The sequence below is a fragment of the Acomys russatus genome, chromosome X (genome assembly GCF_903995435.1).
Source record: "Acomys russatus chromosome X, mAcoRus1.1, whole genome shotgun sequence".
Classification (NCBI taxonomy): Eukaryota; Metazoa; Chordata; class Mammalia; order Rodentia; family Muridae; genus Acomys; species Acomys russatus.
In genome coordinates, this window is record NC_067169.1 from 43,593,402 (window position 1) to 43,665,490 (window position 72,089).

Here is a 72,089-nt window from a genome sequence, read left to right on the forward strand (position 1 = left end):
ATGTGCCGAGAGCTTAGGTCAGACCAATGCAGGCTCCCCGGTTTTCTGTTCAGTCCCCATGAGCCCCTATCAGCCCAGGATAGTTAATTCTGTGTGTTTATTTGTAGTGTCTTTGATTTTCTCTGGCTCCTTTCGCCCTGTCTTCTGTAAGATTCCCAGAGCGCCACTTAATGTTTGGATGTAGGTCTCAGTCCCTGCCCCCACCATTTGCTAGAAGAAACCTCTCTAATGATGATTATGCTAGGCTCCTGTCTGAGTATAGGAGAATAACACAATCATTTCATTGACTTTTTAAAGAATGACTCACAAGATTCTATTTATTAGTAATAATCATATTTAGTAATGAGTAAATAATTGTAATGTCAAAATTAAACTTTTTTGAAAATATTTTATTATGTTTCTTCTTTTAGCATATATATTTATATTATTACCCATGAGTAAAATGAACTACATGCAGAAGGAAGAGCAACAAGACAATCAGGAATTATATAACTGTTACATTCATAGTCATTTGGCCATTTGTATTTGGCGAATTTGAAGTAAACATCTTTCCTATCTTTTAGGTCTAAATTTCTGAATGGAGATTAATATCTATCATATCTCATCTCTATTAACTTAAAACATCTATCTTGATCTAAAAACATCTTAACTCCTAACCTACTAAGCTTAATTCAAAGAGTAAACTATCTGGTCTTCAAATTCATCAGAGACCTGAGAAGGGATAAAACTTAAATACCTGAGTGAACCCAGAGTGTGAGTTAACAGCTTCCAAAATGAAAAAATAACTGAGACAGTTGGCTGCCTGAACAGTCACTCAAAACTCTGTATAATGTTGGAGCATCTTCTTCAGCCTTCTGGCCCAATATATCTGACAGACATATTTGTGAGGCAGGAACTTTGGGGACTTGCTTACCCTGTCTTGGCAGAGTTTGGCCATCAACTCTGCTTGCATCTAAACTTGCCCATTTTTAGGCAGAATTCTGTCTGTGGAAGAAATGAGGACATTTTTCCCATTGGTTTGTTTGCCACATTTGAAGACAACTCCATAAGGAAGTTCTTTGATGTTCATCTTCTTCTTTGAGGCAGGCTGGGTGTCGCCAGGAGTTAACTTGTTTTGTTGTCAGAGACTCTTTAGAACAATAAAACATCTTTAAATGTCATATTCTGTAGGTCTCTGAGGTTTTTGAAGCCCCTATTTAACTATTTTACCTTATATGTCTATAGAATCATATCTATCTATATTAGACCCAGAGTATATATTCTTGTGATAAAATTAGACATGAGCATGATTTCTTTTACAGAAAGGAAACTAGATTTGACCCAGGGACATATCTCTTTTCCTTTATCTTTCTTTTGTAGGTAAGGAGATAGGAGCTGAAAAGAAGGAAAGGGGGATATAGAAATATAGAGGGAGGATAGAACAAAAGGTAGATCATTGAATCTACTCCTCATCTGAAGGCCCTAATTGTTACTCACAAATAAGGTTATTTTTTAATTCAGTGGTATTGAATTTTGTATATTGATGCATCTCATTGACTTTTGTTTGAGTTTGGTTTTGCTGGGCAAGTTTGGATGTACCTTGGGTTTCTGGGCCATGTAGCCTCTGGTTCCTGGACATCCAGGCACTTTCAGAGGTGGGTTCTCTCTTGTGGCATGGGTCTCAAGCTGAACCAGTCATTGCTTAGTCACTAACACAATTTCTGCACCACATTTACCCCAGTACATCTTGCAGGCAGGACAAATAATAGGTACAAGGTTTTGTGGCTGGGTTGGTGTCCCAATCATTCTAACTGGAAGTAGTCTTGTCTACTTACAAGAAAAGGCCCAATCAGGTTCCTAATCTCCCATTTCTAGGAGTCTTAACTAGGGTCACCCTCATAAATACTTGACATTTTCCACTGCCCTAGTTTTCTATCTCATCCCCAAGATGCTCCCTGAATTCTGGTTATCCATCCCAGTACTCTATCCTTCCATCCTCCCTCAACCTGATCCCTCCAGGTCCCTGCCTGCCCCCCAGTGGACATGTGATATCCATTCTATTTCATATTTCCAGGAAGACTCGTGTGTCTCCTCTTGAGCCCTCATTCTTATTTAGCCTCTCTGGGTCTGTGGATTATAGCATGATTATCCTTTACTTTATAACTAATATCCACTTATAAGTGAGTACACACCATGACTGTCTTTCTGGGCTGGGTTACCTCACTCAGGATGATCTTTTCTAGCTCCATTCACTTGCCTACAAATTTCATATCACTTTTTAAGAGTTGAGTGATACCCCATTTGGTAAATTTTCTTTATCTATTTTTCAGTTGAGGAACATCTAGATTGTTTCCAGTTCCTAGCTATGATGAGTAAAGCTGCTATAACATAATTGAACAAGTGTCTTTGTCTTGGGATAGAGCTTCTTTTCAGGATACGCCCAAAAGTGGTATAGCTGGGTCTTGAGACAAATTTATTCCCAATTGTCTGACAAACCTCCCTATTGGTTTCCATAGTAACTATACAAATTTGCACTCCCACCAACAATGGTGGACTCTTCCCCTTTCTCCACATCCTCATCAGCATGAGCTGTCACTTGTGATTTTGATATTAGCCATTCTGACATGTGTAAGATGGACTCACAAAGTACTTTTGATTTGCTTATCCCTTATGGCTAAGGTTGTTAAACATTTAAGTGTTTCTCAGCTATTTGAGATTCTTCTATTGAGAAATCTTTCTTTAGATCTGTACCCCATTTTAAAATTGGGTTATTTGGTTTTCATATTTGATTTCTTGAATTCTGTCAGATGTGGAGTTGATAAAAATCTTTTCTCATCCTGAAGGCTGCAAAGTGTCCTTTGCCATATAGAAACTTTTCAGTTTTGTGAGGTCCCATTTATTAATTATGTTTGTGCCTGTGCTATTGGTGTTTTGACCAGGAAGTTGTATTCTGTGTCAATCAACTCAAGGTTATTCCTCACTGTCTCTTGTATCAAATGCAGTGTATCTGTATTTATGTTGAAGTCTTTCATCCCCTTGGACTTTAGTTTTGTGCAGGAATGATAGATATGTGTCTATTTGCATTCTTTTATGTGAACACATTTAGCTTTAATAGCACCATTTGTTGAAGATGCTGCCTTTTTTCATGGTATATTTCTGACTTCTTTATTTTAAAAAAGGTGTCCATCATATGTAGATTTGTGTTTGGATCTTCAATTTGATTCCATTGATCAGCCTGTCTGTTTTTGTGCCAATACCATGTAGTTTTTATCCTATAGCTCTGTAGCACAGCTTGAGATCTAGGATGATGATACCTCCAGAATTTCTTTTATTGTACAGAATTGTTTTAGCTATTCTGGGTTTTTGTTTTTCTATATTAAGTTGATGGTGGATTTTCCAAGGTCTGTAAAGAATTGTGTTAGTGTTTTGATGGCAACTGCATTGAGTATGTAGATTGCTTTGGTAAGATGATCATTTTTACTCTGTTAATCCTACCTACCCAGGAGCATGGGAGATATTTCCATCTTCTGATATCTTCTTCAATTTCTTTCTCCAAAGGTTTGAAGTTTGTGCCATATAGGTCTTTCACTTGCTTGGTTAGAGTTACGCCAAGATATTTTATATTATTTGTGGCTATTGTGAAGGGTGTTGTTTCCCTGATTTCTTTCTCACCCCATTTATCATTTTTGTGTAGGAAGGCTACTGATTTTTTTTAGTTAATCTTGAATCCAGCCACTTTGCTAACAGAGTTTACTAGCTGTAGAGTTCCTTGGTACAATTTTTGGGGTTGCTTATGTATACTATCACATCATCTGAGACTAGTGATATTTTGACTTTATTTATGATTTGTATCCCCTTGATCTTCCTTCCTTGTCTTATTGCTGTAGTTAGAAATTCAAATAGTATATTGAATAAATATGTAGAGAGTGAACAAACTTTTCTTGTTCCTGATTTTAGTGGAATTGCTTCAAGTTTCTCTCTTTTTCATTTCATAATGCCTATAGGCTTGCTTTATATGGCCTTTAATGTTCAGGTATTATCTTGTATCCCTGCTCTCTCCAAGACTTTAAACATAAACAGATATTGGATTTTGTCAAAGGTTTTTTTTAGCATCTAATGAAATGATCTTGTGAGGTTTTCTTTTCTTTCAGTTTGTTTATATGGTGGATTACATTGATGAATTTCAGTATATTGAAGCGTCTTTGCATCCCTGGGATGAAGCCTACTTGATCAATTATCTTTTCTATGTGTTCTTAGAATTTGCTGAGTATTTTTGCATCAATATTCATGAGGATCAGTCTCTACTCTCCACACGACTTTGGAGAATGTCCTGTCCATTGGCTAGATCTGAATAGGGGTTCATTGCTTACTGCATGTATTGTCCTTGGTTGGTGCAGTAGTTTGACCACTTACTATTGGTGGGGAGGCCTGGTGGCACTCAGAGAAAGGATAAGCAGACTACCAGGATGAGACTTGATAGGCTGTGACCATATGGTGGGGAAGGAGGTTTCCTTCTGTCACAGACCTAGGGGAGGGGAATAGGGTGAAAGAGGGAGGGAAGGAAGAATGGGAGGATACAAGTGAAAGAATAACAATTGAGATATAATCTGAATAAATCAATTAAATAAAAAAAGAAGGTTGAGAAAAATATGCATGAGAGAAATTGGTCTGTAGCGATATTTCTTTGTTAAGTCTTTGTTTGGTCCTTTCATGATATCCTACATTTCCTGTATGTTCCTTTCCTGTATTGTAAATTTTTTTTCATATTCCTTCTTTATTTGTTTTAGATCTTCCAGTTTATCTTTGAGTCCTGGGTTCCATTCTATGCTTGAGCCATTCTATATGTAAGAAATATCTTTTCATTTTCTAGCTGAACTATTGGGGTTTTCAATTCCATATTTATTTCAGCTTTAGCCCTTTACAATATTTGGATTTCTTAAATGAATTCCATTATTATTTCCTGAGTTGACTTTTTCACCTCCATCAGCCTTCTGTTTGTGTTTTCTTGAGCATCACTCAGGCAGTTATTCTCTTTAAGTTCTTTCCTTAATTTCATTGAGCCGTTTCTTTGTTTCTTTAAACTCTTTTAATTCTTTGGTGAGGTTTAGGATTGTTCTTTTAAATTTTGTATATTGGGTTAATCTAGATGATTCTCATTAGCAAATATTTTTACACAACTTGTAGGTTTTGAAAGGAGATACTGGCTTGTTCTTTCACATTGTTTGCCCTTCTGTGAAGAAATTTTTCATGTAGTTTGTTAAATTGATTTTTCATTTGGTGTAAACAGGGCAATTTGGGTCAAGAGAGGATTTATGGGCAAATTGGGCCTAGAGATTAGACATGACTTAGGAGGAATGAAGTTATTGGGGACAGGGGGGTGTAAGCTGGTGTGCAAGGTATTTATTCTTTTCTAAGCCTGGGATGTGCAGATATATATTGCCTAGTAGATAGTTTGGATTTTGTGGGATGTGCTGTGGTTAATGGGCAAGCAAGGCAAATCTTCAAGGAAGTCTAGAGATTGACTGTCACAACAGGCAGGACTCTCTAGACAAGACTAGGGTAATGGGTGGGTGTAGGACCTGGGTTAGATCTGGCTGGTTAGTGAGGGTGCATGGAAGGAATTGTCAAGAAGATTCACTAGGCTAGACTCTGGAAACGGATGTGCAGAATAGAGATAGGTGGAAAAGTTGGATGTAGTGTGCCCAAAAGGAAGATTTAAATTCCTTTAAACCCAGAACCTGAATAGAGTCATGCAACTTTTTGTTAGCAAATGCGGAAAAAAGATGTACAACCAAAGCATAACTGTGTGTGTGTGTGTTGTGTATGTTGATGGTGAATGTGAATTTTTATGTCTCAGCTTGACCAGAACATAAGATGTCCAAATATATTATATGGAATATTATTATTGGTGTTTCTGTGAAGGTAACGTCATGTAATATTAGCAATGGATTCAGTAAACTGAGTAAAGCTAAGTAGGAGAGAGAACTCTTTCTATATAACTATGCTCCAAGGGGAAAATCAAGGGATGATTTTCCTGCTTTCAAATATGCACTAATACATCAAGTGGCCTTGAATCTTAGTAATAGGAGCTCCTGAGTCTCCAGCTTAATGGCACTTCACAATTATGGAGAAAGCTATATTGAGGGAAAATATTTTTGCTTGTATAATTTATGTATAGCTATATGCATATTTATAATGTATAAATGGAGTATATATTTTATAAATATGAGAAAGCCTAAGTCAATTCATTTTCTTTTATTTTTCTTATGTTTTAGTGTGTGTGTGTGTGTGTGTGTGTGTGTGTGTGTGTGTGTGAAATCAGAAGGCAATTTTAGTGAGCAGTCCTTTTTTCCCACTGTTTAGCCAAGAAGGCATCATGCCAGCCCCTAGCTTCAGTTTTGAACAGCAAAAAAAAAAAAAAATTGTTTTTCTCAGTTCAAGAGAGGAGGAAATATAAACTCAGACTTGGTGTATGGCAAAGACTTTCTTCCTGAATCAAAGGTAACCATCTCTCTTGGTGTTCTAACTATGATGGCGTCCTCGTAATTAAAGTTCTAATCCCATCCCATAGAGCTCTGCCTTCTTGAGCTAATTGGATCCCATATGCTCCACCTCCTAACCAGCGTACAGTTGTGTCCTAGTTTGTACATATGCAAGATTTGTAGTCATATAATGGGTACATATGTGTTTCATCCATTTTGAAAAACACTGAAAGCTTGGAGAATATCTTTGACTTGTAAGCCTCACAAACTGAAACACAACTAAATGCACAGGATTCATCCACATGTGCTATTAGGCACAAGAAAAACCTAGACGTTTCCCCTTGGGTAAATTCTGAGAGAAGAAATGAAAGTAAGATTGTAGATTATCTTTTAATTCAAACAAAGCATGTCAGCTGCATTAATCTATTTTCTGTTACTATAGAAAAAAATTCTCAGTTTTGATTGTTTGTAAAAGAGGAGGTTTATTTGCCTCTTAGTTCTTGGAGTTCAAGGACATGATACCATCCTTGTCGTGACTCTGGTAAGGCCGCCTGAGTACATTATCTTGGAAGCACATGATATATCACATCATAAGACAGGAATCTAGACACTGAGATGAAGTGGAGTTCTATTTCTTTTAATCCTCTCAAGAAAACTAACCAGAGTCCTGGGAGAACTACATAAATTATTTCCAAGGCTAGTGACTCCAGTGGTTTCTCACTAGCCTCAAACAAAAATGAAAACCCTTTAGTATTGCAAGCCTTGGAACATGCTTCAAGTACATGAAAAAATTTAAAGGAATGCATCCAGATCATATAATTTGCTAAGAAGTAATTTTCCTCCCTTAGGCAAAAACAGGGATGTTCAATGGTTTTTATGACATAGTGACTTCAAAGATCTTTCCTCATTTCCAATTCATAAATGTAGGTTTGACTATTTGCCACTGATGTACACTAACTCATTTGTACATTTCTTTAAGATGTCTCAAAAGTACCATGATAATTCTACTGTAAATATATGACACTTCGTTAACTCCTTTTCTCTACAGGCTCATATCATCAAAACAAGTATATTCTGCATCAAATTTGATTCTACTTCCCCAGTTATATGGTTAGAAATTTGCAAATGTAGTAAAATCATCCAAGTGATTCAAATTTTCTGGTTCAAAAACACTTTATTCGAAGTGCTTGTTGCCATCACAAGGATTTGAGTCTGAAGAAATAAGCTAGAGAATTGGAATGTTCGATGTTATAGTTACAGAGATACTTGAAAGAAAAATGTGAGGAGATGAGCTTCAGGCTAGGTTCTAGATTTGGAGGGTGGTCTATGCTGGGAAGTACTTGGAACAGATTATGATAAAGATGAAAAGGCTAGGCCTTCACAAAAGCCAACATCTGAGCACACTCAGTTCTCAGGGAGTACTTTGGTTAGGGCAACAGAATTCTACACAGATGAGGCATATAGTCTGCTCCTAAATGTGACTTATTGCTATGTAAAGCATCCTTTTATTTGATTGTTTACAGTAATAATGGTACCCACCAAAGTATCACACACTAGGAGCTCAGCTCATAGTGTGGCTGGGTTGAAGGAGTAGAAACTAAATATAGAATGGGAGTTAGTGATGGGTTGTCAAGTTATGTAGATTCCTTCTTCATAATACTGTCATAGGAATAGATTAGGCCTCGTATGACTGAATTTATTCCTACAGAACTGGGCCACTATAAAGGCATACCATACCTTGGCTCAATTAGCACACTATCATTTTACTTTCCATTTCTCTCCAATGTTTTGACACATCAGGGGATGAACTACAGGTTATTGAACCCTCTAGGCACAAGAATTGACTCAAATAAAATTTAATTTATAAATACTCTGAGATTGGGTATTACATTATAACATCTCAAAAGAGACTAAGTGTTGCTTATTTTTATAGCCTATGGCAGGGTCTTGTTCTTTTTCCCCTATCTTTCCATATCAGGTGTCAAATTAATGTCTGCGCCTAAATAAATGAGACAATTCATTAATTTATTATGATTCAATTTCTCTCATATTCTTGAATAAGCTAAAAAGTCCATATAGTTCTCTTAATTGTAGCTAAAAATATAGATCATAAGGCAACAAAATTTAATATCATTCACATTCTTCTTTTTCTTGTTCATATTTATTTGTTCAAATCTCAATAGAAATCTTTGCTCCAATGCCATTGATTCTAAATCACCAGGAACAATCACTGATTCTCTTTGTTTTGTGAAATTCAAAACTTAAACTAAGGACATTTTGCCCAGTAGCAACGTTTGAAGGCATCTCCATAATGAGGTTCTTTGATGCTCATCATCTTCTTTGAGGTAGGCTAGGTGTTGCCAGAAGTTAACCTGAAATCTTTAAAACAGTAAAACAAACATCTTTAAATGTCCATATTCTATAGGCCTCTGAGGTTTTTGAAGACCTTATCTAAATCTTTTACCTTATCTATCTGTAGAATCATATCTGTTGAACCTAGAATAATTCATCTTGAGATAAAAATAAGCTAGTAGCTGGGCATGGTGGTGCATATCTTTAATCCCAGCACTCAGGGGGCAGAGGCAGGTAAACTTTGTATTTTACTTGAGTTGTATGGGTGAAATACCTCATATTAGAGTAGAAATGTATATAATGTGTATGAAGAATAATCTTAAATTTGAATTCTATACCAATGTATCAAAATTAAACTTTTTTGCATAAATATACAAAATTCTATATCAATGAGTTAAAAAATAACCTTCCCAATCTCAATCTGGTTTTCCTATTAGTCTTCATCTGGATATTTTCCTGTGTAGTTCTACGCCTTTACCAGACAGAATTGACCTATTAACTGTTATAGCATGTGATTTTCCTGTTTTGTTTCTCAAGGTTCCTCTTAACCTGATGAGTGTAACCTGAACATTTTATACAGTTCTGATAGTCTTCTGTTGCTTTTCAAGCTGTTCTGACTTCATGTCACTCTCACAAGCACAAGTTGCTCACATTACCCTTGTGAAAGCACTTCTGGGTGGGAAGAATGATCCCAAGTGGATAGCACAATATAGAGAGTTGTGCAAGATAGATACCCATCAAGGAAAAAACGGCTAGAAGTTTGGTATGTAGTCCAGGCCAGGGAAACATTCAAGACCACGGAGCAGTTTTGACTTAATATAGTAGATGAAATGTGATAAGTGACCTTATGATGAAACCCTGGCTGGCCATCTTTTGGCAACAGGTGGTCTATATAGAATATAACACAGCGGGTCCTTCGTGCTAAGAGAGCAGCAGCGCAGCAGCAGCCGCGGCAGTGGTTTATTATTCTTCTTTCCTAGAGTTCCAAAGAGCCTTCTTATAGGCAGCAAAACAGGAAACCTCCTCCCAGGTGAAATCCCTCAGGAGGTAATCGCACACAGGAGGAAAAGTCTCGAGGAAGGGAGGGGCGTGTTCTCAGAGCAGTAAACATGACTAGCTAACCAAGATAAACACAGACATGGAAGCTGCTAGAAACAGGACATGAAACAGCAAGACAGGCAGGCATCCCAGTCGGGCCCGGTTCCTACACTTTTGCTCAATGGAACATTTGATGACATAGACTTTTCTACAAAGTCTATCGTATAAAAGATAATGTAGTAAAGTATTAAATGTGTAATGTATTAAAAATATTTTATTTTCTAGTTCCTGCTTGACCAGAATGATACCACCCAACATATTTTGCCTTCTTTTTTAATCTCTGAGTTATTGACCTTAATAAGACTGTAGACAATTTAAAACTATGAGAAGATTGTATTTTTTTATTTAGGGATACACACAGGCAAGCATACACAAACACACATACACACAAAAACCAATAACAATTAAAGGAATATAGACCATGAATTTGAATGAGAGCATGAAGGGTACATGTGAAAGGTTGGAGGGAGGAAAAAGAAAAGGGCAAATGCTGTAATTTAATAATTACAGATCTTTACTGTCTCATTTATTTCATCCTGGAATAGTTGATTTCTATCATTTCTTTGATTATGTTTCTTAGTGAGTATTTTCAATATTTGGGTGTGTGTTTTGGGCAGTTTCTGTGACACTTTTGACAGTAATGAGTATATTCCCTATACCATCCAATATGATTTCTACTAGACACATGTAGCTACTGAGCACTGGGATAAATTTTTGTATGATTAAAATAAAAAACAGTATGCAGGTCATAAGGCTGTACTGTTCTTAGAGGTACTACATCTCTTTCAAGAAGCGTAAGGGAGTCTAGCGGGAAAGTGGGGGAGAAGGATGAAAAGACCTAGCTAGAGATGACAAGAGCTCCACAAGAAGACCAACACAGCCAACTAACCATGGCCCAGAGGGGCCTGTGGAGTCTGAAACACCAATCAAGGACCATGCATGGACTGGACCTAGGCTCTCTACATAGATGTAGCTGATGGTAGCTCAGGCATGGGTCTACTAGTATGGGGACATGGACTTTGTTGCCTGATTTTTGATAGCTTTCCCCTGACAGGACTGCCTTGCCAGGCCATAGGGGAAGATGATGAACTCGCTCCTGCTGAGCTGGGATGTATGGGTAGGGGGGCAGCCCCGTCTCTGAGGAATAAGGGAGGGGAGTTGGGGCAGGGAGGAGGTGAGGTGGGGCCAGGAGGGGCAAGGCAAGGAGGGGGAGGGGTGGAAGGGGTGAAAGAGGGAGGGGGCTATGTCCTAGATGTAAAGTGAATAAATAAATAAATTAATTAATTACAAAAAAATTGCCTGTGCAAAATTCTAAGAATGCATACATTCTTATCTTTGCTGTCTTTATTCTCTTCCAGGTCTGTCTGAAAATGCCAGGATACTTATAACAAGAACGACCCCAGGAAGAATTCGATGAGGAAAATGCACTTTTTATGCTGGACCCAGTTACTGAGGAGCCAACACAGACCATCCTATGGAATCAAATGTTTCCTCAACGAAAGACTTCATACCACCATTCCCTCTGCCTGCCAACTTCTAAGCATATCAAACCCTCAAGAAAATCCTGCCCAGGGCTTTCCCTGCTGGCTACCCTGCCTCCTATTAATGATGTGTCTCAAAAACACTCTCTGAGACTAGTGCTCTTATCATAATTTGAGTATGGATGGCAAGAAAATGGAGGTTTCTTTAAGACTATGGAGACATTCATATTCTAAACAACAACAAAAAAATTCCTAACACATTGGTGGAGGCTAGAATGAAGCTGGTCCCCAAGAAACCTAAGGTAGTCACCAAAGGACCCAGGCCTCAAGAAAACTGCAAGAGGAGGAAGAAAAAGGAGAGTGGTATAGTTGAAGTGCTAACTTCAGCTCAAAAGTCAATGTTTGCAGCCTGAGGAAGAATTGCTGAGAACTATTCAGCCTGCGGCTGTGAATTGCAGTCCTTTTCCTGCTTCTCTGGAGGCCTTCCTGCTACAAGCCTCCGGGTCTAGGTGGTAGTCCACCACAGAATGCTCCCTGTGGATAGGACAGGCTGGGTTTGCCTGCAATTTCACGCTGATCAGACCTGGGTTCCAGATGCTTCCCAAAGGATAATTTCTCTCTTCCTGTTACCAGGCTGTGTTTTCCCATTCCCAGGAGCAGAAGATAATGTGCTATATCCTGAATGTGTTCAAAGAAACAATGAGATCCTGAGAAATCTGTGGAGTGGTTAGGCTTAGGATCTATACCCCGGGTGGGGGGAGGGGTTCTGTTCAAACTACTGTGCTAACCAAGGACAATGCATGCAGTAAACCTAGGTCCCCCATTCAGATCTAGCCAATGGACAGGACATTCTCCACAGTTGTGTGGAGAGCAGGGACTGACTCTGACATGAACTCTGGTGTCCCCTATTTGGCCACTTCGCTTGGATCAGGAGGCCTGGTGGCACTCAGAGGAAGGGCTGGGACCATACACGGGGGAAGAGGTCCTCTTCTGTCACATATCTAGGGAAGGTGTATAGTGTGAAAAAAGGAGGAGGAATTGCAAGATAAAAGTGAGGGGATAACGATTGAGATGTAATATGAATAATTTACTTATACAATAAAATTTTTTTAAGATCCTGAGAAAATTTACAAGAGAGAGATAATCTGTGCAGGAGATTATAATATGGCCACCTTAGACGATGTTAAGCTTTTATTCAGATTGAAAAACAAAGAGCATATACAGGGGGAGGAAGTCCCCCTCAGTCACAGTCATAGGGGAGGGGAGTAAGGGGAAAATGGGACTGAGGGAGGAATGAAAGGATACAAGGGATGGGATAACCATTGAGATGTAATATGAATAAATTTTAAAAATTAAAAAAACAGAAAAAACAGATTTTATGCTTAAAAAAGAGGCTTTTACAGGAATTAGTCCAAATGAGGTTGGTTGTCTTCCTTCCCTTTGGGCTCCTATGATGTACTCCTCACAAAGAGGGACTTTCTCCACTTGAAATCTTTTTGGCAGCCCTCTTCCTCCTCTAACTAGACTACGAGATGGACAGTCAGCTGAAATTTCTATCATTACCTGATCTAGTCCCATCACGCCCTACAACTGGCTCTTCAACAAGCACTGGCTAACTTGTTTCATAATACCTGTTGATATACAAGCAGAACGTCTATTAGGATTTTCCCAACACTCCAGGAAGAAAAAAGACGAATAAGACACTAAAGTCAGAGAGAGTGTGCCCCTGTCTGGAGACTATGTTGATAAATATAGCCCTCCTCTCAAAACTGAGGCTTGTGGCCATTACACTCTATAACAGGTCAACCCATTCTGATTATACACATTAATGAGGAGCTTAGCTGCACGGCCTGTAAAACAGCCTTCTTGGGAGACAGCTTCAGTGAAACAACTCATTTCATTGGGTGGAACAGACGCTATTTAAACCTTTAGGGTAGAGGTGGAGGCTTTCAGGGTGAATGTACATCGTTGGCTAGAGCCAGGGTGCTGACAATGCCTCAGTTGCCTGAAGAGGAATGCTTGCAGAACAATACCTTGTAACGAGAGAGGACATTTATACTTTAACCTGGTCGCAGGGCTATGTGACCACCTCAAGGGTGCCAGAGGTGGACTACATGAACTGGGACAGGCAGGCCCAGAACAGCAAAAGAAGGGACCAACATCTGCCTCTGCCTCTCTCAAGGTGAAAATTTTCAGTCTTAGGACACACCTCAACTTCACTCTTGTGCCAGCTCAGCATCTACAGTTACATGGCTCCCCACCCCACACACTGACTTTTGACCCAAATTGTGTCAACGCCAACAGGAGGTGTAGGGATAAAGAAAGAGCAGAGATTGAGGGAATGGCAGACCAATGACTGGCCCAGATTGAGACCCACGGGATGGGAGAGAGCCAACCCCTGTCATTTTAAATGAAGGGCTGCTATGCTTGCAGACAGGAGACAAGCACTACAGTCTTCATTCAGCAGCTGATGGAGATAGGTGCAGAGACCCACAGAAGACGGGTGTTGTACCTACACAGGTCAAACTGGGCAACAATGAGAAATTAATTTGAGGGGTTTCTTCTTGTTGGACTGAGAAAACAGTACTGAGTGGACAGCACTTTGGAATTTAGGTGCCTTGTCTGACCTTCATAAAATGTGAGCATCATTATTATAAGCATGATTTGATTCACCGATCATCATCCACCTGAGATTATATTTCTACATGTTTAAATCAGATGCCACAGAATATTCACCATTACAATAGCAATAAAAGAAACTATCTAAAACTTCATTCAAAAAGTTATTTCAAAATATTATCTGCCCAATGCCGCAGAAACATATTCCTTACCTCAGTGGGAAGAGGATCAGTTCCCATACTCATGCTTAATGAGAGCTTCTTCCAGAATCTACCACTGAATGGGCAGATGCTCCATCTACTTTCCATAAACATCTTCAGTATAAAGCCAGAAGACTTCCCAAGACTGGATGTGTAATGTTTAGGTAGTGCAAAGCCTTGAAAAGAAGATCTGATGCACTGTGAGTGAATTTCTCTCGCATTCTTTAATATCAAAAACAAATGCAAATATACATTTCTAAGTTTGAAATAGGTAACTTCAGTAAACAAATCTACAAATGACCAACATTTACTCTAGTCACTCTCAATGATTTCTGTTACATACTTTTTTCTGTTTCCAAGATTTTTCCTCTATAAATGCCATGTTCCAGTTTGTAGTTTAAGTGAATACAAAATTTGAACATTCAGCTTGATGAACAGAAAGAAAGGCACAGTCTTCAAAGTTTGTCAACATATATTCTAATCCCAAGTTTACATTTTTGCTAAAACACCCCATAACTTTATCAACAACGTATCTGCTGAATGATGAGTAGACCTTTTCAGTCACATGGGAGGGGCGGCTGCCCTTGATCTCCTTAGGGAGCAGGATCACTCAACTTGCTCTTAGAATGTCCCTTAGCTTTGTCTTTGGTCTCGGGTTTGTATGCAGATTTGGCTTGGATTTTCTCTACCTCTTCAATCAAAGACTGTTCATAAGGAGACAAGGCAGCACTGGGCATGGCTTTACTGATCTTAGCTAAAAAGTCCTTCACTGTTGCCTGGCTGGTTTCAGCATAGGCTCTTGGACCCCATAGGAACTGATAGCATGGTGGGTCACTGTCAGGAATCTGACAGTATTCCAGGTACTTTTCTTCCACTAGATCTTCAGTGATGAGCTTCCTTACATTCCCAAAGATGAGGTGTGGGACCTCATCATAGACTCCTAACATATTCAGGAAGTGCCAGACCTCCTTCTCTGTGGCAATGTAGCCATTTAAGTAGATCACACTTAGGAGGGGAGTCAGAATGCCCCTGTTGGGAACACCCAGCTCAGTGCAGCTACTCCCATCATCCTTGAAATCTAGCTTGCTGACAAGCATGTAGGCCTCACCATTGGGCTGGACTTCTTCCATCTCAATGCCAAACACTATGTCCAGTCGACGGCGGGCTATCTCGAAGATCTCAGGGAAGTGCTCCTTGAACCTTTTATTGATAACTTTCAGCATATCTGCCCTCCTTGCAGGCTGTTTAATTTTGTACCTGCAGAGCAAGAATGATACCAGCAATGCTGCCTTCTTTGATAAAAGATCCATCTGTTTGCTTCCAGTGGATAATGGGGCCATAAAGGAACTACCATTTTTCTCTCTTTGGCCCTTTGCTCCTTTACCAGACCTTTTGTGAGGCATGTCAGCACTGGTAGTGGGCGCCTTGCCCTGTGGCAAGCCAGCAGTAGAAGTACTTGGCCCAGCATCTCCTGAAGCTTGGTCAGAGCAGGCAAGTGACTCTCCTTTCTCTGCTGCCTTTGCCTGAGCATCATTTAGCCCCTGGGCCTCATCTTGGTTCTGGCGACGTTTCTCACGAGCACGGGCCTTACTCTTTTTTCCTCTGGGCATGATGGCTGTGGACAGGAATAGAAAGCAGTACTTTAGGTAACAGTGACTTGGATCAGGAAAATAATGCCCTGTAAGCATTTTTCTAGACTGCAAAGTGTTGGAGGAAGGTCCAACTATGCTTTCAAATGCTAATATCAGTGCCTTAACAAGGGCATTCTTATAAGTGATCAACTATCTCCCATAACCATGTGGTGATGAGGAATGTTCCCCAATTACTCTGAATAGCGAAATAAATGTCCTGAAGACTATGACTGGGTAAAAGAGAAATGGGGAGAATTTAGGCCCCGAGTTGGGGTTCCAGAGATGAGAGGAGAAAGCAGCTGAGCAGAGGACAGTAGGAGAAGAGAGAAAGGAGTTTAGATAAGGCAAGCTGGTGCTGAGTATATGGCTGTGGGAACAGACTGATGGATCTGAAGCCCCCCAGGGATTCATCTGATTGCCAAGTGATTGCTTTTTATATGTATTTTAAAGACATTAGGTAAGAAGCCCAGCAGAGTGCTTATAGTTTCAAAATTAACCATAGTCTCACTATGTCAGTCTTTGGGGGGAACGAGCTGGTTAAGAAAACTACAGCCTTCTTGAGTTACTGTGTGATTAATACAGAAAGAATAAGTCTTCTTTCTACGCTAATGGTAAACGAATGCAGGAGTTGAATGTAATTTTAAAGCCTGAGAAATCCTGAGTGAAGATGGTTTCCAAGCCAAAGAGTAGGGAACCAAAGTAGAATGTATTTAATAAATGGTGCTGCTCTCTAAGCGAAGCTGCTGCTTCCAACATAGCTGACAGGGTTAGGGAACAGAGGCTGATATGATCTCTCTTGAACCAAAGCCTACAGGCAGAGCTTCAGGGTTGAAACATGCTAGAAACGGTTAGGCCTAGAACTACAGTTTCAAGGCCAGTGTCATGGCAGAGAGGGCTTGGATATTTGCTGACTTCGTTGTGTGTTGTTGTCACTAACCTGGTTGCACTGTTTGCAATGCTGATCATGGGTTTATGTGCCCTCTCTACAAAAGTTCAAAATGAACTGAAAGTAGGGAGGGAACTGAAGAACGGAATGCTAAGTTACAAACAATGATAACGGAGGAAGAGGAAAAAGAACTCTGCCAAAAGAAACTAGGTAAGGTGATAGCAGCTAGAGGTCAGGGCTCTCTAACTGCAAGCTGTCTGTCAGCGATTTCCAGAGAGGGTGCACTGGTCCATTTTAGCAACAACTAAATTCCAAAAAAAAAAAAAAAAATATATATATATATATATATATATATATATATATATATATATGTATATATGTATATATGTATGTGTGTGTATGTATGTATGTATGTATATATATATATATATATATATATATATATATATATATATGCAGGACATGATATTGGAATATGAGATAGAACAACTGGCCTGAAACTAGGATCTCTTGTTCCTTTGCTTGACTTTTGTTTGAAATGTTTTGAGTTAAAATGATATGGCATTGAGGTGACATATCTGAACACGGGCTGTGGTAGCACATGCCCTTAATCCCAACACAAAGGAGGCAGAGACTGGCAGGTCTCTGTACATTCTCCACAGGCCTGGACCTACACAGTATGTCAGAGCACGACTCCCTGCTGATAAGCTACTTACAAAGACAGTCTAGTATTCAAAAATGACAAAATTTTCGTTAGAGTCACTATGCAAGTTTTCTCTTAATAGTGGATAATAATGTCCTAACTGACTTAGAGGATGGTTACTCATCAATCTTAGATTTCTGTAAGGAAAAGATGATGTCACACTGCCCTAAAATGTCAGCCAGTCTCCTTAGAAAATAAGGCTTCCTTACAAGTTGAGGGGGGAGGAGGGACTGCCTCTGACAGGAACTCTGGTGCCCACAGTTTGATCCCTTCCCCTAGGTGTGGAGGCCAGGTGGCACACAGAGGAAGGGGAAGCAGGCTATCCAAATGAGACCTGAGAGGCTTTGGTCATATATTGGGGGAGCAGGTCCCATTCTGCCAGTGAGCTAGGAGAGGGGAATAGGGCAGAAGAGGGAGGGTGTGGGAATGGGAAGATGCAAGTGAGGGGATTAACAATGGGATGTAATCTGAGTAAATTTATAATGAATTAAAACAAAAGCAGAAAATAGGGCTTCCACCGAGAGCAATCATGACAAGTGGCATTTTGGCTGAATAGGGCTATCCCACCTACCAATATGAGGACCCAAAGCTAGGCTGGGAGAAGAACATGCAAGCTGCATGCCTCCCACAGACAGATGCTCTAGAATGCTGACTGAGGTGAGGTGTCACAATGCTCTGGGCAGCCAGCCTTTAAATGTGAGTACATGCCAGCCTAAGTTAGGCCCCTTTATATGTGAGTACATGCCAGCCTAAGTTAGGCCCCTTTTAAATGTGAGTACATGCCAGCCTAAGTTAGGTCCCTTTAAATGTGAGTACATGCCAGCCTAAGTTAGGTCGCAAAACTCAAAGGCTCCCTCCCGTTCTTACATTTGAGAGGCAGAACCATCCATTCCATATGTAGAATGGGGTGGGATGAAAACAGCTGCAACAAATATAGAAAACCCATGGTAAAGATGCGAGGATATGCTTAAGTGAGTTTAAAGTTGACTTTAAAATGATAATGCATTTTCTACTGCTCTGGGCAGCAGGCTTGTCCTTTTAGTTCTGATGAACTCTCTCTCTCTCTCTCTCTCTCTCTCTCTCTCTCTCTCTCTCTCTCTCTCTCACACACACACACACACAGAAACACACACACACACACACACACACACACACACCAAAACACATTCCTACTTTGATATGCTTTGTACCCATACAACTCACTTATAATTCAATGTTTACTTCTGGTAATTTTAAAGATGCTATTATAAACAATTTAGAAAAATTAAATAATGCAAGTTAATTGTTATCTCGTCAACTCATGGTCAAGTCAGATACTAGTCTAATTTATCATAGAAATATCCATCCTAGGATTAATAAATAGATATGATTGTATAGATAGCTTATGTAAAAACGAAAAAAAATAGGTGGCCTTCAAACACCTTGGATACCTACAGAAAATGGCACTTAATGACATTTCATTAACTTAAGGTTCTTTGACAATGAGACATATCAGCTCCTGGAAACACCCCCAGCAGCCTGTCTCAAAGATGATGAGCATCAAAGAACTTCCATATGGAGATAGTTTCAAATGTACCAAAAAAGCCACTGGACAAAGAAATGCCCTTCTTCCTAACACAGCCAGAATTCTGCCTAAAATGAGCAAGCTGGATTGTACGTTGTGTTGACGGCCGATTATGCCAAGACAGGGTAAGCAAATCATAAATAGTTCTTCCTTCCCAGATATATCTGTCAGCTATACTTTACCAAAAGGCTAAAGATGATGCTCCAATACTATCGAATTTTTGTGTGGCTGTCCAATCAGTGAACTGTCTCTGTCATTTCTTATTGTAGGAAGCTGCTAGCATGCACTTCCTCTTTATTAAGGTAATTAATTTTATTTCCTTCACAAGCCTATGGCAGTGTTGAAGGCCAAATAGTCTATTACACAATTATGGTTAGTTGCTTGGGAGTTGAGAAGATGCTTTAAGATCTAGATAGGTGTTTTAGATTCATAGACACAAGATTGGATAGAGAATAAATTAGATACAAAATGTTAGGCTCACTTAAATAGGATAAATAATATTTTCTTTAAGGTTGCCAACTACCCTTTAACTAGACATTATGTATATAAGTCTTACCTATTGTTTTCCATGATTGTTCCATAATTATTTTTTACTACATTTAGTTTAGAATGGCCCTTTTAATCAGACAGAAAGGGGGAGGTGTTGGAAGTAGGTCCAAATGCTTATTACAGTACTTGAGATCTGGTGACCTCCTGGACATGGGCATTGCTATGAATGTTGAACTATCTCCTGTAACCATGTAATGATAAGGAATGTTTCCCGATTACCCGTGATTGGGTAATTAAAGTTGCTGAAGCCTATGGGTGGGTAGAACAGAGGAGGGCGGGGTTCTAGGTTCCTGGACTTGGATGTGAAAGATTAAGAGGGGAGAGGAGGAAAGCAGCTGAGCAGAGGACAGTAGGAGAAGAGAGAAAGGAGTTCATGTTAAGGCAAGATGCTTCTGAGTATGTGGCTGCTGTAGTAACAGGAGCAGAAGCAGCCCCCGAGAGTCCCCAGATTACCAAGTGATTGGTTTTTATGTGTGTTTTTAAAGGTACTAAGATGACAGGACCTCAGAATCTGCCCAGCATAGTGCTTCCAGCTTAAAAGTAAACCACAGTCTCTCTGCGGCAGATGTGAGGGAGCTAGCTGGTTAGAGGAAACTACAGTCTTAATAAGTTACTGCGTGATCAATATAGAAAGAATAACTCATCCTCCTAGAACAGAAAACATCCTGACTTTCCTTAACATTCTTTTCCCACATTTACAGGAGAAACACTGCTGTGAGCATACACTGGGCTCCTGTTCTCACCAGCTTACATTAAGTCTGACTTACATAGGTATCGGACTACCCTCAGTTCTACTCATACCTGGAACTGTTCTAACCTCCTTGCCTTATAAAATGTGCAGGGGCCTGGATAAGAGCATCAGAGGCCTCAGTGTACTGAAAACGACTGGGTGCGGATAGCTTTGAATTCTATAATGCTCTTTGGTGTCTTCCACCATCCTTGACATTCCTTTCCTAGCTCCCCGAAAAGCCACAGAACCATCACCCTCCTTTTCACCAGGCCCTACATAATCAAACGAGGAATGTTACCTCTGGACTGAAATATATAGACATGGCGATTGGACTGCGATGGTAGCTCAGTCCACAATGAGCTTGCCGTGCAAACCCAAGGTCCTGAGTTTTAGATCCAGAATCCGTGTTTAAAATCAAACTGTGTGTGGTGGATTGAACTGTGTTATCAGTGCTAGAGTGAGACAGAAGTAATCTCTTGGGCTCAGCAACCAGCAAAGGTCACCTACTTGCCAGATCCAGGCCATGAAGAGACCCCATGTCAGAAGCATGATGGAGACTTCCCAGGAAAAAAATACCTTAAGTTGGCCTCTGGTTTCCACAAGCATGCAGTCACACACTGGGGCACACACACACATACATATGCACTCAGACAAAACAGATTACTTCCACACACACACCAAGATGTGGGGGAGATGCTGAAACTCACAACACTAATCTTTGCCCTCTTGGGCTGAAAACACCCTGGGAACAGTGACTGTGGCTAGTCAGGCCAAATGGCCAAGTTGTACTACACAGGTACTAGGATTTAAGTGGCTCTGTTCTTTTGGAAGTGATCCCACATTTTCATGTGTCTTTTTTCCCTTGTATGTGAATGACACTCTCCCCACTTCCCTCACCCCTTGCTCTATTTCATCACTTCCTTTTAACTCATTCTGATCAACTTCCCATTAGCCTCTTATTTCTAGCAATGCATGAGGGTTTTGGAGAAAGGCTTCAACTCTTTCACCTATTTATTTATTTTCAATGATCCACGTTTTTATCTCCCTGGATATTCAACCTAGGGCTTCAGATATACGATGCAAACGCTATCCCTCAGATGTGCTCTGTCTCTGGTCCCTTTGAGATGTTTAAAAGAGTTTAGGGAACTATAAAAGTCTCAGGATATCATGGGTATATGGTTCTTTCTGACCACCACTTACTGGGTGTGGGTACCCTAAATTATGTTTCCTCTAACCCATACCAGCTGGGCGTGGCTACCTTAAGCTTCATAGTATTTTCCCACTTATGACTCCCTCTGACTCCCAAACTCTGGGCTTGGCTACCTTAAGCTTCATGATACCTCCCACTTACGGCTGCTGAGAGCTGGGCAGGACTATTCTAAGTCTCCTGGTATCTCCAGGTCATGGTTCTCTCTAACTCCCTCCTTCTGGCTCTCTCACACTACCTAGTGCTTATGGCTCCCTGTAACTCCCACGTACTGGGCGTGGCGAAGCTAAGCAGCATACTATCTCCTTCTTAGGGCTCCCTCTGACCCCAACAGCTTGGGTGTGGCTACACTAAGTCTCTGAGTATCTCCTGCTTAGGGCTCCCACTTGCAGAGTGGGTATCCTAAGTCTCATGATACTACCCACTTATGGCTCCCAAAACCTACACAGGACTACTCTAAGTACCATGGAATCTCCCAGCTAAGGCTCCCTCTGACTTGGTGTGGCTACAATAAGTCTCTGAGTATCTCCTGATCAAGGCTCCCTCTTATTTCCACTTGCAGTGCATGGCTACCCTAAGACTTATAGGATCTCTTGTTTATGGCTTCCTCTATCTCCCTCATGCTGGGTGTGGTCACGCTTAACTTCACAGTATCTCCTGCTCAGGGCTCCCTCTGATTCCCAAGTGCTGAGCAGGGCTTCCTTAAGTCTAATAGTTTCTCCCACTCAGGGTTCCCCGTGACTCCCATGTGCTGGGCTTGGCTACACTAAGCTTCTGAGCATCTCTAGCTTATGGCTCCCTCTTACTCTTTAGTGATGGGCCTCCCAGATCCTCATGCTATCTCCCACTTATGGCTCCCAAGTGCTGTGCAGGACTACCCTAAGGCTCATGGTATCTCCTGGTTCTGGTGTCCCCCCCCACTCCTGCCCGGCCTCACAAGTGCTGGGCGTGGCTAAGTCCCTGAGTATCTCCTGTTTATAGCTCCATCTTCCTCCCTAGTGCTGGGCGTGGCTAACCTAAGCCTCATGTTATCTCCCCCTTAAGGCATGGACTCTCTACTGGTTGGCAAGCCTAATCTTCACGATATCTCCCACTTATGGCCCCCAACTGCTGGCCTGGACTACCCGGACCCTCAATGTAACTCCAGGTTATGGCTCCCTGTGACTCCCAAGTGCTGGGTGTGGATATGCTAATCCTCATATTATCTCCCCCTTGTGGCTCCCTCTTACTCTCTAGTGCTGGGAAACTTTAAACCTCTTGGTATCTCCCACTTACAGTTCCCAAGTGCTGAGTAGCACAACCCTAACCCTTGCAGTAACTCCCAGCTATGGCTCTCAGTGGCTCCCAGGTGCTGAGCATGCCTATGCTATTTAACACACTACATCCCTCTTATGGCTCCCAGTGACTCCCACGTGCTGGGCGTGGCTATGCTCATTATCACAGGGCCTCCATTTATGGTTCCTAAGGACTCCCTCGTGCCGGGCATAGCTATACTAAGTCTCATACTATCTCCTCCTTTTGGCTCCTTCTTACTCCCTAGTGGTGGGCATACCTGATCCTCATGGGATCTCCAACTTACTACTCTCAAGTGCACAGCAGCACTATCCTAACCCTGGTGATACTTGGGAGTTAAGGCTCCCTTGCTATCTTTCTGGTGCTGGCCATGGCTACCCTAACCCACACACTACCTACAGCTTATGGCTCCTTCTGACTTCCAAATGCTGAGCTGGGCTACCCTAAGCCTCATGGGATCTCCCACTTAGGGCTCCCAGTGACTCCCAGGTTCTGGGCGTGGCTATGCTAATTCTCACAGGACCTCCTACTTATGGCTCCCAGTGACTCCCACTTGCTGGTGTGGCTATGCTAATCATCACACAACTGCCCACTTCTGGCTCCAACTTCCTTCCTACTGCTGCCCAAACCTAATTCTCATGCTACATCCCACTTAGAGCTCTGAAGTCCTGAGCAGCACTACCCTAACCATTGTAGTAACTTGCAGTTAAGGTTCCCAGTGATGCCCACATGTAGGGCATGGCTAAGCTAATTTTCCCACTACCTCCCTCTTATGGCTCCCTGTGACTTCCAAATGCCAGGCGTGGCTATGCTAATTATCATAGGACCACCCACTTATGCCCCCTGTGACTCCCACGTGCAGGGCGTGGCTATGCTAATTATCACAGGACCGCCCACTTTTGCTTCCCTGTGACTCCCACGTGCAGGGCGTGGCTATGCTAATTAACACAGGACCACCCACTTATACATCCCTGTGACTCCCACTTGCAGAGCATGGTTAGGATAAGCTTCATAGTCTCTCCTGCTGAGGGCTCCCACAGACTCCCAAGGCCTGATCTTGGCTAACATAAGCCTCATACTGTCTCCCTCTATTGGCTCCTTCTTTTGGCCTAGTGTTGAACAACCCTAACCCTTATGGTATCTCCCACTTTATGGCCCCTCCTACTTACACGTGATGGGTGTGGCTACCTTAAGCCTCAGAGTCCCTCTTCCTTAAGACTCCCTGAGCCCTCACACCACCCCTTGTTGGGCATGGACAGCCCCCTGCTTCTCCTGGCTTTTTACACTGTCTTATTTTTCTGGGGTGGGGGTTGCAAGCAAAATATTTAGAACTGATTTTTGGGGTTTAGTGATCAATGCTTGTACTCTCTTGATTCATCTCACTTTTAAGGGTATTTTAAAAACACGTTTTAAAGCTCACATCTCCCTTTTTAAAAATTTTAACTCCCTGTTTTGGTTGTGATTAAGTCCGGTCCACCTCCCTAGCTTTGCACTCTGACTGGGGAAATTTTAGAATCCAGTGCCAGGGCAGGTCAGTGTGTACTTGTATTAGTTCAAGGTTCTCTTCTTACTCTTTTAGAAGCCAAAGCTTTGCTTTAACTGTGAAACAGAAGCCACCATTTGGAGTATCAGGGTTCTTTTCCAAAACCGGGGTTCCCGGGGTCCCCATCTCCTTTCTGAAGCATGCATCCGATATTTTTCCAGGAGAAGCCTACTGACTCCTGAAAGAAAGCGCCGCTCCCATGGTTACTGTAGGGTGTGCACCCTTTGGTGAACGCTCAGGGTCCCTACCTTGGCCGTGGAACTCTTTCAGAACTTGCAGGCAGCTAATTGAGAGCAGCACCTCGTGGCTATCCGTGCGCCACGGGCACTAAAACCCAGTTCCTCCCCTCCCCACCGGAAGCAAGGGAAAGCCACATCCCACATCCGGCCAGGGGCAGGCTCTGAAGATTGACAGCAGGGCCAGGTTGTTATGGCCCCCACTGCAGTGGAGCCAGCATGGGAGAGTCTGATGCCTATTATACTTTCCGAAGACCTAGTCTTCCTCAGCCCCCACATCTCCCCCAGTCTATGGCACACAGAGCTTTGAAGCCTGAGCTTCTGAAGCCCCCACTGTAACTCCTACCCCATCCACCATGCCTTACCTCCATCCCCTCCGTGTACCATCTCACACCCTCGACCCCAACACTTTGCAGTTTAGTTCTCAACTGTCAGGTACACTTCTCCGCTTTCCTAGGACCCACTCCCCGCCAGGGGTGGCGGGTGCTGCTACAGGAAATAAGGGTTACAAGTTCACAACCTCAGCCTAGTACATTGGACCACAACCTTCCTAACGCTGTGACTCTTTAATATAATTTCTCATGCTGTGGTGACCCACAACCATAAAATTCTTTCATTGCTACTTCTTAGTCGTAATTTGGCAACTGTTATGAATCTTAATGTAATCATAAGATTTGCAGACTATCTGATATGCAACCCCTGTGAAAAGATGTTTGATCCCCAAAGGGGTCGAGACCCACTGGTTGAGACCCACTGGTCTAATACCTCCCTACCAGGAACAGTGAATCTCAGGCCTCTGCTCTGTAGACACCGGAGTCCACTAGCTACACATGGAACCCTGACTTGCCTCAGTCTTGTTACTCAAAGGCCGGCATCTTTTCCCTGGCCTCAGTGTGCCTCATAGTATCCCATTCTACTCCAGGTTGGACTCTCAGAGCTGAGCAAGCTTGTTAAGGACCTGTCTCCATAGGAAGCCCATCCTTCTCCAGCCCCGGAGAAGGTCATCTGGCAAACTTCACATGGTGCACAAAGCTGGAGTTTCTCCGGCCTGGAAGCAGAGCCTGGATTCTGAGCCCATGCTTTCTCTAAGGAGACAATTCCCTCCAATCCACAGAAGGTCTCTCAGCTTGACATTGCCTTGAACAGGAACGCAACCTTCAAGAACTGTGGTCCTATCCCCTTAAAACCCAATGGGTTGCTTGCTGCGAACCTGCAGACTGACATGAGGTGCACTAAGAGTGCTGCTTGCTGGCTCAATAACATGGCTTTGAGGTTCCTGGCATCTTCCCTTCTACTGACCCTAGGCCATTTGCTTCTAACACAGAAGCCCCTTCCCTCAGTAACTGAGCGGCAGTCTAATCATGTACATCAGGACCTATTTACCATCCCTCACCTTTCCAGTCAGAAACATGCTTGAGGGTTTTGAGTTATCACTCTGTGTGACTGGTCTTCCTGTGTTTATTCCTGGTTCTTCTCCTCTTTGTACTCCTTAAAGCCAGGATTCCTGGTTCCTACAGTCCATGGTCTTTCACTCCCAACATCTTTCAGGAGAAAACTGAGAGTTAGCCTGTCCTTAGAGCTCTGTCGAAACTATTAGTAGCAGTCAGTTCATAAAGTCCTTTGCAGGTATTGTATTGAGGTCTCTTTAAAGGACTAGTCACAGTCGGAATGGGCGCTGTCCCAGCCTCTTTGGTTGCTTCTGGGTTCCTTTTCCTCCAAGGTTTGCCTTTTCCTGACTTAGTAGGAGTGGAGGTGCGTTGTCTTACTGCAAATTAATTTGCCATATTTGGTTGATATCCATGGGAGCCCTGCCCTTTTCTGAAGGGAAACAGAGGAATGGGTGGGGGTGAGGACTATATTGGGAGGAGAGGAGGTAGGGAAACTTTGGCATGTAGTGTATCAGAAAACAATCTTTTAAAAAGAGAAAAAATAGCCAGGCGTGGTGGCACACGCCTTTAATCCCAGCACTCGGGAGGCAGAGGCAGGCGGATCGCTGTGAGTTCGAGGCCAGCCTGGTGTACAAAGTGAGTCCAGGATGGCCAAGGCTACACAGAGAAACCCTGTGTTGAAAAAAAGAAAAATAAAAGAGAAAAATAATTGTTTAATAAATAAATATTCACATATGTACATTTATTAATCATTTATGTACAATATATATTATTCCAGTCTCAAAAAAAAAAAACAAAAAAAAAAACAAAACAAAAACAAAAATCTTATATTGCTGTTTTCCAGCCCTGATATGCTATGTTCTCACTCTGGTTCCTTTCTTTGGATAAAGCTCTCAGGTACAGGTTCTTGTAGGCTACATTAGTTTTGGAGGTGCTTGGACTTTTGTAAAACAAGTAGCAGAGTAAAAATTCTAGGGAGAAAAAGCATTCTTTCCCTCCAAATCTTGATTATGGCTACCCTCTGACCATCTGTGCAATCTAGGAATCTCTTGTCTCTGTAATTCTGTCACTTTCTTTTGGCCAGTGTTCTCAGTAGGTTCAGGAGAGGCTCTATAGCACGTCCATATGAGGACTCCTGGGCATGATAATAGGTTTGGGCAGATGTCTGAATTATATCATGATGGACATACATTTTCAGGAATAAATCATGTAAGGGTAAGAGTTTTCTCAGGTGTCTTAAAACTCTCTTAGGAAGTGTACTTGCTAACTTGTACTGTCCTCCAGGGTAGTTCTGCCACATACTCAGATTTCACATCAGGAAACAGACACACAAGGCAAGGGTTCAAAATGATGCCATGGCCTGCAAAACCACCTGATTTGTAAATGTGTGTACACATAAGGAAACACCTCATAGACTGGGTAATTTATTCCTATCAAACCAGGAGAATGTACAGTTCAGGTAAAGCCTATGCTGCATAACAATTTCACTGCCAGCCCCATCTGAGAACCCTGGGTCTAGACCAAACCCTCTGCTATTGTTTGGCTCTGGTCAGTTGTCTAAATGGTGTCATGAGGAGTATTTATCTTCAGTAATAACTCATGCAATGCTAGCATTTTTTCTTGCATGCATACCTTTTACATCGGTAAATGGACAACATAAAGAAGGGGTTAAAATTAGTAGGTGGCCTAAAATCGGCTTTTTTTCATTAGGTATATACATACAAAAGAAAACACCTGATAGACAGTGTAGCTTATTCCTGTTAAGCCAGGAGAAGGGAAAGTTCAGGTTGAGCCTAAACTAAATAATATTTTCTTTTTTTGGAAATAATGTTTTTATCATACTTCTTTTTAACATGTACATGTATATTATTACACATGAGTAAAATAAATTATACACAGCAGGAAGAACCAGAAGACAACAAGGAATTATATAAACAACAGGTTTTAAATGTGCATATACTGAATGAATACTAAGACCAGATCAATACTTTAAATATTGTATAAGATCAAGCATTATGTCTTAGGGTATTGAATTAACCTTTAAATGTTTTTAAGTTACATATTATTTTAACTTAGTTATAATCATATTTATTTGTAAACAATCCTTTTCAGTATACTCTTATCTTAACATTATGATTGTTATTACAAATTTTAGAAAACAACTTTAATGGGTCAATCTTAAAGGAATGTTCAGTTGCTTATGTTTACAAACAAAAAAACCATATAGCGTTTTAGATAACCAATATCAAAATAGGCAATTTGCATTAATAGATTTTGTTTTTAATTACTTGTTAAAAATTTAAGTTATCATTATGATAGGTACCTTGAAATATGTTATTATGAAAATCATTTCTTTTTACTTCTGTTGATAAAGAGTCAAAAATAGAATAAGGCATGCACAGCAGGATAAAGTTGGGCAGCTACGTCTGTCATATTTTTTAAACTAAAAAGATGAATAAATTTCTATCGTATCTTTAACTAAGGAGATAAATCATTTTCTATCGTATTTTTTAACTAAAGAGATGAATAATTTAAAATATAGCATTACGTTGTAACACATTAAGATGACATGAAAACAGTAAAATGTGTGCATACGTATCAAAGTGGGTTTTCCAAATGACAATTTAAAATTATTTTGGTGTTTTCTGTTACTCTCTCTTTCTCATAAAATAAGAATCTTGAAAACCTCGTCTGTTTGCTTTTAAAGAGGCAGTAATGATTTTTTTAAATTCCTAAAATTCTTTAAATGTTTGTGATCATATATATATATATATATATATATATAAATACTAACATAAATTATTCTTTTAATCTTTGGAATAAAGAATTTAGTCTCTCATGGGAGAGTAACTGTCTAATAGGAAATGATTACTCAGGAGTAAGAGTAATCCTGTCTTAAAGTCAATCTACACCTTCAAGCAACAGATACCATCGTGTAGAACAGTACTGGAGATGAGGATCAAGGACCTAACATCTTGACCAGTGCTGTATGATTACCTATGTCATGTCCTTGAGAGCAGATATAGATATTTTATATTTAAAAACTCATACTGTTGTCCCAAAGATAGATTTAGGAGTATTACAAATCTCTATATGCTTTACCTATGCGGTCACATTGATTACATACACTTTAGTCTTTTATCTTTATTTTGTTTCTTAATGTCTTCGTTTACTATGAGCCAAAATGATGCTGAACCTGTTGTAGACAGCCCACTGAGATGATCACTCAAACACAATTTATATAAATACAAATTATTTATTCCAGCTGACTGGGAGTACTCAAGTATTTGGGACCTAAGAGTAGCTCCTATTATTTAGAGCAGTGGTTCTCAAGGAGTGGGTCACTACCCCTTTAGTGACCCTTTCATAAGTGTCACCTAAGATAATCAGAAAAAAACCTTTACATTATGATTCATAGCAGTAGTGAAAACGCAGTTATGCAGTAGTAATGACGATAATATTGTGGGTAGGGATCACCACAATATGATGAACATTACAAAAGGCTTACAGCATTAGGAAGGTTGGGAGTACTGATCTCAAGAGCAAGAAGTCTTTAAAGCCAGAAACAACATTCCGATATTTTCCTCTGCAGCTTCAGGGGTAGGCTTGTAGTAGCAAGTAGTTTAACAGAAACTAAGATAGGATGTTAGCTGGAGAAGGAGTTTTGCAAAGCAGGTAGTTTAACAGAAGCTAAATAAGTGAGCTGAGGTGTCTTGGACTCAGATCCTAAAGAATTGGGATATTTTCCAAGGCATTCTCCATCCAGGAGATAAAATTCTACTTAAACCTGAAATGGCCTCAACTGGCATACAAGATGGATGGAGGAACCTCTGCATTGTCTTGCCCTGCCACAAACCAAGCTGACAACTTTAGTTTACATAAGCATTTACTTATAAGCCAATGTGGCAATAAGTACACTATGTAAAAATAAACCATAATTGCATATAGACAGATAGTATACATACATAACCATACAAAAATGTATTTTCATAAACCAAGATTTTGAATATTATTGTTTGTTTGGATTACATTTTCTATAATCCTCATTGTGAAAAGGAAACTTAATTTAGGGATGTTTAGTAAATTTATAAATCTGTTCATTTATATAATTCAACCTTAATAAAAATCTTACATTTAACAGCTTTATATTTTTATTTTTTAGAAATTGTATGAATTATATTTTGACCATTATATAAACTAGAACAATGGTTGGAACACAGACATTTCAAGGACAATTTCTCCTTGAGGAAGGGTGAAACAAGTTCATGTTCCCAGGTCCAGGAACCAAATCCTATCCTGATTGGTGGAAACTCCCTTGCTCAACCCCTTAGATCAGAATATGATTGGACAATGCTACAGTCCTCATCATGCTTTGTGTTCTCATCCTTTGAATATGCTGTATGACATCCGTTCAGCATCACACTTTCAGGTCCCAAGCTTGTCTGCAGCCCTGATTGATCAGTAGCAGCTTGATTACAATGCATTTTTGTTACCTGCATTCATCTGGTATTTGGGCTATGTTGGATTTAAGCACACCCCACAACAAGCACCACGCCTTGAACTGTCAGTTCACCTAAAGTGAGAACTGATAGGCATTTCTGCTTGTCATTACCTTGGGTTACAGATGGGGACAATACAAGGGATTGTTTAGCACTCACCAATATAGCAAAAATTTCTACACATTCTATTAGAATCAACTTGACCCAACCCTGGCACAACCTGGCAATCTTCCATGACTTATTTTTCATATGAAATGACTTTAAATATCTTTATTCTTGTTTGTGTTTATAAGGAATTTGTATGCTAAGTTTATTTGGTAACTTATTATCTACTAAATTTTTTTCTTTGAAAGAAAAATTTTACTGCAACTGTATTGAAAAACCTCTCTTTTCCTTCCTTCCTTTCTTCCTTCCTTCCTCCCTTGAAAACAGATTCTTCTCTCATATACTACATCTCAGCTAGTTTCCCCTCCCTCTGCTCCCCCAGCTACCCTCCCAATGCCCTTTCCTGCAAATCTCCCCCTCCACTTCCTCTTCAAAAAAGAGCAAGCCTCCAAGTGATAACAGCCTAACAGATAAAATAATACAAGGCAAAAGCTCTCATATGGAGGCTGTACAAGGCAACCCAGTAGGTAGGAAAGGGGCTCAAGAGCAGGCAACTGAGTCGGAGACACATCTGCTCTCATTCTTAGGAATCCCACAAAAACACCAAGTCAACAGCCATAAAATACACACAGAGGACCTGGTGTAGATCCTTGGAGTTTCCATGCTTGCTACTTAAGAGTGTTAAGCTCACAGAAGAGAACTCATGTAAGCTCTGCTTAGATGTTTCAGTGGCCTATGTTCTCCTGGCATCCTCCATCCTCTGTGACTCCCACAATGTCTCCTCCCACTACTCCCTGAGCTTCTCTTATTTCCAAGAGGATGGAAACCTCCGACTAGCACTCTCTGCATAATGTCTGTCTGTGGGTCTCTGCACCTGCTCTCCTATGCGCTGGAGGAAGCCACCCTGATAAAGACTAGACATGTCCATGATGAGAAGCTACTCTGCAGGCTACAGAGAGATATACTTGGGCACCAACTCAGTCACAAAACCCTCAACATAAATTCTGTCCTGGCTAAATGATGTGCTGGGACAATGGTGCTACAGAATTCATGGTAGTGACCAGTCAATGTTTGGCTAACTTGAGTCCTATGCAATGAGAGGGAGCCCATGCCATGTGAGGGAAACAATGCCCTCTACTGCCTGGATGGCCAGGAACCAGATACTGGATGGTGCAGGCTCATAGGGTAGAACCAAACATGACTGCCAAAAAAAAAAAAAAAAAAAAAAAAAAAAATCAATTAAATGATTCCTAATGCTATTTTGCTATACCCTGACTTCATTTGAAACCTTCGGTCTCATTCTAACAGCATTGAATCTCAGATACTCCTTAGATAGTAGTGAAATTTGCCTTGTTTTCCTCAGGTACCCAAGAGTCTCCAAGGTGAGTGGCAGTCAAAGAAATTCATGTGTAAGTAGTCATCAGTGCCAGGTACTAGCTAGAAACTTAAGCTCTGCTGACCTGAAACAGAACACTTTTCCATGGCCCCAGGAGGAAGAGGACATGTCTCACTATGTTGCCACACCCAGGTCTCTCTGTATTGTTCCCTTCATTCACATTTGGAATCACGTTGACTCGTGCTAGGCAGTATCTTTCTCTCTCTCTCTCTCTCTCTCTCTCTCTCTCTCTCTCTCTCTCTGTGTGTGTGTGTGTGTGTTCGATTAAGCCCATCCCTATCAATTCCTTGATATCCTACTAGACAAAGGGGCAAGTTCAACTTGCAAGCTCTCAAGGTTCCCAGAGACACAGAGATGAGGCTTTGTAAGATGACCTTCCCTCTCCGTGAACCTTAGGTCCAGAATGTGGCTTTTCAAGCATTTCTGTTCTACTTGGGTCTTGCATGACTCCTATTCAGGTTTATTAGCTTATTCAGAGCCCAGCACTCCTTCCTCACCTGACATGAGGGAGAATGTTGCTCCTGGGGGCCATGATATCCCTCAGAACAGGAAAGAATGCGTTGAGAAACTTTGCACAAACTACAAATTCTGTGTGACGGTTTCCTGTTAGAGCAGGTAACTTTGTAACACACCTCTTATTTGGGGGTATTGGTATTCCAAGCCTTCCCATACGTTGTCATATTAATCCACTACTTTTGTTTTAATTTTTATTAGTGAATTTTGTTATTTTAGAATTGCATAGATATCACTACATACCTATTATTTTATAATTGCATAGATATCCTTCCCTACTATCTTCCACATTCCTACTGCTCCTAACCATTCTCTCATCCCTCTGTATTATAAATATGATTTCATTTAGTGTTCCAGAATTTCATTTAGGCTGACTGTGTAATACAGAGTTAGAAAGTAACCATCAGAACCCAGTAAACTCACGAAGTCATTCATATTCTCTCTCTCTCTCTCTCTCTCTCTCTCTCTCTCTCTCTCTCTCTCTCTCTCTCCCTCCCTCTCTTCCTCCCCACTTCTTTCTCCCCTTTCTTCTTCCTTTTCTCCCTCTCAAGATATATCAATTATCAACACATCTGCAATATATTTTAGGGCCTCATGAGTCCCTTTCCCCTCCAGAAGTGACTTTTGTGGACATAGTGACAGTATGCACAGCTGCTGGATTGCCATGTCTAGTTTCTACCTAGAAAATGTTATTTCACAGCCCTTCTGTGTCTTATTTATTTATTTATTTATTTATTTATTTATTTATTTATTTAAAAGTCTTCTGCAAAGTTTCCTGAGCTTTAAGAAGTGGTGTGAATGTTTTGTCTAGAGTTGAGCCTCAACCATCTTTTATTCTTTTTGTCACCTTTCTTCAGATTTTTATTATAATTGTTATTTTAATAACCCATATCCCAGAATTTGAAGATACACCCTCCCATGGGCAGAGGAGCAGGGTCTCTTTGAAGGAATACTGTGGGGTAGGGCTGGGGCTGAGGCTGGCCAGGGAACCTCCACACCTTTCCAGGCCATCTAATGCTGGGAGGCTCACCAGAACACTGAAACCTAGGGAAAGATGTGGGGCTGGATTCTTTCATGGAATAGGGCCTCTAGATAAACACCTTTTCCTAGGTTCTTTCTCATCCCACAAGGCCTGGGGACTCTGGGGAGACCAGGTGGGAAGGGACAGAACAGTATTGAGCTGTCAACTCCCATCCCCAGGCATTGGGTTGGGTGTGGGTATTAAAGTTACATGGGAAGAGGGGGTGGGCCCATGGCACAAGGCCCAGAAGCAAGTGGCAGCCCCACAAAGGCACATTGTGAAGGAAAGGAGGCTCAGAGGGAAGGCCCATTTGGTGCAGAGGGTCAGAGCTCTGGGAACCACAAGAATGGCAACTAGGCCGCCTACTCCAGGCTGACCATGGCATGTAGGAATCCATTTTCCTGCTCCAATACAGCATTCCATCCTCCCAGCTCTCAGCTATGCTCTGCAGCACCCCTGCCTCTTCTCACATGGCAAACATGAGGTGGGACTTCACCAAGTCATGGCTTGTTCAATCTTGTGCCAATGCCAGCCAGGCTTCTGGGACCACTATCCTCATCACTGTCCAGGCAGCCACTGATGGCCGACATGGAATGAGCCATGCAGAGGCTCTGGGCTGCTGTGGCTCCAAAGGGGTCTGGAGACTTGTGCGCCAGGCTGGCATCGAAGAAGAGGGCTGGGGAATTGGGGTGAGAGTTGGCCAGAGTCACCTTCCTTGTCTCCGCTGGAGCAACTACCTCCATCCTCAGCTGAACTGATCCATCTCTTCTCCGTGACCGTGGAGGGGTTCCTGCTGCTGTACCCCTAGACTCCATTTCTACCCTCACAACAGACAAAGGGTGAGCAATATCTCCAGTCCCAGGCCCTTGTCGTGCGCTGCTTGGGTGGAGAGGCTGACAGTGGTGGGAGTCTCTACCTTGGCCTTGTCAGGTCCTGCCAGGGAGCCCAGCCCTCCTGGAAGGAGCAGGCCTGTGGTCCAGGAGAAGTGGGAGGCAGGCAGAGCCAAGAGGTGAGGCCCTGAAACAGTCCTGTCTGATGTATGGGGGTGCTTATGCTCAGGTTAGCCAGATCCAAACTAGAATCCACCTATCTGCATCTGGTGCCTCCCAACGCCCCTCAAATTCCCTCCAGGATGCAGCCTAAGCTTGTGGGCTCCTGGTCACCCTCAGAAACACACACACACAGACACGTACGCACGCACGCATACACACACATACAGACACAGACACACACATACAGACACACACACACACACACACACACACACACACACACACACACACACACACACACACACACACACACACAATCCCTCTATGATAAGGCTCTCCCAAACCTTGGGGTAGCATCACCACCTGGAAGGCAAGGGCTCCAGGTAGCTGGGAGCCATTGGGGGCAGTGCCTCTGCAGCCTGCATCAGAGTTGGTTTCCCCATTGGGGGAGGCAGAAGGTACCTGAGGGGCCTTATGGTGTTAAGGAATCCAAAGCCCCTGGGCTTCCTGGGCCCTCATAGTCCATGGTGCCACTGGTGATCTGAAAACTAGGTTTCTTCTTACCACCACTCATGGTCCTTAGGGCTAGGAGCTTGGGGCTGGGTTCAGGTTCAGGGAGGGACTGGGCTCCTGAAGAGGGGCTCAGGCACCTCTGAAACACAGGGGAGTGGTACATGGCAGGGACAAGGAGGCCCCTGGAGAATTCTGGGTATACCATGACAGCAGGGCCTTATGGGAACTGGAGGTTTCTGTTTAGTGACTGCAATACATGGGTGGGGAGTAGAGGTAGGTTTTCCTGCTGCTGTCCCTGCTGAAACCCTAGAGCTGAGCGTGCTTGGCCCAGAGCTGAGCAGGAAAGAGGACCTAGAGACTGATGATATCTTTTTTTTTTTTCTTTAATCCTAAAGCCTCCTGAGCCTTGGGTAGTGCAGGCCACAGCAGGCAGCAATCAAAGGCTACCCTGTGCTCACTCTGCAAGGCATCTCAGTGGAAAGTTGGCAATTGAGAGGAGAAAAAGATCCAGGCTTCTGCTGTGGAACCCAGGCATGGCAGCCTGTGTTAATACTCCACGGGTCTTCTCTGCTGCTATTGGAGGGGGCAGCTTAACAGCCACCACCACTAGCTCTAGGTCCCTTGAGTGGCTCTCTCTCAAAGCTCCTCCCTTCCCATGTGGCTCCACTGGATGTATCTCTAGGCTCCTCAGCTCTGCTTGGTCTTTGTCTCTCTTTCTGGGCCCATCCTCTATTCTTACTGTCTTGCGCAGCCATTTGTCTCTGCATTTGTCTGTCTGTGTTCATTGCAAGGAACTCTTTCTCTGTTTGAGACTGAGAATTGCATATAGGGGTTAGTCTGACGCTCTCTCCACTTGGCCAGGCACAACTATTTTGACTCTGTCTCTGGGAATAAATACTTGCCAAAACCCTGCCAAACCGTGAGCAATTTAACTTCTGAAATCATTTATAAAACCACGTGTCTGTCCTATGCTTGGGGTGAGATGGAAACAATCTGTAGCCCGGAAGTATAAAAGTATTCCAGCCAGTGGGATTAAAGGTGTGTGACACGTCTGCATTCCTCCCATATCACACAGACCTAGAGAGTCTTTGGATGTCATCCCTTGCCAGGGCAGCAATGTTGCCGGATTGCAATTTCTTTACATCTTCCCTCTTTCTGCTTAAGCTAAAAATGGACACAGATTAACTACTACAACAGAAACAATTATCAATTCTATACACTTATCAGTCCAAATGTGCTCATGAATAGCCATTGATACAATGGTCCTTCATAAGTGCAGTCCTGACCATCTGTCTTAGGCAACAATCCATTTCAGCATCAAGGGTTTCAGTCTGCGAGTCTGATGAATGATCTGTCCTGGTTTGTTGAACAGTTTCTATAGGGGGGAGGGGGGTCTTCTTCCCGCATAGTCTGAGTTACTGTCTTTCTGCCTTTCTTTGTTGCTTGATCATGCCTTTCATGTGCAGCCTTCGCTTACATGGATTGCATCTATATCAATTTTGATGGAACCTATAGTCTTTCATCACCTGTGGAAATATAGGCAAAACCTCTTCCCCAATGTAACATATTCTCTAACTTTCATTCTAATGTTCAAACATCTTTAAAATATATAGGTTGATCTGATCCAGCAGGTTTTTTCTACAATGTAGTGCCTTTCAGCTACTCTTATTCCCTCTTTCTGTATATCAAGGTACAATTAAACCATTATGAATCCGCATGTAGGCACTCTCATTAAGTGCCTAGCTCCACACCAGAGAGCTTCTTACCCATTTAAGCACAGAAACAATCAGGTCATATTACATAGGGTGTCAATACACAGTGTCAGTTATATTAAGTATCTGTTCTCTGAGTTTGAAGGAATATGATTCTGACCTCCCCTTTATGTTAGAAGACCTCTGCTTCATAGGATTACGGCTATATCTGCCCATAGGCCTCACGAGTCAGACTATGACACTGGTTTGTTACTAAGGCAGGCTTTTTATTTAAAAAAATAAAAATAAAAAAAACAACCACAACAATCAGGTAACCAGGTATACCATAGGAGAATGGGGCAGCATTACATCATTTTGACTAGCTAAACATAATCTACTTGGTTCCATGTGTATTGTATCTAGATGGCTAAGCAGAGTATTTAAAGCCCATTGGTTAGGATATAGGCTTGGGGACTTTCCAGTTCCCTACCCTTCCAGGAGAAAGGAACATAACAAGATGTTCTGCTCTTAACTCTAATAGAACATACATGTATCTTTAACTCAAGCAGAACATGCATTTAACATCTACTGTTTTATTCAAAGCAGCAAGTATTGAACTTTTGGATTGTATCATGATCTCAGGCACATAGAATCTGAGAACTTGAACTTAATTTCACCTCATGATCAAAATGGAAACTTGGGAGTAAACTGGCTTCTGGTATGCTGAAAGCCATTGCAGGTGTTAACAGGGGAGTTACAGTTATGCTGGGAACTACAGTAGGTCTCAAACGAGGAACTACAGTGTTAAAGTAGATTAAGCAGGTTGCAATAAAGGTGTGTCGAAGAGTCTGTGGAAACTGGAGGAAGTAAGCTTTAGGGACCTTAAGCCCATTGCCCTAACTGGGAGGTTACAACGTGTGCTGAGAATTCAGTAAAGTCTTTTATATTTTGGGGGTCTTTGGGGCATACAATCCTCTTTCAGATTCCTTATCCAGTTTCACTGTAAATACTACTCCCTTCTGCCGAGTGGGGTCCACACCCTTAGACTATGCATTTCTTTCTCTGTTTTGATATAATAGAAAAGTAATGCTATTGTGGCTTTCTTCATCTCTGTCATCTCTACTCACAGTTCCTCCGCACCTCCTAAGCCATCCAGATCCACCCCTCTCTGTCTCTTATTAGAAAAAAAAAACAGGCTTCTAAGAGAGAACAGCAAGGTGCACCTTTTCCCAGTCTAGCACCGCGATTCCTAGGGAAGACAGATGAGATCTCTACATGTCAGCCCCCTGATGGCATCAGGCCAATGGGGCATATACATTAGTGGTGAGGTCCCTGCACCCTCCACCTACTGGACCTTGTCCATACATGCATTCCCAAGATTGGCGGCCCCAAGGGACCACCAGGTGAGATGCTGCAGACCACAATCACCAGCCTGCCTTGCCCTCCAGACAAACCTAGCACCAGAGAACTAGAGCTCTCTTTTGTCCCCTGATGCATCATTATTTCAGTCCAGCACTCTGATCGATGGAGACTCTTGAGGACAGCCACCTTGGGAAGACAGAGGAAGACTCCCCAGACCACAATTTCCAGCCTACACTGTCCTACACACAAACCTAGCAGTGGAAAACCCTGCCCTATACACCCCATTCCTGACCATCCTGATCCCTGCAGACCCTGAGCTGCCACCTGGGGAAAACAGGTGAGATCTCTATGAGCCAGACCCTTGTACCAGGCCACTAGTCAAACACAGCAGCAGTCAGTTATACCCAGCTGCCTGTACACTCCATCCACTGGACTTCACCTCTGCCTACATTCCCAGAGGCTGGTGGCCATCTGGGACAAACAGGTAAGACCCCACAGACCTCAATTCCCAGTCTCCCCTGTCCTCCTGGCAAACCTAGCAGCTACCCTGCGCATCCACCTCACTTCCCATCCTGGTTACAGAACCCCATCACTATGTGTATTCCCGGAGGCCTATAGCCCCCAGGGTCCACTAGGCTACAGGGCAAATGCAGCAGCAGTAAACTCAGTCTGGCCCTGTGTGCCCTCCTTCTACTGGACCTCACACCCATATGCGTTCCCAGAATCCAAAGCCCCAGGGACCACCAGCCAATACCAGAGACAACCATAAGGCTAAAGGCCTGCACAAGAACACAAATAGCAAGAGCTTTGGGGCAGTATGTCAACAACAGACCCCAACTATCATTTCACAGAAGCCCAGGATATCTTAACCCTGCTGAGGAACAAGAAAATAACCTTAAATCCAGTCTCATAAAGATGATAGATGCCTTTGAATAAGAAATGAATAAATCTCTTAAAAGAAATGCAGGGAAATACAATCTAATTGCCAGAGGCCTTTAAAGAGGAAACAAATAGGGCTGGGCACGGTGTTGCGCCCCTTTAATCCCAGCACTAGGGAGGCAGAGGCAGTCAGATCACTGTGAGGTCAAGGCCAGCCTGCTGTAAAAAAGGGAGTCTAGGACAGCCAAGGCTATACAGAGAAACCCTGTCTGGAAACACCAAAACCAAACAAAAAAACAACACACTAAAAAAGAACAAACATGAAGTGAACGAATAAAACTGTAGAAGACCTGAAATGAAAGTAAAAGCAATAAAGAAAGAATAATCTGAAGGAATCCTGGAGGTGGAAAACCTAGGGAAGAGAACAGAAATAACAGAAGCAGGCATCTCCAACAGAATCCAAAGGATGGAAGAATCTCAGCTGTAGAAGATACAATAGAAGAAACTGATACAACAGTCAAAGAAAATGTTAAAGCTAAAAACATCCCTGACGCAAAGCATCAAGGAAATCTGAGATACTATGAAAAGACCTAACCTATGAATAATAGCAATGGAGGAGGATGAAGAGTCCCAGCTCCAGGGACCAGAAAATATTTTCCACAAAATCATAGGAGAAAGTTTCCCCAACCTAAAAACAGAAATGCCTGTAAACATACAAGAAACATACAGAATACCAGGTTAGAATGGAGCAGACAAAAAGACCCTCCCACCACATACTGATCAAAACACTAAATCTACAGAACCTAGGAAGAATATTGGAAGCTGCAAGCGAAAAAGGCCAAGTAACATATAAATGCAGACCTATCAGATTTACACCTGACTTCTCAACAGAGACTCTAAAAGCAAGAAGAGCCTCGACAGATGTCTTGCAAACACAAAGAGAACAGAGATGTCCGCCCAGACTGCTGTACCCAGCAAATCTCTGCATTACCATACATGGGGAAAACAAGATACTCCAAGACAAAACCAAATTTAAATAATGTCTATGCTGACTACTTCCATAACCACAACCTGAGTAAAACAATATCCCCTGGGAATACACAAACAAGGAATTGCAATTGCAATTCACCACTGAGGAAAGCTAACAACTGTGTTCCTTGCCAGTCAACTTCCTTCCAGTTCACAAACCTAGCAGCAACGGCTAGAAGCCAGGCCAACATTTAAGGCAGGTAAATAAATGGGTAGAACTATTTATCCCACAGTTTCAAAAACCATAAAGCCTCCTCAGCCTCTTGCAACTCCCAAAACAACTTGTGCTCAAACAACTACAGGATCACCATTCATTGTACCCACCAGAGTCAGGACCTGGGGCAAGGTGCCTGGAGAACACTGGGAGGTGGACTTTACTGAGGTGAAACCAGGCCAAATGGGTATAAAGTCCCTGCTTGTATCTGCAGATACCTTCTTCGGTTGAGCAGAGTCATCTCTTACCACACTGGTAATAGCACAGGTTACTACTATATAGAGGCTTTTACAGGAATTAGTCCTAGTGAAGGTTGGCTATCTTTCTTCCCTTTGGCCTCCTATGATGCACTCCTCAAAAAGAGGGACTTTCTCCATTTGAAATTTTTTTTGGCAGCCCTCTTCCTCCTCCTCCTAGACTACAAAATGGATAGTCAGCTGAAACTTCTATCATTCCCTTCTCTAGTCCAATCACGCCCTGCAACTGGCTCTTCAACAAACACCGGCTAACTTGTTTCATAATAGCTGTTGATATGTAAGCAGGGCGTCTATTAGGATTTTCCCAGCATTCCACGAAGAAAAAAGACCAATAAGACACTAAAGTCAGAGAGAGTGTGCCCCTGTCTGGAGACTGTGTTGATAAATGTATCCCTCCTCTTAAAACTGAGGCTTGTGGCCATTACACTCTATAACAGGTCAACCCATTCTGATTATACACATTAATGAGGAGCTTAGCTGCACGGCCTGTAAAACAGGCTATTTTGGAGACAGCTTCAGTGAAACAACTCATTTCACTGGGTGGAACAGATGCTATTTAAACCTTTGGGGTACAGGTGAAGGCTTTCAGGGTGAATGTACATCGTTGGCTAGAGCCAGGGTGCTGACAATGCCTCAGTTGCCTGAAGAGGAATGCTTGCAGAACAATACCTTGTAACGAGAGAGGACATTTATACTTTAACCTGGTCGCAGGGCTATGTGACCACCTCAAGGGTGCCAGAGGTGGACTACATGAACTGGGACAGGCAGGCCCAGAACAGCGAAAGAAGGGACCAACATCTGCCTCTGCCTCTCTCAAGGTGAAAATTTTCAGTCTTAGGACACACCTCAACTTCACTCTTGTGCCAGCTCAGCATCTACAGTTACATGGCTCCCCACCCCACACACTGACTTTTGACCCAAATTGTGTCAACGCCAACAGGAGGTGTAGGGATAAAGAAAGAGCAGAGATTGAGGGAATGGCAGACCAATGACTGGCCCAGATTGAGACCCACGGGATGGGAGAGAGCCAACCCCTGTCATTTTAAATGAAGGGCTGCTATGCTTGCAGACAGGAGACAAGCACTACAGTCTTCATTCAGCAGCTGATGGAGATAGGTGCAGAGACCCACAGAAGATGGGTGTTGTACCTACACAGGTCAAACTGGGCAACAATGAGAAATTAATTTGAGAGGTTTCTTCTTGTTGGTCTGAGAAAACAGTACTGAGTGGACAGCACTTTGGAATTTAGGTGCCTTGTCTGACCTTCATAAAATGTGAGCATCATTAATATAAGCATGATTTGATTCATTGATAGTTATCTACCTGATATTATATTTCTACATGTTTAAATAGATGCCACAGGATATTCACCATTGCAATAGCAATAAAAGAAACTATCTAAAAATTTCATTGAAAAAGTTATTTCAAAATATTATCTGCCCAATGCCGCAGAAACATATTCCTTACCTCAGTGGGAAGAGGATCAGTTCCCATACTCATGCTTAATGAGAGCTTCTTCCAGAATCTACCACTGAATGGGCAGATGCTCCATCTACTTTCCATAAACATCTTCAGTATAAAGCCAGAAGACTTCCCAAGACTGGATGTGTAATGTTTAGGTAGTGCAAAGCCGTGAAAAGAAGATCTGATTCACTGTGATTTAATTTCTCACGCATCCTTTAATATAAAAAGCAAATGCAAGTATACATTTCTAAGTTTGAAACAGTAACTTGAGTAAAAAAATCAACAAATAACAAAACTTTACACCTGTCACGCCCAGCTATTTTTTCCTACATATTTTTATTGTTTCCAAGTTTTTCCTATGTAAATGCCATGTTCCAGTTTGTAGTTCAAATGAATACAAAATTTGAACATTCAGCTTGATGAACAGAAAGAAAGGAACAGTCTTCAAAGTTTGTCAGCATATATTCCAATGCCAAGTTTACATTTTACCTAAAACACCCCATAACTTTATCAACAACTTATCTGCTGAATGATGAGTAGACCTTTTCAGTCACATGGGAGGGGCGGCTGCCCTTTATCTCCTTAGGGAGCAGGATTGCTTCACTTGCTCTTAGAATGTCCCTTGGCTTTGCCTTTGGTCTCAGGTTTGTATGCAGATTTGGCTTGCATCTTCTCTGCCTCCTCAATCAAAGCCTGTTCATAAGGAGACCAGGCAGCACTGGGCATGGCTTTACTGATCTTAGCTAAAAAGTCCTTCACTGTTGCCTGGCTGGTTTCAGCATAGGCTCTTGGACCCCATAGGAACTGATAGCATGGTAGGGTCACTGTCAGGAATCTGACAGTATTCCAGGTACTTTTCTTCCACTAGATCTTCAGTGATGAGCTTCCTTACATTCCCAAAGATGAGGTGTGGGACCTCATCATAGACTCCTAACATATTCAGGAAGTGCCAGACCACCTTCTCTGTGGCAATGTAGCCATTTAAGTAGATCACACTTAGGAGGGGAGTCAGAATGCCCCTGTTGGGAACACCCAGCTCAGTGCAGCTACTCCCATCATCTTGAAATCTAGCTTGCTGACAAGCATGTAGGCCTCACCATTGGGCTGGACTTCTTCCATCTCAATGCCAAACACTATGTCCAGTCGACAGCGGGCTATCTCGAAGATCTCAGGGAAGTGCTCCTTGAACCTTTTATTGATAACTTTCAGCATATCTGCCCTCCTTGCAGGCTCTTTAATTTTGTACCTGCAGAGCAAGAATGACACCAGCATTGCTGCCTTCCTTGATAAAAGAGCCATCTGTTTGCTTCCAGTGGAGAGTGGGCCATAAAGGAACTACCATTTTTTCTCTCTTTGGCCCTTTGCTCCTTTACCAGACCTTTTGTGAGGCATATCAGCATTGGTGGTGGGTGTCTTGCCCTGTGGGAAGCCAGCAGTAGAAGTACTTGGCCCAGCATCTCCTGAAGCTTGGTCAGAGCAGGCAAGTGACTCTCCTTTCTCTGTGGCCTTTGCCTGAGCATCATTTAGCCCCTGGGCCTCATCTTGGTTCTGGCAACATTTCTCACAAGCATGGGCCTTTATCTTCTTTCCTCTGGGCACAATGACTGAGGATAGGAATAGAAAACAGTACTTTAGGTAACAGCGACTTGGATCAGGAAAATAATACCCTGTAAGCATTTTTCCAGAAAGCAAACAGTTGGAGGAAGGTCCAACTATGCTTTCAAATGCTAATATCAGTGCCTTAACAAGGGCATTCTTATAAGTGATCAACTATCTCCCATAACCATGTGGTGATGAGGAATGTTCCCCAATTACTCTGAATAGCGAAATAAATGTCCTGAAGACTATGACTGGGTAAAAGAGAAATGGGGAGAATTTAGGCCCCGAGTTGGGGTTCCAGAGATGAGAGGAGAAAGCAGCTGAGCAGAGGACAGTAGGAGAAGAGAGAAAGGAGTTTAGATAAGGCAAGCTGGTGCTGAGTATATGGCTGTGGGAACAGACTGATGGATCTGAAGCCCCCCAGGGATTCATCTGATTGCCAAGTGATTGCTTTTTATATGTATTTTAAAGACATTAGGTAAGAAGCCCAGCAGAGTGCTTATAGTTTCAAAATTAACCATAGTCTCACTATGTCAGTCTTTGGGGGAACGAGCTGGTTAAAGAAAACTACAGCCTTCTTGAGTTACTGTGTGATTAATACAGAAAGAATAAGTCTTCTTTCTACAGCTAATGGTAAACGAATGCAGGAGTTGAATGTAATTTTACAGCCTGAGAAATCCTGAGTGAAAGATGGTTTCCAAGCCAAAGAGTAGGGAACCAAAGTAGAATGTATTTAAATGGTGCTGCTCTCTTAAGCGAAGCTGCTGCTTCCAACATAGCTGACAGAGGTTAGGGAACAGAGGCTGATATGATCTCTCTTGAACCAAAGCCTACAGGCAGAGCTTCAGGGTTGAAAACATGCTAGAAAAGGTTAGGCCTAGAACTACAGTTCAAAGGACAGTGTCATGGCAGAGAGGGCTTGGATATTTGCTGACTTCGTTTTGTTTGTTGTTGTCACTAACCTGGTTGCACTGTTTGCAATGCTGATCATGGGTTTATGTGCCCTCTCTACAAAAGTTCCAAATGAACTGAAGTAGGGAGGGAACTGAAGAACGGAATGCTAAGTTACAAACAATGATAACGGAGGAGGAAAAAGAACTCTGCCCAAAAGAAACTAGTAAGGTGATAGCAGCTAGAGGTCAGGGCTCTCTAACTGCAAGATGTCTGTCAGCTATTTCCAGAGAGGGTGCACTGGTCCATTTTAGCAACAACTAAATTCCAAAAAAAAAAAAAATATATATATATATATATATATATATATATATATATGTATATATGTATATATGTATGTGTGTGTATGTATGTATGTATGTATATATATATATATATATATATATATATATATATATGCAGGACATTGATATTGGAATATGAGATAGAACAACTGGCCTGAAACTTAGGATTCTCTTGTTCCTTTGCTTGACTTTTGTTTGAAATGTTTTGAGTTAAAATGATATGGCATTGAGGTGACATATCTGAACACGGGCTGTGGTAGCACATGCCCTTAATCCCAACACAAAGGAGGCAGAGACTGGCAGGTCTCTGTACATTCTCCACAGGCCTGGACCTACACAGTATGTCAGAGCACGACTCCCTGCTGATAAGCTACTTACAAAGACAGTCTAGTATTCAAAAATGACAAAATTTTCGTTAGAGTCACTATGCAAGTTTTCTCTTAATAGTGGATAATAATGTCCTAACTGACTTAGAGGATGGTTACTCATCAATCTTAGATTTCTGTAAGGAAAAGATGATGTCACACTGCCCTAAAATGTCAGCCAGTCTCCTTAGAAAATAAGGCTTCCTTACAAGTTGAGGGGGGAGGAGGGACTGCCTCTGACAAGAACTCTGGTGCCCACAGTTTGATCCCTTCCCCTAGGTGTGGAGGCCAGGTGGCACACAGAGGAAGGGGAAGCAGGCTATCCAAATGAGACCTGAGAGGCTTTGGTCATATATTGGGGGAGCAGGTCCCATTCTGCCAGTGAGCTAGGAGAGGGGAATAGGGCAGAAGAGGGAGGGTGTGGGAATGGGAAGATGCAAGTGAGGGGATAACAATGGGGATGTAATCTGAGTAATTTATAATGAATTAAAACAAAAGCAGAAAATAGGGCTTCCACCGAGAGCAATCATGACAAGTGGCATTTTGGCTGAATAGGGCTATCCCACCTACCAATATGAGGACCCAAAGCTAGGCTGGGAGAAGAACATGCAAGCTGCATGCCTCCCACAGACAGATGCTCTAGAATGCTGACTGAGGTGAGGTGTCACAATGCTCTGGGCAGCCAGCCTTTAAATGTGAGTACATGCCAGCCTAAGTTAGGCCCCTTTATATGTGAGTACATGCCAGCCTAAGTTAGGCCCCTTTAAATGTGAGTACATGCCAGCCTAAGTTAGGTCCCTTTAAATGTGAGTACATGCCAGCCTAAGTTAGGTCGCAAAACTCAAAGGCTCCCTCCCGTTCTTACATTTGAGAGGCAGAACCATCCATTCCATATGTAGAATGGGGTGGGATGAAAACAGCTGCAACAAATATAGAAACCCAGGTAAAAGATGCCGAGGATATGCTTAAGTGAGTTTAAAGTTGACTTTAAAATGATAATGCATTTTCTACTGCTCTGGGCAGCAGGCTTGTCCTTTTAGTTCTGATGAACTCTCTCTCTCTCTCTCTCTCTCTCTCTCTCTCTCTCTCTCTCTCTCTCTCTCACACACACACACACACACACACACACACACACAAACACACACACACCAAAACACATTCCTACTTTGATATGCTTTGTACCCATACAAACTCACTTATAATTCAATGTTTACTTCTGGTAATTTTAAAGATGCTATTATAAACAATTTAGAAAAATTAAATAATGCAAGTTAATTGTTATCTCGTCAACTCATGGTCAAGTCAGATACTAGTCTAATTTATCATAGAAATATCCATCCTAGGATTAATAAATAGATATGATTGTATAGATAGCTTATGTAAAAACGAAAAAAATAGGTGGCCTTCAAACACCTTGGATACCTACAGAAAATGGCACTTAATGACATTTTCATTAACTTAAGGTTCTTTGACAATGAGACATATCAGCTCCTGGAAACACCCCCAGCAGCCTGTCTCAAAGATGATGAGCATCAAAGAACTTCCATATGGAGATAGTTTCAAATGTACCAAAAAAGCCACTGGACAAAGAAATGCCCTTCTTCCTAACACAGCCAGAATTCTGCCTAAAATGAGCAAGCTTGGATGTACGTTGTGTTGACGGCCGATTATGCCAAGACAGGGTAAGCAAATCATAAATAGTTCTTCCTTCCCAGATATATCTGTCAGCTATACTTTACCAAAAGGCTAAAGATGATGCTCCAATACTATCGAATTTTTGTGTGGCTGTCCAATCAGTGAACTGTCTCTGTCATTTCTTATTGTAGGAAGCTGCTAGCATGCACTTCCTCTTTATTAAGGTAATTAATTTTATTCCTTCACAAGCCTATGGCAGTGTTGAAGGCCAAATAGTTATATTACACAATTATGGTTAGTTGCTTGGGAGTTGAGAAGATGCTTTAAGATCTAGATAGGTGTTTTTAGATTCATAGACACAAGATTGGATAGAGAATAAATTAGATACAAAATGTTAGGCTCACTTAAATAGGATAAATAATATTTTCTTTAAGGTTGCCAACTACCCTTTAACTAGACATTATGTATATAAGTCTTACCTATTGTTTTCCATGATTGTTCCATAATTATTTTTTACTACATTTAGTTTAGAAATGGCCTTTTTAATCAGACAGAAAGGGGGAGGTGTTGGAAGTAGGTCCAAATGCTTATTACAGTACTTGAGATCTGGTGACCTCCTGGATATGGGCATTGCTATGAATGTTGAACTATCTCCTGTAACCATGTAATGATAAGGAATGTTTCCCGATTACCCGTGATTGGGTAATTAAAGTTGCTGAAGCCTATGGTTGGGTAGAACAGAGGAGGGCGGGGTTCTAGGTTCCTGGACTTGGATGTGAAAGATAAGAGGGGAGAGGAGAAAGCAGCTGAGCAGAGGACAGTAGGAGAAGAGAGAAAGGAGTCATGTTAAGGCAAGATGTTGCTGAGTATGTGGCTGCAGTAGTAACAGGAGCAGAAGCAGCCCCGAGAGTCCCCAGATTACCAAGTGATTGGTTTTTATGTGTGTTTTTAAAGGTACTAAGATGACAGGACCTCAGAATCTGCCCAGCATAGTGCTTCCAGCTTAAAAGTAAACCACAGTCTCTCTGCGGCAGATGTGAGGGAGCTAGCTGGTTAGAGGAAACTACAGTCTTAATAAGTTACTGCGTGATCAATATAGAAAGAATAACTCATCCTCCTAGAACAGAAAACATCCTGACTTTCCTTAACATTTCTTTTCCCACATTTACAGGAGAACACTGCTGTGAGCATACACTGGGCTCCTGTTCTCACCAGCTTACATTAAGTCTGACTTACATAGGTATCTGACTACCCTCAGTTCTACTCATACCTGGAACTGTTCTAACCTCCTTGCCCTATAAAAATGTGCAGGGGCCTGGATAAGAGCATCAGAGGCCTCAGTGTACTGAAACGACTGGGTGCGGATAGCTTTGAATTCTATAATGCTCTTTGGTGTCTTCCACCATCCTTGACATTCCTTTCCTAGCTCCACGAAAAGCACAGAACCATCACCCTCCTTTTCACCAGGCCCTACATAATCAAACGAGGAATGTTACCTCTGGACTGAAATATATACACATGGCGATGGACTGCGATGGTAGCTCAGTCCACAATGAGCTTGCCGTGCAAACCCAAGGTCCTGAGTTTTAGATCCAGAATCCGTGTTTAAAAATCAAACTGTGTGTGGTGGATTGAACTGTGTTATCAGTGCTAGAGTGGAGACAGAAGTATCTCTTGGGCTCAGCAACCAGCAAAGGTAACCTACTTGCCAGATCCAGGCCATGAAGAGACCCCATGTCAGAAGCATGATGGAGACTTCCCCAGGGAAAAAAATACCTTAAGTTGGCCTCTGGTTTCCACAAGCATGCAGTCACACACTGGGGCACACACACACATACATATGCACTCAGACAAAACAGATTACTTCCACACACACACCAAGATGTGGGGGAGATGCTGAAACTCACAACACTAATCTTTGCCCTCTTGGGCTGAAAACACCCTGGGAACAGTGACTGTGGCTAGTCAGGCCAAATGGCCAAGTTGTACTACACAGGTACTAGGATTTAAGTGGCTCTGTTCTTTTGGAAGTGATCCCACATTTTCATGTGTCTTTTTTCCCTTGTATGTGAATGACACTCTCCCCACTTCCCTCACCCCTTGCTCTATTTCATCACTTCCTTTTAACTCATTCTGACCAACTTCCCATTAGCCTCTTATTTCTAGCAATGCATGAGGGTTTTGGAGAAAGGCTTCAACTCTTTCACCTATTTATTTATTTTCAATGATCCACGTTTTTATCTCCCTGGATATTCAACCTAGGGCTTCAGATATACGATGCAAACGCTATCCCTCAGATGTGCTCTGTCTCTGGTCCCTTTGAGATGTTTAAAAGAGTTTAGGGAACTATAAAAGTCTCAGGATATCATGGGTATATGGTTCTTTCTGACCACCACTTACTGGGTGTGGGTACCCTAAATTATGTTTCCTCTAACCCATACCAGCTGGGCGTGGCTACCTTAAGCTTCATAGTATTTTCCCACTTATGACTCCCTCTGACTCCCAAACTCTGGGCTTGGCTACCTTAAGCTTCATGATACCTCCCACTTACGGCTGCTGAGAGCTGGGCAGGACTATTCTAAGTCTCCTGGTATCTCCAGGTCATGGCTCTCTCTAACTCCCTCCTTCTGGCTCTCTCACACTACCTAGTGCTTATGGCTCCCTGTAACTCCCACGTACTGGGCGTGGCGAAGCTAAGCAGCATACTATCTCCTTCTTAGGGCTCCCTCTGACCCCAACAGCTTGGGTGTGGCTACACTAAGTCTCTGAGTATCTCCTGCTTAGGGCTCCCACTTGCAGAGTGGGTATCCTAAGTCTCATGATACTACCCACTTATGGCTCCCAAAACCTACACAGGACTACTCTAAGTACCATGGAATCTCCCAGCTAAGGCTCCCTCTGACTTGGTGTGGCTACAATAAGTCTCTGAGTATCTCCTGATCAAGGCTCCCTCTTATTTCCACTTGCAGTGCATGGCTACCCTAAGACTTATAGGATCTCTTGTTTATGGCTTCCTCTATCTCCCTCATGCTGGGTGTGGTCACGCTTAACTTCACAGTATCTCCTGCTCAGGGCTCCCTCTGATTCCCAAGTGCTGAGCAGGGCTTCCTTAAGTCTAATAGTTTCTCCCACTCAGGGTTCCCCGTGACTCCCATGTGCTGGGCTTGGCTACACTAAGCTTCTGAGCATCTCTAGCTTATGGCTCCCTCTTACTCTTTAGTGATGGGCCTCCCAGATCCTCATGCTATCTCCCACTTATGGCTCCCAAGTGCTGTGCAGGACTACCCTAAGGCTCATGGTATCTCCTGGTTCTGGTGTCCCCCCCCCCAACTCCTGCCCGGCCTCACAAGTGCTGGGCGTGGCTAAGTCCCTGAGTATCTCCTGTTTATAGCTCCATCTTCCTCCCTAGTGCTGGGCGTGGCTAACCTAAGCCTCATGTTATCTCCCCCTTAAGGCATGGACTCTCTACTGGTTGGCAAGCCTAATCTTCACGATATCTCCCACTTATGGCCCCCAACTGCTGGCCTGGACTACCCGGACCCTCAATGTAACTCCAGGTTATGGCTCCCTGTGACTCCCAAGTGCTGGGTGTGGATATGCTAATCCTCATATTATCTCCCCCTTGTGGCTCCCTCTTACTCTCTAGTGCTGGGAAACTTTAAACCTCTTGGTATCTCCCACTTACAGTTCCCAAGTGCTGAGTAGCACAACCCTAACCCTTGCAGTAACTCCCAGCTATGGCTCTCAGTGGCTCCCAGGTGCTGAGCATGCCTATGCTATTTAACACACTACCTCCCTCTTATGGCTCCCAGTGACTCCCACGTGCTGGGCGTGGCTATGCTCATTATCGCAGGGCCTCCATTTATGGTTCCTAAGGACTCCCTCGTGCCGGGCATAGCTATACTAAGTCTCATACTATCTCCTCCTTTTGGCTCCTTCTTACTCCCTAGTGGTGGGCATACCTGATCCTCATGGGATCTCCAACTTACTGCTCTCAAGTGCACAGCAGCACTATCCTAACCCTGGTGATACTTGGGAGTTAAGGCTCCCTTGCTATCTTTCTGGTGCTGGCCATGGCTACCCTAACCCACACACTACCTACAGCTTATGGCTCCTTCTGACTTCCAAATGCTGAGCTGGGCTACCCTAAGCCTCATGGGATCTCCCACTTAGGGCTCCCAGTGACTCCCAGGTTCTGGGCGTGGCTATGCTAATTCTCACAGGACCTCCTACTTATGGCTCCCAGTGACTCCCACTTGCTGGGTGTGGCTATGCTAATCATCACACAACTGCCCACTTCTGGCTCCAACTTCCTTCCTACTGCTGCCCAAACCTAATTCTCATGCTACATCCCACTTAGAGCTCTGAAGTCCTGAGCAGCACTACCCTAACCATTGTAGTAACTTGCAGTTAAGGTTCCCAGTGATGCCCACATGTAGGGCATGGCTAAGCTAATTTTCCCACTACCTCCCTCTTATGGCTCCCTGTGACTTCCAAATGCCAGGCGTGGCTATGCTAATTATCATAGGACCACCCACTTATGCCCCCCTGTGACTCCCACGTGCAGGGCGTGGCTATGCTAATTATCACAGGACCGCCCACTTTTGCTTCCCTGTGACTCCCACGTGCAGGGCGTGGCTATGCTAATTAACACAGGACCACCCACTTATACATCCCTGTGACTCCCACTTGCAGAGCATGGTTAGGATAAGCTTCATAGTCTCTCCTGCTGAGGGCTCCCACAGACTCCCAAGGCCTGATCTTGGCTAACATAAGCCTCATACTGTCTCCCTCTATTGGCTCCTTCTTTTGGCCTAGTGTTGAACAACCCTAACCCTTATGGTATCTCCCACTTTATGGCCCCTCCTACTTACACGTGACGGGTGTGGCTACCTTAAGCCTCAGAGTCCCTCTTCCTTAAGACTCCCTGAGCCCTCACACCACCCCTTGTTGGGCATGGACAGCCCCCTGCTTCTCCTGGCTTTTTACACTGTCTTATTTTTCTGGGGTGGGGGTTGCAAGCAAAATATTTAGAACTGATTTTTGGGGTTTAGTGATCAATGCTTGTACTCTCTTGATTCATCTCACTTTTAAGGGTATTTTAAAAACACGTTTTAAAGCTCACATCTCCCTTTTTAAAAATTTTAACTCCCTGTTTTGGTTGTGATTAAGTCCGGTCCACCTCCCTAGCTTTGCACTCTGACTGGGGAAATTTTAGAATCCAGTGCCAGGGCAGGTCAGTGTGTACTTGTATTAGTTCAAGGTTCTCTTCTTACTCTTTTAGAAGCCAAAGCTTTGCTTTAACTGTGAAACAGAAGCCACCATTTGGAGTATCAGGGTTCTTTTCCAAAACCGGGGTTCCCGGGGTCCCCATCTCCTTTCTGAAGCATGCATCCGATATTTTTCCAGGAGAAGCCTACTGACTCCTGAAAGAAAGCGCCGCTCCCATGGTTACTGTAGGGTGTGCACCCTTTGGTGAACGCTCAGGGTCCCTACCTTGGCCGTGGAACTCTTTCAGAACTTGCAGGCAGCTAATTGAGAGCAGCACCTCGTGGCTATCCGTGCGCCACGGGCACTAAAACCCAGTTCCTCCCCTCCCCACCGGAAGCAAGGGAAAGCCACATCCCACATCCGGCCAGGGGCAGGCTCTGAAGATTGACAGCAGGGCCAGGTTGTTATGGCCCCCACTGCAGTGGAGCCAGCATGGGAGAGTCTGATGCCTATTATACTTTCCGAAGACCTAGTCTTCCTCAGCCCCCACATCTCCCCCAGTCTATGGCACACAGAGCTTTGAAGCCTGAGCTTCTGAAGCCCCCACTGTAACTCCTACCCCATCCACCATGCCTTACCTCCATCCCCTCCGTGTACCATCTCACACCCTCGACCCCAACACTTTGCAGTTTAGTTCTCAACTGTCAGGTACACTTCTCCGCTTTCCTAGGACCCACTCCCCGCCAGGGGTGGCGGGTGCTGCTACAGGAAATAAGGGTTACAAGTTCACAACCTCAGCCTAGTACATTGGACCACAACCTTCCTAACGCTGTGACTCTTTAATATAATTTCTCATGCTGTGGTGACCCACAACCATAAAATTCTTTCATTGCTACTTCTTAGTCGTAATTTGGCAACTGTTATGAATCTTAATGTAATCATAAGATTTGCAGACTATCTGATATGCAACCCCTGTGAAAAGATGTTTGATCCCCAAAGGGGTCGAGACCCACTGGTTGAGACCCACTGGTCTAATACCTCCCTACCAGGAACAGTGAATCTCAGGCCTCTGCTCTGTAGACACCGGAGTCCACTAGCTACACATGGAACCCTGACTTGCCTCAGTCTTGTTACTCAAAGGCCGGCATCTTTTCCCTGGCCTCAGTGTGCCTCATAGTATCCCATTCTACTCCAGGTTGGACTCTCAGAGCTGAGCAAGCTTGTTAAGGACCTGTCTCCATAGGAAGCCCATCCTTCTCCAGCCCCGGAGAAGGTCATCTGGCAAACTTCACATGGTGCACAAAGCTGGAGTTTCTCCGGCCTGGAAGCAGAGCCTGGATTCTGAGCCCATGCTTTCTCTAAGGAGACAATTCCCTCCAATCCACAGAAGGTCTCTCAGCTTGACATTGCCTTGAACAGGAACGCAACCTTCAAGAACTGTGGTCCTATCCCCTTAAAACCCAATGGGTTGCTTGCTGCGAACCTGCAGACTGACATGAGGTGCACTAAGAGTGCTGCTTGCTGGCTCAATAACATGGCTTTGAGGTTCCTGGCATCTTCCCTTCTACTGACCCTAGGCCATTTGCTTCTAACACAGAAGCCCCTTCCCTCAGTAACTGAGCGGCAGTCTAATCATGTACATCAGGACCTATTTACCATCCCTCACCTTTCCAGTCAGAAACATGCTTGAGGGTTTTGAGTTATCACTCTGTGTGACTGGTCTTCCTGTGTTTATTCCTGGTTCTTCTCCTCTTTGTACTCCTTAAAGCCAGGATTCCTGGTTCCTACAGTCCATGGTCTTTCACTCCCAACATCTTTCAGGAGAAAACTGAGAGTTAGCCTGTCCTTAGAGCTCTGTCGAAACTATTAGTAGCAGTCAGTTCATAAAGTCCTTTGCAGGTATTGTATTGAGGTCTCTTTAAAGGACTAGTCACAGTCGGAATGGGCGCTGTCCCAGCCTCTTTGGTTGCTTCTGGGTTCCTTTTCCTCCAAGGTTTGCCTTTTCCTGACTTAGTAGGAGTGGAGGTGCGTTGTCTTACTGCAAATTAATTTGCCATATTTGGTTGATATCCATGGGAGCCCTGCCCTTTTCTGAAGGGAAACAGAGGAATGGGTGGGGGTGAGGACTATATTGGGAGGAGAGGAGGTAGGGAAACTTTGGCATGTAGTGTATCAGAAAACAATCTTTTAAAAAGAGAAAAAATAGCCAGGCGTGGTGGCACACGCCTTTAATCCCAGCACTCGGGAGGCAGAGGCAGGCGGATCGCTGTGAGTTCGAGGCCAGCCTGGTGTACAAAGTGAGTCCAGGATGGCCAAGGCTACACAGAGAAACCCTGTGTTGAAAAAAAGAAAAATAAAAGAGAAAAAATAATTGTTTAATAAATAAATATTCACATATGTACATTTATTAATCATTTATGTACAATATATATTATTCCAGTCTCAAAAAAAAAAAAACAAAAAAAAAAACAAAAACAAAAACAAAAATCTTATATTGCTGTTTTCCAGCCCTGATATGCTATGTTCTCACTCTGGTTCCTTTCTTTGGATAAAGCTCTCAGGTACAGGTTCTTGTAGGCTACATTAGTTTTGGAGGTGCTTGGACTTTTGTAAAACAAGTAGCAGAGTAAAAATTCTAGGGAGAAAAAGCATTCTTTCCCTCCAAATCTTGATTATGGCTACCCTCTGACCATCTGTGCAATCTAGGAATCTCTTGTCTCTGTAATTCTGTCACTTTCTTTTGGCCAGTGTTCTCAGTAGGTTCAGGAGAGGCTCTATAGCACGTCCATATGAGGACTCCTGGGCATGATAATAGGTTTGGGCAGATGTCTGAATTATATCATGATGGACATACATTTTCAGGAATAAATCATGTAAGGGTAAGAGTTTTCTCAGGTGTCTTAAAACTCTCTTAGGAAGTGTACTTGCTAACTTGTACTGTCCTCCAGGGTAGTTCTGCCACATACTCAGATTTCACATCAGGAAACAGACACACAAGGCAAGGGTTCAAAATGATGCCATGGCCTGCAAAACCACCTGATTTGTAAATGTGTGTACACATAAGGAAACACCTCATAGACTGGGTAATTTATTCCTATCAAACCAGGAGAATGTACAGTTCAGGTAAAGCCTATGCTGCATAACAATTTCACTGCCAGCCCCATCTGAGAACCCTGGGTCTAGACCAAACCCTCTGCTATTGTTTGGCTCTGGTCAGTTGTCTAAATGGTGTCATGAGGAGTATTTATCTTCAGTAATAACTCATGCAATGCTAGCATTTTTTCTTGCATGCATACCTTTTACATCGGTAAATGGACAACATAAAGAAGGGGTTAAAATTAGTAGGTGGCCTAAAATCGGCTTTTTTTCATTAGGTATATACATACAAAAGAAAACACCTGATAGACAGTGTAGCTTATTCCTGTTAAGCCAGGAGAAGGGAAAGTTCAGGTTGAGCCTAAACTAAATAATATTTTCTTTTTTTGGAAATAATGTTTTTATCATACTTCTTTTTAACATGTACATGTATATTATTACACATGAGTAAAATAAATTATACACAGCAGGAAGAACCAGAAGACAACAAGGAATTATATAAACAACAGGTTTTAAATGTGCATATACTGAATGAATACTAAGACCAGATCAATACTTTAAATATTGTATAAGATCAAGCATTATGTCTTAGGGTATTGAATTAACCTTTAAATGTTTTTAAGTTACATATTATTTTAACTTAGTTATAATCATATTTATTTGTAAACAATCCTTTTCAGTATACTCTTATCTTAACATTATGATTGTTATTACAAATTTTAGAAAACAACTTTAATGGGTCAATCTTAAAGGAATGTTCAGTTGCTTATGTTTACAAACAAAAAAACCATATAGCGTTTTAGATAACCAATATCAAAATAGGCAATTTGCATTAATAGATTTTGTTTTTAATTACTTGTTAAAAATTTAAGTTATCATTATGATAGGTACCTTGAAATATGTTATTATGAAAATCATTTCTTTTTACTTCTGTTGATAAAGAGTCAAAAATAGAATAAGGCATGCACAGCAGGATAAAGTTGGGCAGCTACGTCTGTCATATTTTTTAAACTAAAAAGATGAATAAATTTCTATCGTATCTTTAACTAAGGAGATAAATCATTTTCTATCGTATTTTTTAACTAAAGAGATGAATAATTTAAAATATAGCATTACGTTGTAACACATTAAGATGACATGAAAACAGTAAAATGTGTGCATACGTATCAAAGTGGGTTTTCCAAATGACAATTTAAAATTATTTTGGTGTTTTCTGTTACTCTCTCTTTCTCATAAAATAAGAATCTTGAAAACCTCGTCTGTTTGCTTTTAAAGAGGCAGTAATGATTTTTTTAAATTCCTAAAATTCTTTAAATGTTTGTGATCATATATATATATATATATATATATATATATATATATATATATATATAAATACTAACATAAATTATTCTTTTAATCTTTGGAATAAAGAATTTAGTCTCTCATGGGAGAGTAACTGTCTAATAGGAAATGATTACTCAGGAGTAAGAGTAATCCTGTCTTAAAGTCAATCTACACCTTCAAGCAACAGATACCATCGTGTAGAAACAGTACTGGAGATGAGGATCAAGGACCTAAACATCTTGACCAGTGCTGTATGATTACCTATGTCATGTCCTTGAGAGCAGATATAGATATTTTATATTTAAAAACTCATACTGTTTGTCCCAAAGATAGATTTAGGAGTATTACAAATCTCTATATGCTTTACCTATGCGGTCACATTGATTACATACACTTTAGTCTTTTATCTTTATTTTGTTTCTTAATGTCTTCGTTTACTATGAGCCAAAATGATGCTGAACCTGTTGTAGACAGCCCACTGAGATGATCACTCAAACACAATTTATATAAATACAAATTATTTATTCCAGCTGACTGGGAGTACTCAAGTATTTGGACCTAAGAGTAGCTCCTATTATTTAGAGCAGTGGTTTCTCAAGGAGTGGGTCACTACCCCTTTAGTGACCCTTTCATAAGTGTCACCTAAGATAATCAGAAAAAAACCTTTACATTATGATTCATAGCAGTAGTGAAAACGCAGTTATGCAGTAGTAATGACGATAATATTGTGGGTAGGGATCACCACAATATGATGAACATTACAAAAGGCTTACAGCATTAGGAAGGTTGGGAGTACTGATCTCAAGAGCAAGAAGTCTTTAAAGCCAGAAACAACATTCCGATATTTTCCTCTGCAGCTTCAGGGGTAGGCTTGTAGTAGCAAGTAGTTTAACAGAAACTAAGATAGGATGTTAGCTGGAGAAGGAGTTTTGCAAAGCAGGTAGTTTAACAGAAGCTAAATAAGTGAGCTGAGGTGTCTTGGACTCAGATCCTAAAGAATTGGGATATTTTCCAAGGCATTCTCCATCCAGGAGATAAAATTCTACTTAAACCTGAAATGGCCTCAACTGGCATACAAGATGGATGGAGGAACCTCTGCATTGTCTTGCCCTGCCACAAACCAAGCTGACAACTTTAGTTTACATAAGCATTTACTTATAAGCCAATGTGGCAATAAGTACACTATGTAAAAATAAACCATAATTGCATATAGACAGATAGTATACATACATAACCATACAAAAATGTATTTTCATAAACCAAGATTTTGAATATTATTGTTTGTTTGGATTACATTTTCTATAATCCTCATTGTGAAAAGGAAACTTAATTTAGGGATGTTTAGTAAATTTATAAATCTGTTCATATATATAATTCAACCTTAATAAAAATCTTACATTTAAGAGCTTTATATTTTTATTTTTAAGAAATTTAATGAATTTTATTTTGACTATTATAGAAACTAAAACATTTTTGAAAGAAATCCTTATAAAAATGTATGTATATAATATTAAAGATTTAGAAAACATTTAATTCAATATTCCCAAAGATATCACTTTATGTTAAGATGTTATAATACTCAATTTTATAAAATGTTGTATACTTATCATACATATGACAAGATAAATCTTACTGTATCATCAAAATATTTAAATTTGAACCAGTACATGCATTTTAATTGGGCATGCCAAAAGAATAATTTTAGCACATAACAAAACTGAATTTAAAAAGAGAAGTCACCAGAGCGTATTAAAATTTTTGACAAATGAAGAGTATCATATAAATTGAATCAAAAATATATAAAAACAATTATCACAGACATATGACAAGGCTTTATGATGGGTTGTGAATCACAAGACAACAATGTCTGACTGGTCTTAAATATGTGATTGTACTATGTTCTGCATGTCTCTTCTATAGATTAGTGCTTTATAAATTATTGGATATGGTTTAACATCTGTAACATCTGTAACAAAAAATTAGCTAAAACTGTAACCCAGGGTTTGAGCCATTCTGGGCAGCAACAAATGGCATCAGCCAACCAAAGAGACAAGTCTCTAAAGATACTTTAAATTGGGAAGTGATTTTACATAATTTCTGTCCTGTCTTAACAATCAGGTTTATAAAAACAACAGGATTTCAAACTATGTTTGATTAATGAAATGTTAAAGCAGCACTTCCATGCATTCATATCCAATACCTTTTCTTGCTGGCAGCCAAACGTTATAACATCAAAATACTACACTTGGTGTTGATTTTTAGAGGCACTAAACTGTTTACACTGTTAAAATTTGGTTTTGTCTTCTAATTATTTTGGTTACACTCTGTGACTACACTCTTCTAAAATGTACTTTATTTTGATACTGCAAAATACACAATTAAGTGATCTTAAGCTTCTTTAAAGAAAATTTTAAGAGTTTTACAGAAATTTAAAAACTGGATCAAACAGCTTCTAAAAATGTTTAAATTTATAAGGCTATGGGACATTTTGAAGTTTAATAGGTATTTTATTACAATGTCTTTATTAACATATGATCTTAATGAATAGATGAATTTTAAAAAATCTAAAAACAGGGCCACAGCTAAGCACCAAAAACTAAAGAATCATCTGATCAGTCTGATAAAGAACTTGGAATAGTTTCTCCACGTAGGTGTCATGAGTTTTTGAGGATTAAAGCCCATTTTACAGAGGTAGCCTAGGAAAGAATTGTGTGTTTATTTTATAATTGGTATAACCACAACATAAAGCAACTGTTGAAGGGTTACAGCATTAACAAAAATGAGAATCACTAGTTCATAAGGTCTAATCAGGCTAACAGAGACAGATTTAAAGATACATATTTACCGTCCTTTTTTAAACCAATATAAGGAGCAAAAAAGTTCCCAGTCTCTATATTTAAAAATCTTAATATTGAAAGAGCTTCAATTCAGAAATTGTCATATTATTATAAATTGATAAGGATAATTAAAAATATATACAAATTAATAATCAGTTACCTTATAAATAATCAACTTCTAGGATATTCAGAATTATATTTATAGTCATGCTAAGAACTGATGTGCTTAATTGCAGGAGTAAGCCTCATTTAGCCTCCTATATGTGTTTTCAAAGCTAAACAAAAAGTAAGTAACTAAAAACAAGCCGGGTTTGTCTATTTAGATATACTTAAAATAGATAAATGGTCCTCAAACAATTCAGAGATCTGCAGAAAATGGCATTTAACATGTTTAATAGAAAGCTTTTCATAATTGAGACACACCAGCTCCTGACAGCACCCCCAATCTCCTCCAAAGAAGATGGGCACAGAAGAACCTCCAGCTGGAGCTTGCTTCAATTGTGGCTAAGCTGTTCACTGGGAAAAAAACAAAACAAAAACCAAAACAAAAAAACCAAATGCCCTTACCTTGACTGCTGACAGCATATTGTTCAAACTGTGGATAGACTGGATTCTAGGAAGTTTACTAACTGGCTTTGCATAAACAAGGTATGACAGGCCCCCTAAGTTCCTGCTCCCCAGGAAAGTTTGTCAGATCTTCTGGGCCTGAGGGCAGGCAACAAATACCCTTGGCCACAGAGGAAACCTGGGTGACTGACTGCCCAGGTAGCTGGTCCATCTGTGTCATTATCAATAGATTTGGAAGCTGATTGCTCTGCATTTCCTGTTTACTCAGGTGAAATTTACCCTTCTCAGGTCTCTGATGGGTTTGAAGAGCAACTTAACAGCAGAAACCAAGGCTTCAGCTACCTTTTCAGTCCTCTTCCTGTGTAAAATTCAGGCTTCAAGCCTTGGTCTCCTGCAGTTACCATTTCTAGGTCCTGATACAATTTACCTCCTTACCAGACTCAGAAACCAGGTCTCAAAGTAACGTTTTGCTATTCCTTTATCACTTTACAATGACTGTTGCAGTAATGAACCACCTGTTACTCATGGTCAATAATTAGACAGAAAAAATATTTAAAGTTTATTTAAGGTCTGGGGATACAGAAGCTTAAATTATGAGAGTCTAAGAAAATATTTTAGGGTCTAAGAAGATATTTTAAGATTGATAAATGCATATTATGATGTTAGAGAATAGGAAACTTTAAATGACGGTAAGAAAATAATTTAAGGTATATAATAGAAATACAACATTCTTCAGATTTCCTCCCCTCGCTATGGTACTACTGTATTAAAACTTCAGTTTTCAGACTTTCAACATTAATCAATGGAATTCTGATAAGTTATTAGTCTACCTATGGTAAGACATTCCACTATTGATCCATCATATCATATATCATAAGCTCAAAATTTGTAATTGCTTCCCAAGCTTCTGCTATGACACAATGATATGAGTCCATTATCTTTTCTAGAATGTTGATTTCAATACAGAGTACAAACAATGGTGGTACTAACATATCTGAAATTTATCTTTTTGTAGACTTAAAAAATTCTTGTAAGCTTCGGAGAATGACTTGGATAGGTACACCTACTTGTTCCTGAAAAATGAGAATTTTCTCTTGGTCTTGGGATTTTTCACCTTACCCAATTCCTAAGAAATTTTAATTCTGTACCTAGTCTATATTTGTCTCAGCACATATTCACTTGGCTGATGGACTCCACACAGGGATCAACTGCGGCCTGAAAAGGGCTGAGCTCTGGACTTGCTGAGAGCTGATGGAAAACAGTCCATCCAGCCTATGTGATTGATCCCTGTCTTTCAGCTGGGTCAGCTAATCAGATGCTTCTGATAAATGCCCCATTGCCTGCCCTTTGAGTAGCCTTTTAGCCTTCCTGGACCCAAACAACAGCCTAGTGTCAATTACAAGTAGTTACAGAAGAAAATAATATCGTCCACTGTCCCTCCTAAGAGGCTCAAATGCTAACTCAAAAGGACTCTCTGAGATAAGAGACTTTTGAATACCTATAATGCCAACTAACATACCAGAAATGAGTCCAGATGTGTCAACTGATAAATTCATTAAGTAAAGCAGTACTACAGTATGGCAGGGAACTTAACCTGCTTTATGCTAAACAAAGAGACATTATATAGCTATATAGCTTGAATAAATTATTATTTCTATAATAACCATTCAGAAGTTTTAGGGAGACTCCAGAATTAAGGAGAATACACCCCCACCCCATCTCTCTCTCTCTCTCTCTCTCTCTCTCTCTCTCTCTCTCTCTCTCTCTCTCTCTCTCCCTCTCTCTGTTTTTTTCAAGACAGGGTCTCTCCGTTTTAGCCCTGGCTACCTTCAAACTTGCAGAGATCTGTCTGGCACCAAGTTCTGGGATTAAAGATGTGCTTCACATCTTTCGCCCCACAGCGAAGAGAGGCTAAGAAGAATTTATTGTAGAGGCAACTGGGCAAGATGAATGGCCAAAACTGGTTCCAGTTTGTGTTGTTTTGTATTTGGTTCCCATGGCTATCTACCTTCATCCTCACCTTGATTGGGCCATAGTGCTGTTCCTCCTGGTATGCCTTATGCCTCTTCTGTGGTACATTTCAGGTCACATTTTTTCCAAGAAGCCTCTGTATCTGAAGTGAGTTTTCTTGGCATCTACCCCAAACCTCATCTACACTGTAGAAGATGGACCTAAAAGATTGTAAGAGCCAGAGGAACAGAGAGTTTCCTATGAATTTCTGTCTTTTATTAATGTAAGGACTATATTCATAAAGACTACCCAATGGATACCTAAACATGATCTGAACAAGGGCAACACCAATGAACATAGTAAAATGTATGGGAGAAAGCTCAGGAGGTTTCAACTCTCTCCACCACATCCCTCCTCTCTTCATTAATTTCACCATAATCTACTATTCCTCCTCCATGAATGGATCCCCCTACTAGTAGTTTCCTGCCTTTCATATTTACTCTAGGATATACAAATAAAACACAAGATTAGAATCGCACATATGAAAAACACACAATGTTTGTTTACAGGGGCCTGGTAGACATCTCAGTGTATTTTTTGCACTTCCAATAATTCACTTGCAAATTTCATTATTTTACTTTTATTTATAGCTGAAAAAAATTCTATTGTATACATGTACCACAGTTTAATTATCCATTTGTCAGTTGATGGTCATCATGGTTGATTCTATTTCCTAATTATTGTGAATAAAACAACAATGATAATGGATGTCCAAGAGTCTCCCTAGCTGGATATAGAATCTTTTCAGTATATGCCCAAGTGTGGTATATTTGGATGATATGAGGATTTTTTTTATAATCCTCCAGATTGTTTACTAAATTGGCCGCACTAGGTTATACCCCCACTAACAGTGTATAAGAGTTCTCTCTTTACCATATCTGAACAAAGTGATAGGGAAGTTTAAATAGTTTAAATCTTCATTTCCCTGCAAAAAATACAGGCTATTGTTATTTATCTCATCTGTCCGCATAGCTAGACAATAAGACCCTATTGTTGAACACTCCACACAATGAGGTTGCAGGACAGAGGAAAAGCAATCTTGAACTGACAATTTCTCCCTGCTGGCCAGCTTTCATAGTGCCAGAAGGTGCTATGCAGGCTTCTGGGAGGAAAAGCCATTAATAGTTTTACCCAGCACTGTACACTGCATGGTACAATAATAACCTGCCAGGCAAGATGTGTCTATTGATGCGTAGTGGCAAAATTGTTTAAGGTAGTATCTGGCCGATCTCATGATTGGATTTGAAACCTACTACACAAATGAGAACTCATGCCTAGTACTGTAAACATGTTCAAAACTCATTGCTAAGGAAGCCACAGTCCTTACGTTAGAGTGCATTAATGTTGTTTTCGTAAAAGGTCATGCTGTCAAATTCCCTTCTAAATTTTTCTTCTTTCAGCCTCAAGGGGAAATAAAAAGAAATAGTACTCCTTAAATTGACAAGAACAGTCATAGTCTGTATGCCTTCATATGTGCATCAATTTCGTTATGTCCCAAACCAGACAAAATCCCAGCATAGAAAAGGAGTAGTTACAAAGCTTTACCCCTAACCAAGAAGCCATTTGCAATTGATACCTATTGAGAGAGAGGAAATCAGTTTTCTCCAATGGATTCTCACTGGGCATATCAACCATACTACAGAGCAGGCTTTATCCTCAAAAGTAGCTGACAAACACAAGACAGATACTACATTTTTTTGTGTATTTTTTTTGGTATTTTTTGTTATTGTTTTTGTTTGGAGGAGAGAATGCCTGCATACCAGAGAGCATGAAGTTGGTTTGAAACATAGTGAGAATCTAAAAAATTTAGGGCAAGGGAAAAAACATATTCAAAACATTGCATCATAAAGTTAAAATTAAAAAGTGACCAGAGCAACCCTTGAATACTCTTTTTAACTCCTTTTTTTTTTTTGTAGGGTTATTTCCTTTATTACCAAATAACAGACTCTTAAGTTGGCTACAGCAATAGTCTTTTAGAAGATGTAGAAATCTTCATTTAGATTAACACACTGAATTCTTTTCATCATGGTGTATAAGCAGGGTTCCATTTTTAGAGACAAGTAACATCTGACATGGAGGGGTCAAGTTGTCTTATTGTTTCTATTGCTGTGAATAGATATCATGACCATATCAACTCTTATAAAGAAACATTTAGCTAGTTCAGAAGTTTAGTCCATTATCATCATGGCTGGAAGCACAACACATGCCGGCAGACATGGTGCTAAAGAGTTCTGTATCTGGATACTCGGGGATTAGAAAGACAAAGTGAGCCACTAGGTCTACATGAGCTTCTGAAACTTCAAAGCCTGCCCCCAGTGACACATTTCCTCCAACAAGGCCTCACCTCCTAAGAGTGCCTTACCCTATGGGACTACAGGGCCATCCATTCAAACCACTACACTGGTCTATGTTCTATAACTTGAATGATATGCTTAGTTCTGCTGTGACTTGAGATTCCAGAGTGGGTTGGTATCCCTTAGCAGCCTCCTCTTCTCTGAGAAAAAGGAGAGAGGGGTTGGGGGAGGAAAACATGGGGGCAGGACTGGGAGGAAATGAGGGGAGAGGCTGAGATCAAGTTGTAAAGTGGTTAAGTAGGTAAAAATAATTTTTAAAAAATGTAGTGAATTTGCACAATGGGGTATTACTCAGGTGTTTAAAAAATGACATCATGAAATTGGTTGTTATTCCTGGGAGGCTGCTTTTTTCTTGAAGGGAAATGGAGAACCAGTGGTTCGAGAGGAGAGTTGAGGGGGCATAAGAAAAGAATAAATAAAAGGAAAGAAAGGAGCCAGGTGTGATGGTACACACCTTTAATCCCAGTACTCAGGAGGCAGAAGCTGGTGGATCACTGTGTGTTTGAGGCCAGTCTGGTCTACAGAGTATGTCTAGGACAGCCAAAGCTACACAGGGAAACCCTGTCTCAGAAACAAACAAAAAAAAATGGGAGAAGAAAGAAAGGAAAGAAAGAAAGAAAGAAAGAGAAGGAAAATAAATATGCAGGCAAATGGATGGAACTAGAAAAGATCATCCTGAGTGAGGTAACTCAGACCCAGGAAAATGAATATGGTATGTATTCATTTATATGTGGATATTCGCCATTAAATGATAATCAATCTTCAATCCATAAACTCAGAGAGGTTATAGAGGAATAATCTCAGAGGAACACATGGATCTCCTTGGGAAGGAAGAATAGAACAGATTTTTTCCAGTGGACTGAGGGTGAAACTGAGAAGCATTTGAGGCATGGTATGGAAATCTAGCTCAGTGGAAACTTTTTAAAATATAAGAAGGTGATCCTAATGAGGTCTCATAAAAAATGGGAGAGACATAGTCCCAATCTGGCATCTTTTGTCACCAAATGAAGCTTCCAGTACCTGGGCTGGGTTACATCCACTTGAGTTCTTGGCTAAAGAAGTCCCATAGAAATCCCCAAATAGGTTGTTTCCAAGACAGTAGGTTGCTCTATGCAAACTGACAGCAAAGCCCCATTACTGAAGACAGCATCCAGAGAACTCATTGAACATGGAAAGGTCGAGGCGGTGCCTACATAGAACCTTCACCCCTATCTTCTAATATCTTTGGTATGGGAAGGTACTCTCCAGGCTACCAAAAGAGAAATGTAAATACCAACCCATCCACATACCCTTCTATCTATAATTCATCATGCCTGCAAGATATGGTAGAGCAATGGCCGTACAAAAGTTGTGGGAGCAGCCAACCAATGTCTGATATGACCTAAGGACCACTACAGAGATAGACATATGTGACAGTGCTTGGGTGACAAAAAAACAGAGACTAGACAGCCAAAAGCCCTAGGGTAAAACCAAACATTATTGGTTCAGAAGTAAAAAAAAAAAATGTAACAATAAAATAACCCCTAATGACATTCTGCTAGATGAGTGCCTTGCTCAGCCATTATCGGAGAAAATGGATAAAAATAGAGACCCACAGCCAGACACTATGAGAGAGAGAGAGAGAGAGGAGGGGGGGAACACAAAGCTCTAAATGGCAGGTCTCCATCAAATCTCTCTCCTTGGAGCTTAAGAAATCCCCCAGAATATGAGGCAGAAAATGTTGGGGAGAGAGAATGGAGGGGTCAGAAATAGTGTAAGAGCTAGATGGGATAGAAGACACCAGGAGAACAAGGCCCTCTGAATCAACTCAAAAAGGTCCTCACAGACACAGAGGAAGCAAGCACAGGGCCTACACAGGTTTGCATTAGGTGCCCTGCATATATATTATATTCTTTTTTAAAATTTTTAAATAATTAATTTATTATTATGTATACAGTGCTCTGTATACATACCAGAAGATGCCAGAAGAAGGCATCAGATCTCATTATAGGTGGTTGTAAGGCACCATGTGGTTGCTGGGAATTGAACTCAGGACCTCTGGAAGAACAGTTGGTGCTCTTAACTGCTGAGCCATATCTCCAGCCCTATATTATATTCTTTAGCTTAGTATTTTCATGGAACTTCTGAGGATGTGAGTGAGTGGGTCTCTAATTCTTGTGCCTGCCCTTGAGGTTATATTTTCCCCTTCTTCGCTTGCTTCATCCAGCCTTGATTTGATGTCTTGTTTTGTTCAACTTATTATATTTTATTTTGTCATGTGTGGTTGTTACCACTTAGAAGCTTGTTCTATTCCTTTGAGAGACAGAAAAGGAATGGATCTGGAGGGGAGGGGAGGGGAGGTGGGGAAACAATGGGAAAAATAAGAAAAAGGCTAAGAGATGAAGTCAAATGCAATTAAAACCTAGATAAGCTAAGCATATAGTATAGAGTTATACAACAAGTTCTCCAGAGACTGAGGGAGGTCTGTTTCCTTAAGTCCTGGTAAGTGCTTCTGGCTCTGATGAACTTTGAGACTATAACTGGACAGACAGTAACTGTTCCAAAGACTCCCAGTATGTGCACTCATAACCATATTAAATATCTAGGCAAATATTATCCCCACATGCATTGGAAAATTGAAGTGAGAGCATTATTATTTGTATGCTGTAGGGTGAGAACTTTGGGAACCAGAAACTTGTCTTTCCTTGGGATCCAGGATATCAATCCTCATTGTACCAAAAATCTAGAAGTGGACATTCTCTCTTCTCACCAAAAAGAGTATGGACCACTAACGAACATGCCATATATAGCCTAAATTCTCCCATTCAGTAGGTTTGTGTCAGATCTTATTCCTCCCTATGATTGTCCTTTGTGTCACTCTTCCACACAAATGATGTGGGAAGGTGTTATCAGTCTCCCTGATTTGTGATAATTCAATGTATTCAGGTCTGGAAGATGTGTTGAATTTAAAACTATGCTCCTTCTGAAGACCTATGGTCAAAGAACTTCCAAAGAGAGAAGATGAAGGAAGATAATTTTCCCATGCTTTTTTTCCTTCAAGAGGAGTCACTGTCACATAAAATCCCTACAATGAATTTCAGGCCATAGGAAAGCCATAGCTTTCAACTGTCGGTAGAATCACCACAATTTTTTCATGAGCATTACTTGACCTTCCAAGATTTTGTTCATGAGACATTGCTTTCTCCTCCCACAGCAGGAGCTGCTGTACTGAATGTAAGCTGCTATCTACTTTTCTGGAGGTGACTTTCTATTTCCTAATATTTTTTAGCTTTCTTGTCTCCTCTATCTTTGTTTCTGGTTTGTTGCCTTTCTATTTCTCATCAGAATCTAATCTCCTTCAGGGCCCTGATTGTTCTTACTGATGGACTCACATGCTGCAATCTTCTAAATTTCCATTTTACCTTAATCAATGGAATGAAGTTGTGAAGTAATTGATACTTCAGATGTATCTGGGATAATAAATAAATAAGCAGATAAATGAAAAATAATAAACAGATAATAGATTTCTCCAGGATCCAAACTAGATAAGCTGTTTGAGGTTAAAGACTGAGATACATACTAGTTTGTCAATATTCCTTGAATCTTCCTTTGGAAATATGATTCACTGTAAACCAATGTGATATGATCCAGTCACTGTATGCATACAAGCCACCCCATTCTCCAAACAATCCTCCTTTTCACAATTTGAGCCTTTCGTAAATGAAAGTCTTATACAAAATACAAGCCTCTCTGTATGTAATTACTATCCCTCTTCTTTACTGCACATCCTTATTTGCACAGCAGGACCTTGGAAAATACGCACATATCATTTTCCACTCTGGTACATTTCTTTTTATGGAACTTTTTATATTAAAAAGAATATTGTATCTGCTAAAATTACATGGTTAAGCTTCATAAGGCTCTTATATTAAGGCTACCTAAAAGGAATTGCCAAATAATGGGGGAGACTGAGCCCTAGTTGGACATCTCTTGTGGCCAAATGAAGACTTTAGTACCATGAATGGGTTTCATTTAATCAAGTTGTTGATCAAAGTTGCCCCATTGAAACCCCCAAATAACCCAGACTATTGCCAAAGATATTTGTTCTTCTCCACAAGTTGATCTTAGGCCCTATTGCTGGAGACACTACCCATGCAAATCATTGAACACGGAGAAGTTGATCTGGTATCTTCCTAGAGCCTTCATCCCTACTAAATTCTGCTCAGGGTACTAGAAGGTACTCTGAATATGACCACAGAAGAACAGTGAACACCACACAGCTACAAACTCCCCTGTCTACAATGGGGACCCATGTGCAAGATGTGCTAGTGCAATAATGGCACAAAGCTTATGAGACTAACCAGCCAATATTTGAATGGATTTAAAACTCACTCCATGAGAAGGAACCCACCCCAACACTCCTGAGATAGTCAGGAACATGAGGCTGGATAGGACAGGGACCTAGGGGAAACACAAATACTACTGTTCTAGTAAAACAGTGGTTTTTCAAAGTGTTGGTTGAGACCCTTGGGGTCTTGTTTATTTGAGTTTCATTGCTGTGAAGAGGCACCATGACCATGGCAACTCTTCTAAAAGAAAACATTTAATTGGGGTTGGCTTACAGTTTCAGAGGTTTTGTCCATCATTTTCAGAGTGAAAAACATGGTGGCATGCAGGCTAACATGGTGCTGGAAAAGGGATTAATTGTTCTACATTTTGATCCTCAGGCACCAAAAGGAGACTAGGTGTAGCTTAAGAATAGGGAATCTCAAAACCTGCCTCCCCAGTGACACACTTTCTCTAACAAGGTCACATCTCCTAGTAGTGCCATACTCTATGGCCATCCATTCAAAAATACTTGTGTCTTTTGGGCCATACCTATTCAAACCACCACAGAGTCACATATCAATTATACTATATACCAGATATTTACATTACAATTCATAAAAGTAGCAAGATCACTGTTATGAAGCAGCAATGAAATAATTTTCTGGTTCAGGGTCATCTCAACATGAGGAACTATATTAAGGGGTTATGGAATTATGAATGTTGAAAACCACTATGCTAAAGGAATGTAGCAACAAAATGACTCCTAATGACATTTTACTATACTCAAAGATCAATGTCTTGCTCGGTTTTTATCAGAGAAGCTTCCTCAGGCATCTTTCTGCTGCTTTTATTTCAGCAAATTTTCTGAGATAGGTAAAGATATTTGTCTAAAGAGAAATACTATACTAAATAGAATATGGAAATATAACTTCTAACAAGAGCCAAGGGCCTGGGAATATGGCTCAGTTGATAAGGGTATTTGACAATAATTTCCTCACATTCTTGGGGATGTTTTTCTCTTTCTTAATAAGATATTATATAAGGTGCTTTTATATTGTGGTGATAAGGCACAGTGGCTAGAAACAACCTTTAAAAGAGATTATTTGTTCTGGCTCCAGGGGGATAATATTCCATCCTGGCAGGAAACCATAGCAGCAAGTGGCTACCCTGGTAGCAGAAGCAGGAAGCTGAGAGCTCACTCACATCTTCATCTGTAACCAGAAAGCAGAGGCCACGAACTAGAAGTGACACAAGGCTGTATAATCTTCATCTGTCCTTGAAGTGGATTCCCTCCAGCGGGGCTGCACTACCTAAACCTCTCCAACTCACTGCTACCAAGTGGGATCAAAGTGTTGGAACAATCATTCCTATGGGGAACATTTCTAATTCATGCAACCACATTCCTTTCCCTCTACAATATAGACTTGTGGCCATAACGTGATATAAAATAAAAGTAGCCCAGCTGTCTATTTCTATTCCATATCTCACTTAAAAAGAATTACTTTTCTGCTATCTCTCTTTCTCGTGGCTTCAGACGAAGAATTAGATAAATAGATGTTACTCATATATAAAATTAGTATTTTTAAAACCTTAACTTTAAGTTATACTGAAAAATTTATGCTAGATTGTTCTCTTAAACGTTAATAATATTGGCCTTGAGCTTCCTTTTGGATCTGTTTCTAAATTCCTTAATTGATGAGACTAAGGACCTAAAAAAGAAACCTTCAGCAATCTGAAAATGTGTGTACTAAATACAAACTACATGGAATACAGATTATAATATACACATTATTTTATATGTATTTAATTCACTATCCTCACCAAAGAAATGCTTCTTTTTATGTTGGATTTAATTTTCCTAATTATATAATAACTACATTTCATATGATTAGCTTAAACTGAGTCTATACATCTTTCTGCTCACTTTTTTGTCTTTATTTTAATGTTTTATGGTTTTCTTGTTTGAGTAGGCAGTTACTACTAGAGTATGTGCATTGTGTGAGAATAAAATACATATTTTAGTATTTTCTTATTTTTCATATATATATTTATATTATTACACACATATAAAATAAACTACATACAGCACATTTAAGGCAACAAAATAAATGCAAATATCTTTCATTATAATACAAGCATATGACAAACAATAGTGAAAACCATGAATTAAACATGTTTCGGTATTTTTTTTTTTTTTACTCTTTACTCTCTAATTATTTTATTGTGGGTTTCTATTTCACTGCCTCTCCACTATCAGGCTATCAATTCTGGATTACGAAGGAAATGTGGTTTGTGGACTTTTTAATAAGTGCTTAAAATGCACCTAGCAAATCTTCTTAAACAGATGTGCACGTGAGGCAAAGTAAATCTTCACCTAAAAGGAAACAAAAACCTAAAACTCAGAAAGGATACCTATGTAATTTGTAAGGAAAAAAGAAAGGAAAACACTCATTTTTGTTTCTCCATCTCATAGTCTCCATTTCTGAGAAAAGCTGAATATGACTCTGTAAATTTACCTCAGGCATAGCCCTACATAGGAGAAATTTTTAATATGCATGATATCATTTTCATTTAATATTTTATTTCCTTTAAAATTAGATTTTGGGGGCTGGAGAGATGGCTCAGAGGTTAAGAGCACTGACTGATCTTCCAGAGGACATGAGTTCAATTCCCAGCAACCACATGGTGGCTTACAACCATCTATAATATGATCTGATGCCCTCTTCTGGCCTGCAGGTGTACATGCAGACAGACCATTGTGCACATAATATTAAATAAATCTTTAAAAAAAGAAAGGTGCTCCAGAGATGGCTCAGGGGTTAAGAGCACCGACTGCTCTACCAGAGGACCCAGGTTCAGTTCTCAACTCACAACTGTTACAACTCTGAGAACTGACATGCTCACGCAGACAAACATGCAGGCAAAATAGCAATGCACATAAAATAAAAAGAAATACATAAAATTAGATTTTGACAATTTCGTACATGTATAGTGCATATTAATGACTACATTGGCCATCTGGAAAACAACATTTTATTGGACTTCTTCTCATCTTTTAGCACCTAAAATCTTTCCCCCACTTGTCAGCGATAACCCTAGCTCTTTGAAGAGATGACAGGAATGTCTCATTTAGGGCCGGACACTCAACAGTAATTCGTTTGCAGCATTTTGGCAAGCTATAATTCTCTGTTTTAGCCATCACTCACTTTAAAAAAAAAAAGACTTTTCTCTGGCTAAGGTGGAGAGATGTATCAGTATGAGAGTATGCATGCAAGTATTTAGAAAGCAGTTTGACTATATCTCTATTTAGATTCATATCAGTATTAAGTTATGTCCTAGAGCCTGTGACATCCCAAACCATAGATATTTTGCTCAGGCATACAGTACCAAGTATATATTTCTTCTTAAAGATGGGGCCTCAAGTCCAATTAGGAAGTAATTAGTTAACCTGAAAATAGTGGTGCCACTATGGCACCAGTGGAAATATCTTGCCAGACAGGTCAATATGATAGTACTGAGGATCCACAGCTTGGTAAGACCCTTGAGGGTCTTTCCCGGCCCCACCCCCAGAAGCCTATGTAGCACCTTCTGGACTGCCTTTTTTTTTTTTTTTTTTTTAAGATTTGTTTCCTTTCCCAGATCTCCTTTCTCCACTGTAAGATACACTAAC

General features: G+C 41.2%; 1 protein-coding gene and 3 pseudogenes across 1 annotated transcript; 1 reads left to right on the forward strand and 3 right to left on the reverse strand.

Moving 5' to 3' along the window:
• Positions 1–11,344: 11,344 nt before the first annotated feature.
• On the forward strand, positions 11,345–12,123 carry LOC127185241 (developmental pluripotency-associated protein 2-like; annotated as a pseudogene).
• Positions 12,124–14,804: 2,681 nt separating this feature from the next.
• Positions 14,805–15,821, reverse strand: LOC127185242 (melanoma-associated antigen B4-like). Its single transcript, XM_051141779.1, has one exon. The coding sequence runs from the start codon at positions 15,819–15,821 to the stop codon at positions 14,805–14,807; it is 1,017 nt and encodes a 338-aa protein (XP_050997736.1).
• Positions 15,822–33,768: 17,947 nt separating this feature from the next.
• LOC127185870 (TSC22 domain family protein 4-like) lies at positions 33,769–35,041 on the reverse strand (annotated as a pseudogene).
• A 7,435-nt stretch (positions 35,042–42,476) lies between these two features.
• LOC127185243 (melanoma-associated antigen B4-like) lies at positions 42,477–43,175 on the reverse strand (annotated as a pseudogene).
• Positions 43,176–72,089: the final 28,914 nt, after the last annotated feature.

Coding starts and splice junctions, on each gene's coding strand:
- LOC127185242 (XM_051141779.1), bottom strand. CDS start 15,821: ATGCCCAGAGGAAAAAAGAGTAAGGCCCGTGCTCGTGAGAAACGTCGC.